General features: G+C 39.0%; 2 protein-coding genes across 2 annotated transcripts; one reads left to right on the top strand and one right to left on the bottom strand.

Moving 5' to 3' along the window:
- The first annotated feature begins 31416 nt into the window (after positions 1–31416).
- On the top strand, positions 31417–56271 carry SLC6A14 (solute carrier family 6 member 14). Its single transcript, XM_045779387.2, has 14 exons — positions 31417–31464; positions 32463–32628; positions 35796–35927; positions 37466–37627; positions 38928–39066; positions 40458–40590; positions 42720–42860; positions 48314–48542; positions 50045–50170; positions 51515–51633; positions 52186–52285; positions 52538–52647; positions 54815–54982; positions 55955–56271. Exons 1-14 carry the CDS (start codon positions 31417–31419, stop codon positions 56099–56101), a joined length of 1920 nt encoding a protein of 639 aa, XP_045635343.1. The 3' UTR covers positions 56102–56271.
- A 2268-nt stretch (positions 56272–58539) lies between these two features.
- CT83 (cancer/testis antigen 83) lies at positions 58540–60128 on the bottom strand. Its single transcript, XM_045779386.2, has 2 exons — positions 59952–60128; positions 58540–58845 (listed from the first exon to the last, which is right to left on the bottom strand). The coding sequence occupies exons 1-2, from the start codon at positions 60024–60026 to the stop codon at positions 58540–58542; spliced, it is 381 nt and encodes a 126-aa protein (XP_045635342.1). The 5' UTR covers positions 60027–60128.
- Between the last annotated feature and the right edge of the window lie 11961 nt (positions 60129–72089).

The raw sequence follows: 72089 nt of genomic DNA, 5'->3' as shown, positions 1-72089 counted from the left end.
GATGTTATCTATTGCGAGCTCCGAAGTGGGCATTCCCGAGGGCTTAGTCTTTGTACCTTTATTCTTCTTTCCATATACTTTCACAATTAACCAACGTCACTGACTTGATTGATTCTAACATCCATGTCTCTATCTTAGATCTCTCTCTTAAACTCTAGCTCCCAGTCTTTCACTATCTAGTAGACATTCCTACCTAGATATACCACAGACACCACAAACACAAACAAGAAAAAACAAGACAAACCAACCTGCTCTCCCTTCCTTCTTTTATCTGAAAGGAGTCTTTCCTTCCGTTGCCTTCCATCTTTTGATCCATTGTCATCCTTAAATTTTTTCTCTCTCTTTCATTGCCTCTCCCAAATAGCCAGAATACCTCTGGCCTTTAAAGCATTAGTGACTTCCATTAGAATGCAAGTCTGGGGAACGGCAGGGCATATCTGTCTTTTTCTCTACTTTATTCCTAGGGACTGACAGACTAATGCTAAATAAACACATGGTGATTGAATAAATGAATGTATTCAACCATCTCACCTATTCATCCATTCTCACTGTATTTATTTGTTTTTAAAGATTTATTTATTTTAGAGAAAGCGAGCGTACACATGATCGGGGGGGAGGGACAGAGGGAGAGGGAGAGAGAGAATCTCAAGCAGGCTCCCCACCGAGTGTAGAGCCTGATGTGGGGCTTAATCCCATGACCCTGAGACCACGACCTGAGTCGAAATCAAGACCCGGACGCATAACCGACTGAGCCACCCAGGCCCCCTCATCCGTCTCTCTTTGGACAGATGAGTAACCACTAACTGAATGGCTGAGGACATGCGTCTGCCCCCTCCTTCATTCCCAGAGCCACCATTGCTTGTTGCCCGGATCACTGGGCCAGTCTTCTATGTTACCTCTCCACCTCCAGGTCTACTCGCCAGAGGACACAGATGTGAGATGAAGGTTCTTCATGCACAGCTCTGATTTTTTCCCCTCCTGTTCAAAAACCTTTATTGTATCTGTATACGCCATGTAAGTGAACTAAAACCCTTCTGCATGCATTCCAAGACATGCACAGTTGGTCTATCTTACATCATCTATGCTCTCAGCTCCTGGTTCTCAAATCTGACTTCATATAAGGACTGTCTGGGGAGCTTATAAGAATACTGACGCTTGGGACTCATCACAAACCGATTAAATCGGAATCTCTGGGTTGGTGCAGGCATATGTATGTGTAAGAGCTCCCCAGGTGATTCTAATGTGCAACTGGGATTGAGAACTTCTCTAAGCCAATTGCACGATTTTTTTTTACTTTCTAAACTTGAGTCACATATCTTGTTTCTCCTACTAACCTTTTTTTTAAGGTATAATTAACACACAATAAACTAAAGAAATGTTAAGTGTTCGGTTTTATGCATTTTGAAAATTCTAGACATCCTCTAACTACTACCCAAAACAAAAACATTTTTTATCATCCTAGAAAGTCCTTTTGTGCCCTTTTCTAATTAGTTTTCCTCCCTCCCGGAAACCACTTTTGGATTTCTAACAATATAGTTTTGCTTGTTCTTGGACTTCATATAATTACAACCATATAGTGTGTACTATGTTTTATCTGGTTTCTTTCTTTTCAAAATTGTCTATTAGATTTGTGCATGTTATTTTATATACAGTAATTTGTTCCTCTTTTATTGCTGAGTAGTATTCCACTGTATGAATATACCACATTTTGTTTATTCATTCCTTGATGAGTGGACATTGGATTGTTTTGATACATTTGACATTTGAAGCCCTACCGATCATTCAAGGCCCAGTTCAAATCCTAACTTTGTCATGAAAACTGTCCTCATTCCCTGGTTACAAGTGATCTCTATTTCCACTGACCACCCATAGCATTTTGTTCTGCCTGCAACAGTGTGGAATATATGAGTCCGAGCTGGGTGTAAAACATGTCTTTATCACAAACTAGTTGATCGTAGGTAACTCGGCATATTTGTCTTCTATTGCTGCAGTAACAAATTGCCACTAATGTGGGGATTTACAACAACACGAATGTATTTATTGTTTTACAGTTCTGGAAGGCAGAAGTATGGCCCGAGTGTCACTGGGCTAAGATCAAGGTGCTGGTGGGGCTTCATCCTTTTCTGTAGCCTCTGGGAAAGAATCTGTTCCCTTGCCTTTCCAACTCCTAGAGGATGCCCATATTCCTTGGCTTGTGGCCCCCTCTTCCTCCGTCTGCAAAACCAGCAATGTCAAGTTGAGTCCTTCTCACATCATATCACTTTGACTTTTATTCTGACTCTGTCTTCTACTTTCAAGGACCCTCTTGATTAAAGTGGGCCCACTGAGCTAATCCAGGATAATCTCCCCATTTTAAGGCAAACTGATTAGCAACCTTAATTCCTTCTATACCCCGTAATAGTTTGCCACGTAACATAACATGTTCATAGGTACCAGAGATGAGGATGTCAGCATCTTTGGGAGGGAGGCATTATTTTGCCTGCTACACTTACTTAACTACTGTGTTTCAGCTTTTTCACCTTAAAAATGAGAAGAGGTGCACCTGGGTGGCTCAGTCAGTGAAATGTCCAACTGTTCATTCTGGTTCAGGTCATGACCTCAGGGTCCTGGGATCGAGCCCTATATCTGGCTCTGGGCTTGGTATGGAGTCTCTTTGTCCCTCTCCCTCTGCTCCTCCCTGCACTTGCTGTCTCTCTCTCTCTCTCTCAAATAAATAAATAACATCCTTTAAAAAAAGCAAATGAGAAGAATTCTACCTACTTCATAAGATTGTAGTGAGGATTAAGCTAAATGAGCTCATATATCTAAATTGCCTAGCACAGTTTCTAGGAAAACTAGGCAGTATCATTCATTCATTCAACGAATACTAATCTCCTACTTGGTGCTGGGCACTATTGTTGATGCTGATGATACAGTAAGAAATGAAACAGACCAAGGCTCTACTTGATTTTGTTAACATTCCAATTGGAGGATAAAGATAATCAAAAATTGAACAAGCAAATGGAGAGAATTTCAAAGGTGATAAGCATTGTGTAGGAAAATGAAGCAGAGTAGAGAGATAGGGAGTGATGGATGTTATTTTCTATCATGTGGTTACAGGTAGCCTCTCTGGAAGGTGCTAGTTGAGCAAAGTCCTGAAGGAGGTTGAGGGAGCCAGCCACAGAGATATCCGAAGGATGAACATGACAGGTAGAAGAAACAGCAAGTACAAAGACCCAGAAGTGGATCAGGCCATCCCAGGGGGCTGGATTGGAGTGAGAAAGGTAGCAAATGCGGTCAAAGAGATAGTACGAACTATTATGATTTTTCAATTTTCTGCTCCTTTTCAACTCTTTTCAAGACAGTCTTATATGTCTCTCAGCTTCGCACAATGGCCAACCCATGGTAGCTGCTCAAGGCAACTTTGTTATGTCCACTGATCTTTGTAATACTTACAAAGGTGATATTTAAACAAATCGCTTGGAGCTCATATCCTTTTGTTAACCTAAATCATCTTGAGTCATCGATCATAGAATGAAAATGTTCATCCACCCTACTCTACCGTCCCGGTCTTCCATTTTGGTGAGTGGCTTTGTATAGGAAAGACTATCTTCTTTATCCTTTTCTAAATGGCTAGAGATCATCTCAGGATGATTGAGTACACTTGAGTTTCTTGCCAAAGAGCAGCTCTGGGCAATGTTATTTGCTTAACCTTTCTGCAGGGGGCCTCGTGAAAAGATAATATTAATCAGTGTTTATCTGTCCTCAGAGTTACACTTGCTGGACCTTGACTTTACCTCACTATTTACCTTGTTCTCTGAGGTGGTCCAGGAAGCCAGGAACATTTCAGAGATCCAGACAGGTTTGGAAGTGCTGGAAATTTTAAATTCACATCAATCCTGCTAGAGGTACCTATAGCTAGAGTTGCTAGATAAAATACAAGATGCCCAGTTAAATTTGAATTTTATAAACAAAAAGAATAATCTTTAGTTTAAGTATATACCAAAGATTGCATCAGAACATATTTATACAAAGAACAGTCTATCTAGAATTTTATCTGAGATTTATCTGAAATGACCTGTTGGTCAGAAATTCTAACTTAACTGGGTGTTCTGCATTTTTATGTGCTGAACCTTGCAATCCTATCTGTAACCTGAAGTCCTGAGAAGCCTCCTTAATCTGTCACTACTTCAGTTCCGATCTTGAAAGAGTTGCAATATTCACTGCTTCCATTTCTTCCAGTCCCAGCCTCTTTTAAACCAGTTCTCATCAGGCTTTTGTTGTCACCACGAACTGAAATTCTTCTTGTCAGTATTTCCAGTAACCTCCGCAGTCTAAATCCAATGATTGTTTCTCAGCCTTCATTGAACTTGACCCTCAGCCGCATTTGCTCAGTTGATTACTTGCTCCTCTTTGGAACACTATATTAACTTGGCTTCTAGGATGCCACTCTTTCTCCTACTTCATTGTCTTTCTTGGTTCTTCCTCATCTACCCTAGCTCTCAACACTGAAGGGACATGATACCTCTCAATGGCTCAGTCCTCCTCTTCTATCTCCTCTGTTCTCCCTCTCCTGATGATCTCATCCCATGTTACAGCTTGAAATCTCATTTATCTGTCGACAGCTCCTGAATTTATCCCTATCCCAGACCTTGCCACATAACTCCAAACTCAAATGTCCAATGGCCAACTCCAGACCTCGAACTTTTTTTTTAAAAAAGATTTTATTTATTTGTCAGAGAGAGAAAGAGAGAGAGAAAGAACATCAGGGGGAGCAGTGGGCAGAGGGAGAAGCAGGCTCCCTGCTGAGCAAGGATCCCTACAGGGGACTCAATCCCAGGACCCTGGGATCAAGACTTGAGCCAAAGGCAAGTGCTTAACCGACTGAGCCACCCGGCCACCCCACCCAGACTCCCAACTTAGACGTACAATAGGCATCGCAAAAGTCAACACATCAAAAACTCCCCTGGCTCAGCTCCTTCCACAGTTTTTCCCATCTCAATGAATGGCAGCTTCGTCTTTCTAGTTATTAAGCTCTGACTCATTTCTTTCACTCCCAGTTCATATCCAATCTATTTAAAGTCATTTCCTTCAAATACATCTAGAATCCGACTACTTCTCGCTGTCTGCACAGCTGCACTCTCCCTCCTCTCTGCTCTACCATCTCTTGGCTGAATTCTTCTAATAGTCTTTTAACTGGTCTATCCCACTACAGTCTGTTCTACATACAGCTTCTGGAGTGGTCTTTCTAAAACATTAAATCAGGCCATGTCACTTCTCGCAACCCTCTAATAGTGGCCCATCTCACTTAAAGTGAAAGTCGAGAGCTTTCTAATGGCCTACAATGCCTTGTGTGCTTTGCCCCACTTCCCACTTCAGGACTCCTTTGCCTGCATCTCCTCTACCCCCCTCCTTGCTCACTTTGCCCTGGCCCTCCTGGTCTCTGCGCTGCTCTCTGAAGACCGCAGGAGTGGTTCTGCTTTAGTGCCTTTGCACTTGCTGTTCTCTCTGCTTGGAACACGACGATATCTGTCCAGCTCCTCCTGTCTCTTAAAATTTCACCCCCCTTGACCTTCCCTTGCCCTCTCTCTTGCTTTATTTATCTCCCCAGCACTGATCACGTTCTAGTGACTGCTACAGTGTACTTGTTTTGTTTTATTTCACTCTCATCCCACCCAGAATATAAACTCCATGGGGGCAAGGATTGTTGTCTGTCTTATTAACCGTGCCCTAGCTTCAGTGCCTAGCATAGTGCCTTACATATCAAACAACAAATAAATACTTGTTGAATGAATGAGGAATGAATTTCCTGGGTTATGAATGCACTCAGAAATGTATCTCTCACATTAATCTAATCTGAAGCCATCAAGGACCCACTATGGGGTGGCTCAATACGACCTTGACATTTGGAGGGAACAGAGATGACTTGGAGCTGGGGTAAGACTTCCTTTCAAAGATGACTCTCCTTCCCTCGCTACCTGTTGATCTAAGAATGGAACTATGTGGCTCCAGAGGGAGGACGTATGCATATTACACACTTCTCATATATCGTGAATCATGTCAGGTGCTTGGGATCCAGTCATAACCTAGTTAGATATAATTCTCAGACCTGAGGAACTTCTAGTTTAGTGGGGGAGACAGAAAAATAAATAGATATTTACATTAGGCTATGATAAGCCCTGAAAAAGAGAAATTAGGATACCATGGAAACATATTAAACTCTAATTTAAACTTGGGGTACTAGGGAAGGCTTCCCAGAGGAGGTGATATCGAAGTTTACACCTGAACATAGCAGTTAAGTCAAAGGGGAAAGGGGAGAAGGGGGAAAGCATAGTATGAACCAAAGCCCAGAAGCATGAGAGCGCTGTGTTTGGCTGGACCCCAAATTTAAAATAGGAAGAGTGTGAGAAGATTTTAGAGAGCTTCGAAGGGGCTAGATATTGAGGGACCTTGTATGCCATGTAAATGAATTTGAACTCAATTTTGAGGGTAATGGAACGTCAGTGAAGTTGATTTGTTTTGTTTTTAAACATAAGAAAGTGACTTTATGAGTTAGGTGTCTGTTACAATGGTTTAGAGAAAAGCTCCACGGGGACAATTTGGAGCAATTACAAGGTATTGACGGTGTCAGGAATAATTTTGGGGTGTGTGTGTATGCATCCACTACGTGGTAGAAGCCATGATATCTAATACTGAAATCAAACTTTCTATAATTGTGTGATAGGAGGTGTTTTTTTTTTTTTTTGAGACACATTGCTAAAAAAAAAAGAAAGAACTTACTTCGAAGTAGAGAAGGAAAGTGTAGAGAATGCTTAATGGAACTCGGTGTGTGTTTGTATGTATGTGTAGCTGTTGCCAGTTCTCAGGGCAACATAGCTACATTAAGTCCCTAGTGCCCAGAAAGGAACAAATTATCCTCTCCTTGGTTTCGATTAACTTTGGGTTCACATTCAGGTCTCTTACTGTCTCTCCATGAGACTAAAGCACCACAGAGATACTCCAGAGTTCCCAGAGAAGCAGGAACCACCTTTACCGATGCTCTGGATATTTCTCATAAAAACTGTTTTGCCAGCTCCTGTCTAAAAATGGTTCTTCAGGGACACCTGGGTGGCTCAGCTGGTTAAGCGTCTGCCTTTGGCTCAGGTCATGATCCCAGGGTCCTGGAATCTAGTCCCACATCGGACTCCCTGCTCAGCGGGGAGCCTGCTTCTCCCTCTGCTTGTCCTCACTCTCTCTCTATGACAAATAAATAAATAAAATCTTTAAAAAAAAATCAAAATGGTTCTTCAAGGAAGTGGTTATACAGATGCATTCTATTTTTTTTGCAAATATTTGATGTTTATTTTCTGCCAAAAGCAATATCCTAAAGGGAAAAGTACACGGGTAGGGATAACCTAGTGATTTCCAAAGAAGGAATCTTGAGAAGCCAACTCTTTGTTGGGGTTACAGTGTGCCCGTTTCTTCCTTCCTATGGTAAGTGGCATAAGACCTCAATGTAATTTGAGATATTCTGTGAGAAAGATGTAGAGATGCTTGTGTATCAGCCAGGATTTGGGCAGGAGATGGGACACATACGGGCAACTTGGATTCTGAGTAAAATGTAGTGAAGTAACTCTTCCTTAGGGATGTGAGCAAGTTTAAGGGAACCACAAAGAAATGGTGAGATACTCAGAGACGAGCAACAGGGGGAGGCCTCATTCTTAGGCCAAAGAGGGCTGGGATCTGTGGAAGGGGATGGAGAATAACATGCAGGGGCTAGGGTTACAAAAGAACATGGCCGCCACTGGTGCAACCCCAATGTGCAGAGAAGGGATTTTAATGGATTTGAGAAGTCGGGACAGAAGGAGAATAACCAATACATCTGTACATTATTTCTTCTTCAGGGAAGTGGTTTTCCATAGCCCAGGCAGCCTTGCAATGAGAAGTATGTATGAGTTAATACTGCAGTCAGGCTCAACTGGTGATATGAAAATTCACAAACTGTCTTGCCTACAGTTTTGAACACAGGAGTCTTTACGTCCAAACTACTTTGCTGCTGAGTATGGTAAATATGGTCTCTTTGGTCAGGTTTCCCAGGAAGCATGTCCCCTGTATACTTGTCACCCAAAGCTGGACTATCCAAGCCAAGTCAGGCACATGCGCGCGTGTGTGTGTTTCCTGAGCTATAACACCCTCAGATTTTTATGGATCTCACAACAGCTCTTCTTTTCCCTTCAACAGAAAGTAGTTAAGCCTCACACCTGTCAGAATGGCTAAAATCAACAACGTAAGAGGCAGGAGGCGGCAGGTGTTGGCGAGGATGTGGAGAAGGGGGAGCCCTCTTGCACTGTGGGTGGGAGTGCAGACCTGCGCAGCCACTCTGGAGAACAGTATGGAGGTTCCTCAGAAAATTAAAAATGGAGCCTCCCTACAGCCCAGCAGTTGCCCTGCTGGGTATTTATCCAAAGAGTACAAAAATACCAATTCGGGGGGATACGCGCACCCCAAAGTTTATGGCAGCTGTGTCCACAGAGGCCGGTGTGGAGGCAGCTCAGGTGTCCGTCGACCGACGAATGCATGGAGAAGATGTGGTGTACATACACTGTGGAATATCGCTCGGCCATGGGAAGGAATGAGATCTTGCCATTTGCTGCGACATGTATGGGGCCGGGGGGTATCATGCTGGGTGAAGTGGGTCAGCCAGAGGGAGACAGGTGCCATGTGATTTCACTCATGTGTGGAATTTAAGAAATAACAGGTGAGCAAGGAGAAAGAAAAGAGAGAGGGAGGCTGGCCACAAAACACACTCTTGACTATAGAGAGCAAACTCACGGTTGCAGGAGGAAGGATGTGTGGGGGGATGGGTGGGATAGGTGATGGGGATTAGAGGGTACTTGTCTGGATGAGCACCTGGTGATGAACGGAAGTGTTGAATCACTCTACCGTACACTTGAAACTCATATGACAGTGTATGCTAACAGACTGGAATTTAAATAAAAACTTTAAAAAAGGGCGCCTGGGTGGCTCAGTTGGTTAAGCGTCTGCCTTCGGCTCAGGTCATGATCCTGGAGTCCCAGCATAGAGTCCCACGTCGGGCTCCCTGCTCAGCGGGGAGTCTGCTTCTCCCTCTGCCCCTCACTCCACTCTCATGCTCTCTCTCTCTCTCAAATAAATAAATAAAATCTAAAAAAAAATAACTTAAAAAAAAGAACGGTGCAAAACATCAGTAAATTTGTTGAATGACCTTAAGACAAATCATTTCCCCCCTCTGTAACTAGGTTTCCTCATCTGCAAAATAAGAGCGTTGAACTAGTGATCTTAAAGTTCTCTTAGAGCGCTAACATTTTTGGCTTTGAGAACAGTCATTTCCAGCATCAACAGTAGTTCTGCAGCTTTCCTGCACCCTGGACGGCTCTTTGCTCTGTAGCAAAGATAAGTAAAAAGGAAGGGGGAAGATATTTATAACTTCTCCTTCCCTTTCCTTCAATCATCAATCCAACATTCTGATAAGTCAGCACTTGTTAAGAAATTTAAAAATTGACCATTCAAATGTTGATGTTATACAAAAAGATTAGTGAAGGGTTGATTTTATCATGTTTATTTATTTATTTTTTTAAAGATTTTATTTATTTATTTGAGAGAGAGAGAGCGAGCACAGAAGGAGCAGCAGACTGCCTGGGGGAGCAGAGAACCCCACATCGGGCTCGATCCCAGGACCTTGAGATCATGACCTGAGATGAAGACAGATGTTTAACCAACTGAGCCACCCAGGCGCCCCCCACCTTTTTAATGTTTTTTTTTTTTTAAACTGGCTGCTTATTTTACGGGAGTATTGATTTGGATTATTTGATAAAGGTGGGAATGGCTTCATCCTAGAGGACCAGATATCATGAATTATTACTTGAAAGTAAGTTCTACCTGTGCTTGGAGATGATTGTTCTTCTGTAAATTGGATTTACATAATGATTTTGATCGAAAAGTATACTGAAAAATGAGTACGGACTTTAAATAGTTGAAGAAGACTGTCACGTAAATAAGATTTACACTAACTTTTGTAGCGCCAGAGGAGAAAACCAGGACCAGGAACGGAAACACAAAGAGATGAGCACACTAGACATCGTCCGACAGACTTATGGTTGCCATTAAGGGTAAGCTGTCTCTGGCATAAGCCCCAGTAAGTTTAAATAACTAACCAATGCATCATACCCCAAGTGCTTTCTGCTAATTTTATGCCACCACCCTCAGATCAAAAGGTGTAGACTGAGAGTGTGACTCAATTGTTTCATAACTAAGAAGTACCTACTCTGATCCCAATTAGTCATCTCTAAACTAGGACTTTACCCTGGCTTTTTAACTTTGCATGACAAGATACAAAGTCATATGGAGAAGATATTTACATGGACATTTTGGTGACCATGCAAATAAATGATGTCATTAATAATATAGATCCTTTATACTCCAGGTAGTTTTCAAGGATAGTTTCTGTTTGTTTACATATATTAAAGTTAAAGGAAGATCTTGATGTAGAAAAAGACATTCTTTTTTTCTGAGCCTCCTCAAAGAAAAACTAGAAAATCCTTTCTTGATTCTTTCTTTTTTCTTTTCCTTTCTTTCTTCTTCTTCTTCTTCTTCTTTTTTTTTTTTTAACAGCCTGTTAACTACAGAGAAACTAAAGGAACTGTCATTCACTGAATGTCAGCTCTATAAAAATGCGGTAGTACGAGCTGCTCATTTTCTCCTCTTTAACAATCCTCTAATGTTAATATATTCCTATTTTATTGGTGAAGAAACTCAGGGTTACAGCAAGGACTAATTTGCCTAAGATGACATAGCTGGTAACTGGTATATGAATTCAGTGTTTCTGACTCCATTTGCCTTGCTCTTGTGATGATCAATTTCGGTTTTCCTGAAACCACATTCAATGGTTTCATAAAGTATTTTCCCAGGTTATCTTTGAGCACTGTAGTGTTGAGGTTTTTCACTTCCTAGGCCCTATGTCCTTTGAGTAGGTATGTCTTCAGCCAGGGCCAGTAGGAGCAAACTCAAGACAATGTTGGGGAGCTTCTGCTACCGGGAAATCTGGATCTAATTCTTGGTAGTTGATACTTAACAAAGCTACTGCTGAGTTCAAGTGAAACCAAAAAGACAATGTTACTTAGTACTTTGGGAAACAGATACAAGTTAAATATGTATGCACAAGGGTGTTCAGTGCAATGCTGTTTATGAGGGCAAAATTTTGAAAACAACTTCCATGATAGTGCATCAATAATCATTAAAAATGATAAAATAGATCCATATTTATTGACATGGTTAGATATCTGCAACATGTTAAAATTTTGTTTAATGGAAAATCCTAACACACCATCAGATAAAATGCAGTGCTATATTAAAAAAAGATAATATAGCCCCGATAGGTTAGGGGTTTGTTTCAGAAATGCAAATCAGTGAATGTAATTCACGTTAACAGAATCAAAGAGAAATTCATATTTTATCTCACTAGATGCAGAAAAACACATCTTAGAAAAATCCATTCAAAATAAAAATAAGAATAAAAATTGGGGCGCCTGGGTGGCCCAGTCGGTTAAGCGGCTACTTTCAGCTCAGGTCATGATTCCAGGGTCCTGGGTTCAAGTCCCGCGTTGTCCTTCTCCCTGTCCTCTGCCCCTCCCCCTGCTTGTGCTGGCTCTTTCTCTCAAATAAATAAATAAAATCTTAAAAAATACTTGTAGCAAACTAGAAAGAGTGGAGAAATTTGTTTCGTCTGATAAGAAGTATATATCAAAAGTCATGGGGGACATGTGTAAGAATAAAATGTGAAAGGCTCTCTCCCTCTATACACACCAAGACTGGGGATGAGACAAAAATACCCATTTATTATTGTTCCAGAGGTGCTAGCCAATGCAAGAAGACAAGGAAAAAATGGTGTAAGGATTAGAAAGGAAGAAATAAAACTCATTATTCACAGATGAAAAACTGTGTGTGTAGACAACGTAAGAGAATCTATAAGCAAGCTATTGCAATTAATAAGTAAATTATTGAGTTTATTGGCCACAAGATCAAATGTAAAATTGCATTTGTATGTCTGAAATAATCATAGAAGATGAAATTTTAAAAATTAAAAAAAATACCTGGGAAATATCAAATGAAATGTATACCAGGTCAATACATAGTAAACTATAAAAAATTACCGAGAGATAGTAAAAAGATCTAAATACATGGAGGTATATACCATGCATATATAGTACCACACACTATTATAAAAATATCAATTTTTATAATTGATCTCTAAGTTCCGCAGCAGTCTCAAGTATAATTGCAGCAGGAGTTTTGTGGAAATTGACATGCTTATTTTATTTTATTTATTTTTAAAGATTTTATTTATTTATTTGAGAGAGAGAATGAGCAGGGGAAAGGACAGAGGGAGAAGCAGACTCCCCGCTGAGCAGGGAGCCCGATGTGGGACTCAATCCCAGGACCCTGAGATCATGACCTGAGCGGAAGGCAGATGCTTAACTGACTGAGCCACCCAGGCACCCCGACATGCTTATTATAAAGTTTTTTATGGAAATGGCAAGGGCCAAGAATAATCAAGACAAGAGTAAAGATAGAATATACCCATGTCTGATAATGAGACTTAACAATAAAGTTACAAGAATTCATATAGCATGATATTGGCACAAAATGAGAGAAATAGAACAATGGGGCAGAGTTCAGAAACCAGCCTACACGTATATGATTATTTGGTTTCCCTGCAGCACGGCAGGGAAAGATGACTTGTTCAATAAATGGTGCTGGATTCATGGTCTACTGGGTAGCCAATAGGGAAAAAGGAAATCTGCCCTCCATATTACACCATACACACATCAATTCCATGGACTATTGATAAAAATGTGAAAGATAAAATGATCAAGCTTCCAGAAAAAACACACAGGAGAATATCTTACTGACCTTGGGCAAAGATTTCTTAAATAGAACACAAAAACACAATTATTAAAAGACAGCGCTATAAAATTGGATATTAAATTAAGAACGTGTGTTACTCAAAAGCATCATTAAGAGAGGGAAAAAACAGGCTGTAGATTGGGAGAAGATGTTCACAATATATATAACCAACCAAGTTGGTGTACCCAGAATGTCTTAGGAATTTCTACATATCAATAAAGACAGGCAACCCAATAGGCAAAAGGGTTAAACAGATTGTGACATAAATGCACATCCATGCAAGTGGCTAAAATGAAAGCGATAGGTAATAACAAGTTTTGGCGAGGACATAAAGCAACTGGGATGCCCATGAACTGCTGGTGGGATTGCAAACTGACACAACCACTTTGGAACAGTTTGACATTCTATATTAAAGCTAACCATAGCCTATAATCCAGCAATTCCCCTTTTAATTAGATACAAGAGAAATGTGAACATAAATGTACCAAAGATGTGTACGAGAAGATTCTTAGCAGTAGTGTTCATAAGAGCCAAGAATTGGAAACATCCCGACGTTCATCAAGTATAGAATGAATAAATACTTTGTTGTATGTTCACACAATGGACTTCTGTGTAATAATAAGGGAGAGTGATTACTGCCATATGCAACCACTTGGATGAATCTTTTAAATATAACGAGACACGAAGGAAGCCAGATAAAAAACAAGTGCATAGCTACCATTCCATTGATACAAAGATGAGAAACATAAAAGCAGTTGGAAGGTGGAAGAAGTCAGGATAGTGTTTTGTTTTTGGCATGGCTAGTGTGGCTGGAAGGAAGCACAAAGCACAGGGAAGCCAGTAATATTTTATTTCTTGACCTGAATGATGGTTACATGGCGCATGTTTGCTTTGTGAAAAATTGTCCAACTATATACTTACGATTAGTTCATTTCTTTATAAGTATGTTGTACACATATATAGTACTTCTATTATATGTACATATATATGTATATACCTATCCACATGTAAGATAATGGGTAAGGAAAAACACTTGTTAAAAAATATATCAAGTGATCCTTTGTTTAAAATACACATCCCTGGTTTCAGGCAAGATGGCGGAAGAGTAGGGGACCTCGTTTCATCTGGTCTCTTGAATTTAGCTAGATAACTATCAAATCATTCTAAAAGACACATCTCCATAGGAAAATGTTTGAAATTATTTATGTACCAAAACAGTACATTTTTGGCAGGTGGGATCATTGATGATTTTGATTTAATGCTTTGGACTTGTATTTCTTGGAGGTGGGAGTAATGTAGAAAGAAACATATGGGCATCATGAGGGCTTAGTCCAAATCTGGAGTAAACCAAAGAGATCTATACTATGCCTTGAAGTTGAACAGATTTAAGCCAGACTGGCAAGAGAGGCAAATGCTAGAGAAATCTCAGATTCTCCTTAGTCGTAATCATTACATCGATCAGCAAGATCTGCTGGGTTTCAAGGTCTGGGCAGGAGCCTGCGGTCGAAGGCTCAGTGTAGATGGACTGCCAGCCCGACACTACTCTTTCTTGAAGCACTCGAGGTACTTGGCTGAATTAATATCGACGCTGAAACATAAGGGCGATTTAGGGAGGCTGGAACAAAACCGGGACATTTTCCCCATTTTCTCATGGCCCTCAAGGGGTCTTAGACTTGGTGCCTTGAAGAAAGAGAACTTTTGATGGCTCAATCTCCATGCACGTGGAAATCAATGTCCTTCTTTATCTACTTCTCAAGTGCATAACTGCCTACTCTGTAGTTGAAACTCCGATACTAAATTTGTTGTGATTTCAGGGGGAGGTACATGAGGGTACACCTCCATGTTTTCAGTTCAGTTGGTGGATTTTTCTTAGTGATACAGAAAAGGTCAAAGTTTTGGCTTCCTAATTCTATGTTTTGTTACAGGCCAATTCAATCACACATGAACCAAACAGGTCTAACATGATTTTATTGGCCCAAATCCAGCCAGCCTGTCTCTTACTTTACAAGTTTTGAATAATCTTTGTAGTGGTTCCAGAGTGGCTGGAACTCTCTAGTTCCGGGTGCATGGGTGCATACGAATTTCAGGTCCTGTGTGTAGCTACAGTGGTTCCCACCATTGTCCTAGCCTAGTTTTTGATAACCATGCATGGATTTACAATTCAGGGAATCGCTCTCCTGTTATGAATCAGAAAGCTAAATTCCATTTAGATGGGAAGATTATTAGAGGAAGATTGTTCAGGAAAGTTTTTATGGTTTAGCTCATACAAATAGATGCAGTACCACATTAGTTTTTGTATTTCCAAAATCAACATCAAGGTGGGGAAAAAAAAAACTAGCCAAACAACTTTCCTAGAGATTTTCTTTGTTGTTTACATAAAGGGAGTTACCTTTTTGAGGTGCTTTTCTTTTTTTGCCTGATGAGCACTTTATTTACATTCTATTATTGAATCATCACAACCCAGTGAAACGAATGCTCTAGTATTGTCCCCATTTTACAAACGAGGAAACTGAGAGATGGAATGTTTAGAAACTTGTCCAAAGTCACTCAGCCGGGAAGTGGCAGAGCTGGAATTCATAGAAAGATCCATTTTATTCTACCCACTAAATTCTTAACCATTCCAATCTATTTCCCATCAACATGTGCTATCTCATCACGCAAATAATACCTTTCTTGATTCTTCTGTAAAACGATCCAGTAGGGGAGAGGTTAATATTGTACCTATTTATATATCCCCTACCCTCTTAACTGCCTCTGCCAAACTCAAAGATCTTCCTCTCAAATGCCACTTCTCTCTTCTTTACACTAACCCCAAGCTTCTAGTGGAAACTAGAAGTGCAGCGCCAACCTCACTGCAAAGAAGTTATGAACGCTTTACTGAGACCAGTAGTTCTCAGCTGCGGGAGATTTTGTCCACGGCCTTTCTCCCCCTGGCACATTTGACAGTGTCTAAAGACATTTTTGGTGGTCACGACATGGGTGGGGGCTTGCTTCTGGCATCTACCAGGTTGAGGTCAGGGATGCTGCCAAACATGCTCCGATGAGCAGGAATGCCTCCCCACAAATGAGAATCATCTGGCCCCAAATGTCAACAGTGTTGAGGTTGAGAAACTCCGAGTTGGAGAGTGATAATCACAAATCGCCTTACAAGGCTTGTTGCATGAGCTTATCTGGGACAATACCGGTTCTGTGACTAGGCTGCTATCTTGTAAATTCCAACAGCTTGAATGTACTCAACATGGCTCCAGTGGACAAAAAGAAGTGTCTCGAAGACTGTTTCCCAAATGTTTATAGGATTCTCATGCAAGTGGTTAATCGTTTACTCGAAGACACAAGAAACAGACCTTTGCAAAGCAAGCCACTCCTTTTAAGGGAAGAGGAGGGAGGGAGATGCTCTGAAAGAAGTTGATTCATACATTAGATTAGTTCTGACCTCGTATTTAGTAACTCAATGCTTGACACACAGAGAGTCAAATTCTATGCCCAGATACTTGTGCGGATCTCTTAGCTGTCAGCGAGAGTTACAGTAAGGGTGTCTGAGGATACATATCCTCTCCCAGTAGTGTAAAATAAGAAAGTGAACATCTACAGATAGACTAACAGATAACATTCAAATGGAGCCACTGGGTTTAAGTCATTCCATCGTACAGTGGCTTTAATGTCACGTACTTGCCACAGCTGTGTTGTGCTGGCGGGTGGCTGTGTTTAGACTGCTAATGTGCTCTGCAGCCGCTTATCGATTCATCTTCAGAATATTCCTGTGGTCGTAATACTTCACGGTAGAAGGTTCTGGCTGGAAATGGAACCAAACATAGTATGAGATATTAGGGGGAGGATGAAGATTATTGAGCATAAGAGGTGATACCTCTGCTTCAACTTAACCTCTCAGAACTTCATGTGGTGAAGTGGAGAGAGCTCCAGCCATGGGACAGACCTGGGTCTCATCTGTCACTCTGCCATTTCCTAGTGGTTGGAGGAGAGTTAATGAGCTTCTCGAAGCCTCAGTTTTCTCATCAGTAAAACAGCCTGCCGCGAACGTCACCTAAGAGCCTTGTGATGATTAAATGAGATGGTGCCTGGGAGATGAGAAGAGCACACTCCCTGGCAGATGTTACCACTCAAAGAAATGTTATTCTTCTCCCACATAACTTTTACCGGAACTGACCAAAGTGAATGGACCTTAATACACCAAATACTAGGGCATTGCATTTTAAATTTTTTTGGTGAACTGTCTGGCCATCTGAGATCACACTGGCGGCTGGGAAAGATTCTCACATGGACACTGTTCCTGTAGTTTTTACTACATTCTGGTGAGAGTTCAGAGGTAAGTGGAATTTGCAGAAAAATGTAACTAACAGATATCAGATAACAAAACCACTAATTGGACTTCACGGCCATATCAAAAAGTCATTATCTATAAAGATCTATGGAGATCCGTAGAGAATCTTTCTGTTTCTAGGTAGTCAATTGCAGTAAATGTAGGATGCAAATAAATAAGTAAAACCCTTGCATATCTGGGACTGGGTCAGCGTTCCCAAACGATACGGAAAATACTGGCCCGAGGTTTTCGTGTACCAAGAAGTACCAAAGTTCTCTGCTATACTCCTGGGATAATGTGAATTGGCACAATTTTGGATGATAATTTGGAAATACGTCTTACAGCTTAAAACAATCATTCCTTCTGATTTCTAACCACACTTCTAGGAATCTAGAAGTCTAAAAAAAACCTATCTTGAGGAAATAATCCTTAACAATCTAGAGACATGGACGTTTATCTAAACATCATTTATAGCAATGAAACTTGAAAAATTATAAATCACCAAGCACAGGTCAAATAAATTGCCATACCCAGGTGATAGGATGCTATGGAGCCATTTTAAGAGATGTTCGCAGAAAACATGCTCAAAATATAATACTAGGTGCAAAAAATGGGATCTAAAACTTTTTAAAATAATATCAAACTGATTTGATTTTGTACATACATACACACATATATATGCGTTTACATATATACAAAGCATAGGATGGAGTAATAGTGGTTATACCTGGGTGGAGGTAGTATGGATAATTTTTGCTTTATTTTATACTTTTTTATTTCATGATTTTTTTAACAAAAATATTACTTTTACAATCTGCAAGTACAATAAATACTATATGCTATCCGTTTTGGAATACTTAAGGATGGTGCAGTTTTATCTCAGCCCTGAGGGGTCGGCCTGCTGGTCCGTCCAGGAAGAAGAGGGCCAAGTATGTGAGCTGTCAAGCCTTGGAGAAAAATCTAGAGCAACAGCCTCTTTAAGGGCCTAATTAACAAGTAAGCCGTGTCTTGCTAATTTAAATAATAAGCCTGTGTACCTGCAATTTACCTAATCTATGTATAGTTTATACCTTGAAATTGCCACGCTCTGTAAGTAGTTTTGCGTTTCAACTGGCTGACTGAGCATGTGTGAGCAGTAGACATGGCGCAGAGGATGAAGCCAAGGGAGAAGGAAGAGAGGAAAGACTGGGGGCCATAGGGCATGAGTTCAGAGAAGATCCACCCTCCCTGCTGCTACCCAGGCATTACCTCGGATGATGTCAGCAGAAAGTTAGTCAGCAGGGAACTGCCTATTTGGGGTTAGTAGCCATATTTCCTAATACTCATAATTACTGCAAAGTTGGGAGGAAGAATAGTAAACATTGTCAGAACTTCTATTTCCTTCCTTTTTAAAAACTTTTAGACCAACTTTAAGGACAGGAAGCAGAAGGATGGAGGTTTAGGCTAGAATTCAAAGAGATTCCCAGGCTCAGAGCAACACATACCACTCTCTCTCTTCCCTGGGACACCAGAAAGCAGAGAACCATCTGAATTGAACTGTGTTTTTTGTTTTTGTTTTTGTTTTTCTCCTTCTTCTTCTCCTCCTCTTCTTCTTCTCCTTCTTCTTCTTCTTCTTCTTCTTCTTCTTCTTCTTCTTCTTCTTCTTCTTCTTCTTCTTCTTCTTCTTCTTCTTTTAAATCCTGTTGTTATTTGCATGGATGGCCATCCTGGGGCAAGAACATGAGGGGAAGGGAGGAATCTTCAGGATTCCTCTGGGAATGGGCCTAGGGTACCCAGGCATAGTCCCTAAATACCTACGGATATATTCCTAAATTTCATTGAATTTATTACTTCCATTTCTCTGTCCCTTTTCTTTCTTTTTATTTTTTCCACCTCCGCAGTAGGTATGAGAAGATAAAATGCAAACATAGGTGATGAAATACACTCAGAGAGTGTAGTTTTTCTCTGATTATAAAAAATACACATGGTAATTTGGGATATAAATTATTAATACTCTCACTGCCTTGAGAAATCTCTCTCTAATATTTTAGCATAATTTTTTCCAGACTTTTTCCAATCTCTCTAGCTATATGTTCACGTTTTTATATGTCTTTATTCTACAACAGAAATTTTCTTGCTTGAAAAACATAAAATTTACTTAAACATTCACGAATGCTTAGTTACTCAGCGTGTTACTAGTTGTTCTCGATGATGCTAAATTTTTGTTTACATCTTCGTTTCCTTAGTCTCCATTGCTAGATTTAAGAAATACCAACCAGGTCAAAGGATATGAACATTCTTCAGATTTTTGACACATGCTGCCACATTGCTTTTCAGAAGTTGATACAAATGTACAGTCTTGTCAACTATGCAGATGAATGTGAGTCTGGATTTTTCAAACCACAAGAAATAACGTAAATACTATCATAAATTCTACGCTGATGACAGCCAAAGAAATAAGAATGAACACTATTCGGTCATTCTTTGGCCTATTTCGTGGGCTGAGACTGCTGGTTTACTCTTATTTACTTTGAAATATCCTTGGGTAGAATAAGGGTGTGAGATGATGAAGACTGGATACAAAATAAACCTTGAAATAATTCCAAAGGCACTTTGGAAAATGTTCAAGTGGCTCTGTCCTTGATGCTAACTCTGAAGGCTCCCTCTTCCCTACAGCATAGAATCCGGATTCAAGTCTCTCTACGCTCAGGCTCAGTAATCCGTAACTACTGATTGAGCCCATTGTGCTCCAGGCCTCCTTCAAAGCGCTGGGGATACCCTGGTGAACAAGACAAGGTCGCTCTGTGAATTTTGCAGTCTGGTAATTCTACCGAATGGAGCCGACCGTTTCTTCTATTCTCCCTCCCCAACGCAAAATCTTTTGCTTGAGTCAGACTTGCATTTGAGCTCCTTTATGCTCATTCTTGCCCCATTACAGTTATCTTGTCCCATAAGCACTAATCCTTACAGTCAAGGCTTATCCTGAGTCCCCCGTGAAACTCCCTCCAGTGACTCTTCTCATCTGAACACTTCAAACCGTATTCACAATTGATTCTTCATTGTCTTCTTTGACTCCCCAGTACCCTCCGGAGAAGGACTGCAAGCTCATTACAGGTAGCTTCCTCACAGCACCTAGGGCAGTGTAGGCACCAAGTAACCCTTTCTTTACCAGAACTTGGCTTTCAGCAGTGGGTTGAGATTCTGAATAAAGCTGCTCTGTCTTGGACCAGCCCTGCCCGAGGAGATTTCCTGACAGAGGTCCTCAGGGTCTCCATGTCAGTCTGGCTGCAAATATAAGGCCGAGCCCTTGAGGTCAGTGTTAGAGTGGGGCTCTGGCCTGTGGCCTGGGCCTGGGACTCAGGGAACACGAGTTTGTTCCTGGAACTGCCACTCACGCATGGGACCTTTGAAAACACATCTTGAGGGAATCATATGCTTCTTGTGCTTTAGATTCTTCCGTAAAATGGAGACGATGATATATTTGCTGCCTATTTTAGAGTATTGTTTAGGAGAATCTTATGAGGAGTTAGATGTAAAAAGCTATTATGTGTGAAGTGTTATAGTTTCCCCCTTTTTCTTTAGATTTCTTTTTCACTGGGTCGCCTGGATGGCTCAGTCGGTTAAGCGTCTGCCTTAGGCTCAGGTCATGATCCCAGGGTCCTGGGATCGAGCCCCCGTCAGGGTCCTTGCTCAGAGGAGAGTCTGCTTCTCCCTCTGTCCCTTACCCCCCATTCTCTCTCTCTTTCTCTGTCAAATAAATAAAATCTTTAAAAAATAGCTTTCTTTTTCATCAAGATATAATCAACATATATACACCATGTTTGTTTCACGTGTGCAATAAGAATGATTGAATATTTGTAGATATTGTGAAATGATTACCACCATAGGACCTCTTTCTTCTTAAAGAGGAAGAGGAGGCGTGTTCCAATGACAAGTTAGGGTGGAGATGACTCCAAGATAGCTACTGGCCAGAAATTGCAGGTTTGGCAAAAAGAGGACACCAGCCTGTCGTTTTTTCTTTTAACCTCTGCTTATTCAGTAGAGCGTCTGATCTGTCCCACAATGCTTTGAGCAGCAGGAGAAAATAATCGAAGAGAGATGGCTTATTCAGTAGAGCGTCTGATCTGTCCCACGATGCTTTGAGCAGCAGGAGAAAATAATCGAAGAGAGATGGCAGGGCAAAGAGAGGGAGCTGTCAGCGGAACAGCCTGAACTCCCAGTTTGGCATAGAAAGTATGTATGTGTTTCCCATTGGCCAAGCCGATGCCACCAAAAGCAGCCAGGTGGAGTCATCTGGCCAGGAGGGCCACCAGTGGAAGAAGGTTTTCCCGGTAGTCAGAGGCTCTGAAGTGTACTGCAGAGGTCGGCTTGGAAGGGGTTGCAACTGGAGGTCAGAGGAAAATGCAAGGAGGAGCTACACGTCCATACGGTTCCAGAAGACATCATAAGCATCTGGGATTTGGATACCTGCCTGGCAGAGGGCATGGATGGCCAGGCATTCATCGTCAAGGAAGCAGTGAGAGCTGAATGCAGATTATACCAGGAGCTCTTCCCCTCTCCAGTGCTGCAGAGGAGAAAGGGACTCCATAAAGAGCGGCCAGGAAGAAGAGCCAGTTGTATTTCCTTACCGCTCCAAGTCCCTGAAGCTGAAGTCTGGCTGTTACTAAGGGGAAGAAGAAGGTGCAGAGGAAATGAGCAGTGAATTGGAGTTTTAAAATGGGTTGGACTAGGTTGGACTTTTTCATACCTAAAGGTGATCAGAAAGCAATGTTTTATGCCTGAGGTGTTGGAGGTCTTTTCCTCATGTGTCCTTCATTTGTTTTTTTTTAGGTATAATTAGCATATAACATGTTAGTTTCAGGCGTACAATATAACGACTTGATATTTGTATATATTCCCAAGTGATGACTGCAATAAGGCTAGTTAATATCTGTCAACATACATAGTTTAGAAAGTTTTTTTTCTTGTGACAAGAACTTTTAGGATTTATTCCCTTAGCAACTTTCAAATATGCAATGCAGTATGATTAACTGTAGTCACCATGCTATATATTACATCCCCATGAATTATTAATTTTATAACTGGACATTTGTACCTTTTGATCCCCTTCACCCTTTCTGCCTATCCTCTCCATGCCCCACTTCTAGCAGCCACCAATCTGTTCTCTGTATCTATGAGCTTTTCAGATTTCACATATAGGTCACTTCATGATGTCAGATACGGGATTTGTTTCATTCTTTTGCATATGGTTGTCCAGTTTTCTCAGTACCATTTACTGAAGGGACTGTTCTTTCCCCATTGTATATTCTTGTCTCCTTTGTCATAAATCAGTTGACCATTTATGCATAGGTTTATTTCTGGACTCTCTAGTCCGTTCCATTGATCTATGCATCTATTTTTATAACAATACCACACTATTTTGATTACTTTAGCTTTGTAATATGGTTTGAGATCAGGGATCGTGGCGCCTCCAGATTTGTTTTTCATTCTCAATTACTTTGGCAATTCAAGGTCTTTTGTGGTTCCCTGCGAATTTTAGGTTTGTTCTATTTCTGTGAAAATATGCCATGGGAATTTTGATAGGACTTGCATTGAATCTGTAGGTTGCTTGGGTAGCATGGACATTTTAACAATCTTCATTCTTCCAATCCATAAACACGAAAGATCTTTCCATTTGTTTGTGTCTTCTTCGATTTCTTTTATCAACATCTTACAGCCTTCGGTGTACAGAATTTTTATATCCCTGATTAAATTTATCCTTAAGTATTTTATTCTTTTGATGCAGTTATAGCTGGGAATTTTTTCTTAATTTCTCTTTCTGATAGTTTGTCGTGCGTATATAGAAACATAACAGATTTTTGTATATTGATTTTTTTTATCCTGCAACTTTACTGAATTATTTTTTTAGTTCCAACAATTCTGGGGGCGGGGGAGTCCTTAGGGTTTTTTTTTTTAAACATAATATCACGTCTTCTGTAAATAGTGACAGTTTTACTCCTGAGGTGTTTTTAAGGTTCAGGAAATGGAGAGTGAACACGCCGTGGTTAAAGGCAGTAATCAGAAAAAATGTTACATGTGTACACAACACTGTTAATAAACGGGGTAGCAATATGATTATTTTTTTCTATTTCCTAAAGGACATGCTAGTCAGAATAGGTAATAGGTTTTCTTACCTGCATCAGGAAATGTTGCCATTTTTCTAGCCCCGCAGATTTTTTTTTTTGCATCATGAAGTTATGCAACAGCAATTGAGTGTTTTTCTGTTAACTGTATAGAAAAATAAGCCTAATACACATTGCACCTATTTCGCTTGGTATGCCTCATTGGAATGAGCAACTCAAATTGGTAGAATGACTTAACAGAAAGGTATTATGTAAGAGATAGTGTTTTCATTTTTCCTGCACTTTTCAATAATATTTCCCAGTAAGTCTTAATCATATAGCTCCCTTCATTTCTAGACACAAAAGCTCTAAACAAATGAGTCAGTCTGTAACCCACTGAAGCATTAGTTGTCATTGTGTAATTACGAAACAGGTGTATCACCACTCCTATGCCTGAAAACAACAGTAGCCCAATAACACAGGGTCTTGGGCAGCCTGAAATCCTGACCACCAGTGACTGCTTGCTGCACCCCACTGCTGTGAATAACTATAAGAAAACTGATTATAGTGCTGGACTGCATTTTATTTATAAGCCCTTCCTCCCATGGGTATTGGCAGAGGTCTTGGTTCTGGTCTCATACACTGATCTCTGATTGTAGGAAGCCCCTGGAACTGATCCAATTGGCTTATGCACTGAGTCACCCCTCCTCTCTTCAGCGGTCTCCCGAAAGAGATCCCCAGCTTGGAGACGGGAGATATCTGGCAGGTGTTAAGGTGTTGTCTGTTCAGGCTGGTGATGAATACTGATTAACCTGTGTTTGTGTTTTAGAGAGAGACTGATTGAGAGGGGAGGAACCAAAAGAGGGAGACAGCCAAGAATGGGAATATCATTTGTATGAAGGATGTGGCATGATAAGGGATAAAGGAAGGAGTAATAGAAGTAAACAGCAGAAGGGTGGAATGTTGGGAAGAGGGAAAGAAATTATGGAATAATCCAGAAAGGCTGAAGTGGGATGGCGAAACCCCACAGTACAATCACTGGGAAAAGCTCAGGTTTTGTTAACAGAACTGAGTTTGAATGTCTGCCCCTGAATTTTCCAGCCTTATGACCCCTCTGCGCCTGTTTATTAATCTATAAAAATGGGGATAATAATAGTATCTATTTGGTAGAGTTGCAAAGATTGAAAAAAACGTACATTAAAGCACATGGCATATGGCAGCTACTGAAAGAAAGGGTAGCTGATATTATTACCATTGTGGTGGTGGTGGTTATTATTATTATTTTTTTAAAGATTTTATTTATTTATTTGACAGAGAGAGAGACAGCCAGTGAAAGAGGGAACACAAGCAGGGGGAGTGGGAGAGGAAGAAGCAGACTCCTAGAGGAGCAGGGAGCCTGATGTGGGGCTCGATCCCAGGACGCTGGGATCATGACCTGAGCCGAAGGCAGACGCTTAACGACTGAGCCACCCAGGCACCCCTGTTGTTATTATTCTTAAAGGTGGTAACATTATTGTTGATAGCGATTGTATTGTTTGATGGTAATACGGCACAAAGCAACTGCCATGACGTTCACCAATAAAAGAAAGTACATAGATGAAGGTCTCAGCTAGCCCTCCAGCTGTCAGTTTTTAGCGAAAACAGCTAGAACACCGCTGTGTTGGTGAAGGAGGAAAAGAATTGCATTATATGGCTCACATATTGGACATTCTACCACACATCACTTTTACATGAAGGGACCTCAGCCAAGCAAGAAAAGAATGAATGCTGTATTTTATACACATGATCCGTGTTGCTCATCGTACTTCCTTTTCCAGTTCTTTAGAAGATGTAGCAACTACTAATTTGATTTTTATTAATTAGAATAAGATATTGAAAATTCTGCACATGCACATAGATAGTATTAAGATAACTATTTTTTAATTGATTTTATCTTCCAAAAGGATTTCAATACGTAGATTTCAGTTAGGTCCCATAATGAAATGATTTTTTTTAATGCTTGCTTTTATTTAAGAAGTTAACAAAAGCAATGATTCTGTGGCTCATATGAAGTGAATATAGTTCCGATACAGTTTATTATTATAAAGGCAAACTGAGACTACGCAGGCCTTACAGCGATGCTTTTCAAAGGAGAAATACCAGTGTATCAAGAGTGAAGCCTAAATATTTCTCTCCTTTAATACATCATTACAGTAGTATCAGATAAGGAGGTCAAATTAAAATGTTTATTCATTGTTGCTAACAATTTAAAGAGTACCTCTAGCGGCTACACAGCCAATATTTCAGAGCGATGGAAAGAAAGAATATTGATGTACTGAAGAAAGGCCTTGTATGCCCTAGGAGAGAAAATTCTTGATTTGTTTATTCACGTGCACAAAATAAATAAAGATGTAAAAAATTCACATTAGCTCTATGGCCTGGTTTGATTCAGATATTTCTTATATTAAGGATTGGTTTGGTTAGGGGCACCTGGGTGGCTCAGTCAGTTAAGTGTCTGCCTTCAGCCCTGGTCCTGATCCCAGGGTCCTGGTCCCAGGGTCCTGGGATCCAGTCCCACATCAGGCTCTCTGCTTAGCGGGTGGTCTGCTTCGCCCTCTCCCTCTGCCCCTCCCTCTGCTCATACTCTCTCTCTCTTTCTGTCACGTGCTCGCTCGCTCACTCTCTCTCTCTTAAATAAATACATATCTTTTTTAAAAAAAGGATTGGTTTGGTTAAAGATATCCCCCCCCAAAAAAAGCTGCATTGGGTAAGATTTAGTCCCACGGGCTCTAAGTCCTATGTGTTTGTTACAGAAAGAGCATTGCGTGTCTTTCTCTGCTTCTAAGCTCTAGCTACTGCGATCCAGCCCTCGTCCTGAACACTGAACACTATGATTAGCCTTACTATGAATCAGCTGAATCCGAGTCTCTCGATGGTGACCCTCGCAAACTGGCAGTGTGAGACTCAGCTGGGAAGGCATCATAAATGTCTAAGTCGTGACTTCTCCTTCAAGGAGGCAATACAGAAAAGCTTATTCAATCTTCCTGAATATGAGATCAAAAAGTTTCGCTTCTGTGGACTGTTCTACTGGATACGGAGGGTCAAATGATGCCTAATTGTCCCAAGTCATCGTTCCCGCTGCTGGAGTGCCAAGTCCTCTGAGGCAGCAATTCCACAGATAATGCATTTTCTAAGGTCTTGTGTTCACGGAAGGTGGTTTGGGAGCAGTGGCTGAGGAGTCAGATAGTCTGGGCTCAAATATCAGACCTGTCACTTACTAGTTAGTGTAACTTTGAGCAAGTCATTTAGCTTTTCGGGGCCTCTCTTTCTTCGTTTGTAAAATGGGTATTCCTACCTCAAAGTGGTTCTATGAGAATCAAATGAGATCAGGAGTGTGGCTTACTTAACACAACACCTGGCCCAGTAAGTATTTCTCCTCTTTCCCCATCATGCCTGCTTCCTTCCGTCTTCCTTTTCTTCCTTCCACAAACCCATTCTATTCCATGTGGCCTTTAAAGTCGATATGGTAATGCTAGAGGGAGTACAAATTGGAAAATCACTTTGGAATAGTGTTTGGCAACATCTCTAAAGCTACATAGGGTCTACCCTGTGATTCAGAACAGCCACACTAGGTCTATGCCTAACAGAAATACACACAGAAGACCCCGTTACAGGAAAGTTCAGAGCGATGCTCTTCAAGATAGCCCCAATCTGGCAACAGCCCAAATGTCCATCAGTAAAACAGATCAATAAATCGTGGTATAGTCATACATTGGAATACCATGTAGAATGACAATGGATGACCCGTAGGTCTATGTTACAGTATGGTTGGATCTCCAGAACATAACGTTGAGCCCAAAGAAGTCGGACATAAAAGTGTATGCAATAATATCAATTTATATGAAGTTCCAAAACTGCCCCAACTAATGCATGGTGTTAAAAATCCAAGATCATGGTTAACCTTGAGGAGGGCAAGGAGGGGTCTTCTGAGGTTCTGGCCCTATTGTTTCTTGAACTTGAAACGAGACGTGTGGAAGTGTTATATTCGTGAAAATTCATCAGGCTGTACACCTATGATTTGTACACTTAATACTTAAGAAAAGCTGTATGGTATGCTACAGTGAGGGCATGGTGGGGAGGGGTGGGGGGAGCAAGCATCTTCAGCAGACCCCGCACAGAGCCCAATGCGGGGCTCGATGTCACGACCCTGAGATCACCACCTGAGCTGAAACCAAGAGTCGTATGCTTAACCGACTGTGCCAGCTGGGTGCCCCTGAAACTATAGACCCGAAAGGGATAATTCACATACACACATTTACTGTGATAGGATTTTAAAAATGCATATTTATTTATTTTTCCTATTGATAGACTAGTAGAGTTCCTTTTCTTCAGGTTTTCAGCTGGTGAAGTTTAAGAGTGTTCTTCCGGAAGAGGGCTACAGAACGGTGTGGTTGCTCAATGAGACATGGGGTTTGTGAGATTGTTCAAAGGCCTTCTGATTAGTGCAAATGTTTCACATCCAAATAACTGGAAGAAAGCTTTCGGTAATGAGTCTCCTTTATTTTTAGGGACTAAAAATATTGAAGGGACTTCCATGAATAATGACATAAATGGATTCTTAGTACTAAGGGCAAAGAACGTGGGATATAACTGTTGGATCGATTCTTCACTTCTTTCCTGGCCAAATCAGTTATAAGATGATCTTTAGTTGTTGGAGACTTACTAAATAAATCTTTAAATTGCTGTCAATGCTTTTTTTTTTTTTTTACAGCTAAGCAAATTCATGGCTGTAGTGTGGGTGTCCTGGAAGAGCTGACCCATAGTTAAAAGTCCAGCATTGCACAACTCAGTGCATGGAGATAGTTAATTATAATTTTGAGGTGTTTTTGCACAACTGAAGTAGAGTGTACTATGTGTCATTCCCAAGTTAACAATCACTTTACTATTGCCTACTAGACCATGGCTTAGGCCTAGACTTCGAGGCACATACATGGCCACACATTCTCTCTCCACCTTATTTCTTATTATCCTATCAATTAGCAGACTCTTCTCGTATTCTCCCACATCAAGCTCATTCATACCCCTGTCACTGGGTTTATGTAGTTCCCTCTCTCCTATGCCCACTCAACTTCTTCTTGTTTTTTTTTTTAAGATTTTATTTATTTGTCTGACTGAGAGTGAGCGAGCATAAGCAGGGGGAGCGGGAGAGGAAAAGCAGGCTCTCCACCAAGCAGGGAGCCTGACACGGGGCTCAATCCCAGGACCCTGAGATCATGACCTGAGTGGAAGGCAGACACTAATTCACTGAGCCATCCAGGCACCCCTACCCACTCAACTTCTTTTTTTAAAAAAAATATTTTATTTATTTATTTGAGAGAGACAGAGTGAGAGAGAGAGAGCACGAGCAGGGGGAAAGGTAGAGGGAGAAGCAGACTCGCCATTGAACAAGGAGCCTTTATTTTAGAGAGAGAGCAAGAGTATGGTGGGGAGGGGTGGAGGGAACGAGCGTCTTCAGCAGACCCCGCACAGAGCCCAATGCAGGGCTTGATGTCACTACCCTGAGATCACCACCTGAGCCGAAACCAAGAGTCGTATGCTTAACCGACTGTGCCACCCAAGTGCCCCTGAAACTATAGACCTGAAAGGGATAATTCATATACACACATTTACTATGATAGGATTTTTTAAAAAATATATCGTAATTTAAATTGATTTTAAATATATTTTGAATTTAAAAAATATATATTTCCCAGGACCCTGGAATCATGACCTGAGCTGAAGGCAGACACTTAACCGACTGAGCCACCCAGACGCCCCTACCCACTCAACTTCTATACTTCTTTCAAGTCTCAAATAAGAAAAAATCCACAAACACAATTTGTTAGTTAATAAGTCAGAACCCAAAGAGAAGGAATTTCAGTCCTGGTATTTTATGATCTCTTGGGGATGGATCGCAGACCAGTTGTCCTTTCCCTTTCTGGACCACGGAGTTATTAGATGGCCTCTCTGAGTCAAATTTCCTAATAAGCATTTACTGAGTGCCTGTCCGTGTCAGGTTTTGTGCGAGGTGTCGGGAATACTGGAATGATTAGGACCATTTCCCTGCCCTCCCTTGGAGAACCGGCAGTCTGGAGGACCGTAAGCAAATAATTTCACACGACCTAATGACCTAACGTGAGTATGGGGCAGCATGGGACTACAGAGGAGAGGCGTCCAAACCCAGTGCGCAGTCATCAGGGTGCAACCATTGTGGAAAGACCCGGAGGAAGTGACACCTAAGTGGAGTCTTGGAGCATGAGTAGTAGTTAGCCAAATGAGGAGGGTGGGAATTTCCAGAAGAAGGGCACAGGGCTGAGAAACGGCATGTAGGTGCCTGCAGAGGAAACGACACACAAGCTTAGGAGTTTGAGGCAGAGAATTGCTAGAGATGCATGACGAGGAGAAAATACCCCACAAAGAAACAAACAAACAATATGTTCTCTTAAATACCTCCTATTTTAACTGTGATGGCCCTGATACTCTAAGCTCTCCAAGTTGTCAGACGCCTCTCTACTGCGTAACAGGGGGGGAGAACTGCTAGTTGTTTCCTCTGCAACCCCCCCCCCCCGCCCCGCTATCCCCATAATCTATCTATCCCAAGACTCCTTCCTATTCTCTTTCTATTCCCACAGTCACCATCTGCTTCCAGTGCTCCTTTTGGGCCCCTTTAATTCTATGAGATGTTGATAGTTGGGCAAATGCGATTAGATTCGCTTTCAGCTCATCCTTTCACAGAGAGGGTTATACATCCCTTTGCCTCTCCTCCCTTCTGTGTCTGAGACAGGCTAATAATTCCTTCATTTTAGCCTTTAGGTCACACCTAGCGGTGTGTACATAATACGAGTAGGCGCGTGCACAAGCACGCACGCATGCACGCATGCACACACGCCAGCCTGTGCTATGCTCAACGCAAAGCCAGATGAAATTCGTTATTGCTTTCTCATGACTACCTTCCGACTTCCCTCCTGAGCTTTCCTCTGCTTTACCTGCCCAGACTCCCCGGGGAGTAGTTCTGTTGCAAATGAGAAATAAATTCATGTTGGTGGATGGAGAACAAAGGAGCTGCACACAGGCTGCAGAATTCGACTGTCTGCTGGTTCCTCTGTGCGCCCCCAGTCCTACTGTGTTTCCGAGAACCGCCAGCATCTTTGACCTGAGTCAGATGAAATCCTTTGAGCTTTCTGAGGAAAAGGTGCTACATCGGTAAACAGCATTATAGTAATTCTTTCCTCCCTGGCCAAGCTGAGATGCTTCCTCATAGTTTACTTTCTAGGCCTTACTCTTGCAAAGTGGAGTCCTTTGTTAGGGTTAGAATTTCCCATAAACCCGCTGGATCATTTGTTTTTGTTTGCCCTCTTTGAAATACTACACAAAGCAATCCCTGTAAAGGACAGCGCTGCCCCGAAGGCGGAGAAAGGTCCCTGAGACAGCGACTCCAAGTTGCTCTTTTCAGGCAGAGCCAGCTGAGTCATCTTATCTCAGGTGGCTGCTTTTCAAGGTGCCCAATTCGGGAGCTTTCCCTCTGGGAGCAGCGTGCGCCCCAGGGCGTCACGTGCTTTCGAGTGAGGGGCAAAACTTTGAGAAATCCCAGGGCCCGGGACGATGTAGTCTGTTCAGAAGAATCTTGGGGAACAGACTGGGCCCCCACAGACCGTGCCCATCACGCCCCCCCCCCACCCCAGCGCCCGTGGAGATCAGCACTTGGCGTCAGGACAGAGACCAGATTAAGAGAGGAGGTTAGGAGGAAGCAGGGAACCCGGGAGAGGAGGCGAGATTGCAACGGCACCTGCGCGGGCTCTGAGTCAAAGGCTGTCAGTCACTTCGGCTCAGGCTGCTCCGCTTGCGAACAGCCCAGCCCTTTCCCGGGGCTGGGGCAGGGGATTGCTACACGCCGGCTTACCTGGGGAAAAACCAGAGCCACACTTTGGTCCCTTCCGGTAATTGACACGACAGGGCGCCCTGAAGGGGGAGGGGAGAGCTCCCTTCATAAATGGTCCCACCCCTGGGCAAGGTGGCTCACTCAGGAGTGTGCACCTGCCACCAGTTGAGCTCAGCCAGACTGCGAGACGAGGCGGAGCGAGCGGAGGGAGTGAGTCAACCATGGACAAGTTGAAGTGCCCGAGCTTCTTCAAGTGCAGAGGGAAGGAGGTAGGGGTCTGGAAACGGTGGGAGGTGTGGGGGTCTGGGAAGGGAACACTTCAGGGGAGGCCGTCTCAGGTTTTGCCTTCTGCCGCTGTGCCTTGGTTTCCACATTTCTCTTCAATTGCCTTCAAGTGTGCCTGAGATGTCCCCACAGGGTAGAGGAAAAAGAGAACAACTCTTACTGGGGTAGCCAGAAGGCTGAGGATCGATCACCTCAATCTCTGCCGTGGGTATGCCCACAAAATCCTGGGTTTTGTCCCTCTCCAGACTGTGTCCGTATGCCGGAGGGAAATGGGAAAATGCATTGTCCTTATCTGACCTGAGGAACCCTCCATACCCCAGAGCAGCTAACAGGTTGGGAGAGAGCCCCTTCCCTCTGAGGTGGAGAGAGAGCTACTCCACCTGGTGGGACAGGAGAATTTGTCTCTGAGTATCACCCTGTGGCTTCCAGCCAGGGATAGGGAGAAAAGTTAAACTTGCCTTAACTCCAAACATCCCAAACTATATCAGCCTATAGGAAAAAGAGTCTATAAATTCTTTCTGTTTTAGTAGAAGCTATATTGGATCCTTCTTCTCAAAGAGCTCCTACAATCTCAAGAGTGTTGATTTTACCTAATTCATCTGTGAGACTTTTGTATTTGAAGCCTTCATTTGTCCTTTATGCTGGGTACCACATGTAACCTTTCTAGCAAAATTTGGATGATCTCACCCAAAGAAGTAGTAAACATAGCCACCTCAGGCGGTTTTTGGTTTTGTTTTGTTTTGAAGCAGCCATTAGCAGAAATCTCCTCAGCCTTTGGAAAGTGTTTCCCTTGGCTAAGTAAGGCTTTTGGGGTTTATTCTCCCCCCAACCTTTCTTTTTTTCTTTCTCTCTCTCTCTGGTGTGTGTGTGTGTGTGTGTGTGTGTGTGTCTGTGTGTGTGTGTGCGTGTGTGTGTGTGAAATTATGCTTCTGTGGATTTTTAATAGTAGAAAGACAAACTCTTAATATTTTCTCTTCTCCAGAAAGTGACGGCTTCATCTGAGAATTTCCATGTTGGTGAAAATGACGAGAATCAGGACCGTGGGAACTGGTCCAAAAAATCGGATTATCTTCTATCTATGGTTGGATATGCAGTGGGATTAGGGAATGTGTGGAGATTCCCCTATTTGACCTACAACAATGGTGGAGGTATTCCCCCCCCCCCAACTTCTTTCCCTTCCAGTTTAAATGGTGTGCTGTATGGCCTCTGAGGCTATTTTAAGAACTGAGGAAAGGTATAGGACAGTTTGGGTTAGTGGGGGGATGGGAAACAAGCATACTGTGTCCATCATTAGACTATGAGTTGCTAGCTCCAGTTAGGAAGCTGGCCTCACAAAATCCCCAGGTATAAACTTGATAAAAGTTGTGCGTTTAGCACTTCTGAGTCTCTGGTTTAGGATCCAATGTAATCTTCCACTATGACTTGCTTTTCTTCATTTATACAAGTTCCCGTGATAATCTGTTCAGACTCAAGTTGTGTTTGGCTTAATTTAAGGCTGAATCCGAGCAAGAGGCTGGGGATTCTCATTCTAATATGAAGTTCAAATACACTGGTTGCTGAAGTAGCATAAGGCATTACATTTTGGAAACACAGGTGTGGAAGGAGTTGATTAAAAAGTAAAGGTTTAGTATTTTAAGTTGCAATATTCAGTTACATGTATTCCGAATTGGATTGACCATGTAGAGGATCCTTCTAGGAGGCAACAGACTGCAGTTCAAGACTCTGTGTTTCATTTCTGCAAAATGATACTGTTTATACCTCAGAGATCATTAAGGAAGACTCAATTAGAACAAGGAGAAAAAAATAACTCTGATGTGACACACAAAGGGAAACAAAATGAATTGCACAATTCTCTAGTAGTGTTGAAATAACTTTTCACTTACACCATATTTTATTTACTTGTAATTATAGGTTCTATTCGAAGTGTAGAGGTGACATGCCCTTAGATTTCATAATTGGGAGCCAGTGAAACTGTGCCACTATAATTATTTTTCTTGATATAATAGGATTTTGTGTGGTGATGTTTTAATCTTATAGTGCTTGTTAATTGGTTGCATTAGAACATTCATATTGGCCTTTGGAGACTTAAGAGAGAAGATCTGTTTATCAAACACTTTCAGTGTTGGTGGCAATAAATTCCCTTCTCTGGAGCCTACGTCATTATTCATGGGTTGGGTCTAAGTTTGAACTGGAAAATGAGTTAGGAATCCAATCGTTTGGGTGTCTAAGTCCTAAGGTCTAGTGTAGCGAAGAGCAGTCAGACTCCTTTCCAGCCTCTAGTGTTCAGGTTTAGAAAAACCACCGGTTCAGAAATTCCCTGTGACTTGCCATCTTGCATCGGCCCACTGGTGGTCATAAGTTTCCAGGGACTGTATGAAACTAGGTTTAATAGAGAATTTGAAACGTAGTCCCCAAATGCTATTATTTGTTGTACGCTATTACCTCTCTCACCTTTTCCTCTAAAAATTAATATATCGCATCAGTTCTCAGTTATTGAAGATTGTATCATCTGGGTAATGCATGATCTAGGCTCTTTTGATTTTCTTTCTCTTCTGTCCAAGTGTAAGAGAGGAACATGAAATTCAGATTTGCCAAGTGTTAATAGATCAGATTTTTAAATATGGTTAGGTTTGGAAAACTATTGCTAGAATCTGGAATCATGTTTATCTAGAGATTCTTTTTATCAGTTTATGAAAGAGAAGTATCATACAACTGTAGGGTCTAAGACAGCAGTATTAGCAATTCGTGACTGGTGTATTATACTAGCAATTTACCAATTATGGTTGTTAATAAAAACAATAATATAATGGGTAAAAAGCTATATATGCCACTCAGGAAAACAATCCTTTTTTTGAAAAAAAAAAAAAAGAAAAAGCCAACAAACCTATTTATAATGGGCTAGTAAAATTTACCTTACTGTTGTATTTAGACAGGTATAGTCTGTATTACTTTTCCTCATATTTATCGTTGGTAAGCCTAAAACTTCTATTAGTCATTGTAGTGATGGTATGTACATTGCAACATCTACAAAAACATATTTGTCTCTATGTTCTAGTGACTAGTGACTTGTACATAACAAGTTTTTTATTGTCTCATTATTTTTAATGGAATATATTTTGAGGGTTGGGAAAAATGTAATTCCCAGGTATGATGTTACAATATCATATATGAAAAATACATGAGGAAAACGGTGCCACATGGGTCAGTGAAATGTACGTAATCCAAAAGCCCATTTTTTATCTACTGATCCCCACGCTTTCTTACGAAACTTTGTTAAGACTTCTAGAGTACTTGATCAAGAAGTTTAATATTCTGTCCCTGCTTCTACCTACAGTCTGGCCAAAGTACGAAAGAGCGATTTATTATGTCCCAAAAGTGGGTGGAAAAAACGTAAAATAATAAAATTTTAAAGAAATCAAAAAGGCATCTGGATAATCTAAATGTAGGAGCATTAGTCCTTCCTTTTAAAGCCGAAAGTTAACTTTTCTTGAGAGAGAGCGAGCACGCGCACATGTGTGAGTGCTGGCGCGAGGGAGGGGCAGAGGGAGGGGGAGGGGCAGAGGGAGAATCTCAAGCCGACTCTGTGCGGAGGATGGAGCCCGATGCTGAGCCCATGGCCCTGAGATAATGACCTGAGCCAAAATCAAGAGTCGGACACCTAACAGACTGAGCTACCCAGGTGCCCCAGAAAGTTAACTTTGAATGTACCTCAAAGCTCCAAAATCTTTTAACCAAACCAAGAAATTTCTTCTTCACATTGAGGAAAGACCCTTATGACTATTTGAAGAATAATCCACATAGCTGCAGTAACTTCCACTCTGAACCACGTTTAGCATTTGCACCCGAAGTCTTGAAAAACAAATAGACTATGTATTTGGAAAGGAGGGAGGAGGGAAACTAACTTTGGAGAGATACTGTGGGCCTGCCATTTTGTCAAGTCTTTTCACAGAGGCTCAATAATTCAACCTTTACCATAGACGGATGAGCTGGTATCGCTCTCCCCATTTATGAAGAACCAGAGGTCCAGAGAGGTTAGGTAAATTGCCCCAGGTCACATAACTAGTAAATGGTGGAGTCAGGATATAAATAAACCACAGCAACCTCTTTAGGTAATACTAGAATCCCATTTCACAGATGAGGAAACCAAGGTTTAGAAAATCGACTAGTTTCTCACAGAGAGTAGTAAATCTGGGGCCTAATCCTAGTCCTCTGACTCCACTATATCAGAATGCTTTCAAAATGTTATGCTGGTTATCAAAGTGCCATCGGCATTTTGGGACCTAATAGCACTTTGGTTCTATTTTGCATTTTCTAGGTGCCTTCCTGATACCTTATGCAATCATGCTGGCCCTGGCTGGCTTACCTCTGTTCTTCCTGGAGTGTTCGCTGGGACAATTTGCTAGCTTAGGTCCAGTTTCAGTTTGGAGGATTCTCCCGTTGTTTCAAGGTTGGTATTCAAGTGTTTTTCTCATTGTGCCTATTGGTCCCGTGGTGTCTATAGGTGTCCTCGCTAGGGGGCGCGAAAATGTTTCGTATTTGGACATGGTAAAGGCAAAGAAGCAGACGGTGTTTCTCTGAATATTTGCCAGAGAATTGAAAGACCGCATGGTAATTTGTATTTGTTTCTCTCGGGCTGAAGATACAGAAGGGGTTAGGGAGGATACTAGAGGGGGTTGTAAGGGTGTCGTTATTTTCCTATAGTCACCTTTTAAAATCCCTTGGCACATAGTTACAGTCCTGTTGTGCGTTCATTTCGGGCTCTGGCTTTTTTTCTCCTTCATATGCAGTCTTTTGTCTTGTTGCTTTCGCATATCTTTTACAATGCCTCATTCAGAAAAGTTGAAAGGCAGGTCACTATGTTTTCTGGGTTACTCCCTAATAGAATAGGACACTGGCGAAGTTTTTCAAAGTGCCTTGATTGCTATTAAACATCAAACAGCCCTCCTGTTTGAAGATGAGATATCATTCTGCAGCATCAAAAATAAATTTAGAGTGAGGTGAATAGAACATTGTGCGGGGAATATTAAGGAAGCCACCTCAAAAGCAATCTCGAGTGTCCAGGTTATATTCAGTATGCTAAACTGCCTCTTGAAACTAGGGAGTTCAAGAAAGTGGGGAAGTTTAAATCCAGATTGTTGCTGATTATTGACTTTCTTTGCATACGCTGGTAGAAATGCTGCGCGTTAACTCTGCACCTTTGTCAATAGGATACGAGCTTTGAATAGTGTTTGTCCGTTTTTAAGAACATGGACGGCACTGGAGGAGATTAAGCTCAGTGAAATAAGTCAGGCAGAGAAAGACAATAATCGTATGGTTTCACTTATTTGTGGTACATGAGGGAGATCATTTAGAGAAGGAAGGGAAGAATAAAGGTGGGGGGACAGAGAGTGAGACAAATCATGGGAGACTATGGACACCGAGACACAAACTGAGGGTTTTAGAGGGGACGGGGAGGGAGGATGGGCATTAAGGAGGGCACGTATTGCATGGAGCACTGCGTGTTATATGCAAATAATGAATCACTGAACACTATATCAAAAACTAATGATGTACTGTATCGTGACTTACATATAATAATAAAAAATTAATAAAAAAAAAGAACAGGACCCACGCTGATAAGAACTTTCTGACATAATAAGGGAGTAATGGCCATGGGCGATTCTTTATGTGAACTTGACGGATCCATACAGGTCTTCTGCCCTTGATCTCAGTACCATTTTCTAATTAACTAAAAAAATGGTTTCAGAAAGCCAATTATCAAAATAATTTTAGATTTGGGAAGAAAGCTATTTAGACAGTAGTCTTTCCTCCCCACTCCCCTGCCCCCTGCAAAAAAAAAAAAAAGAAAAGGAAAGGAAAGACAGTGTTTGAACCCGCTTTCTCATTTTCAAACAGATTTTGTGGAAATTGAGATGCAGCTGTGTTATGAATTAGCAAAAGATACTGTACTTGTTTGTTTTTGATTTCAATTGTTTTCTTTTCCAGGTGTGGGAATTACGATGGTCCTGATATCCATTTTTGTGACAATCTATTACAATGTCATAATCGCCTATAGTCTTTACTACATGTTTGCTTCTTTTCAAAGCGAACTACCATGGAAAAACTGCTCATATTGGGCAGATGAGAACTGTAGCAGGTCACCTATAGGTAAAGTTCATTTATTTATTTAAAAATATTGTGAACGGAGCATCATTCTTTGATCTTTTCTAATAAGCTTAAAGGGTTACATGTTTTTCTAGCCAATTTAGGGGCAATTTAAAGTGAGCCACAGGTGGGGCGCCTGGCTGGCTCAGTCGGTAGAGCATGAGACTTTTTGATCTCGGGGTTGTGAGTTCGAGCCCCATGTTGGGTGTAGAGATGACTTAAAAATCAAATCTTGAAGTGAGCCCAGGTTATTGATGAAAGCAGGATAAAGCATGGATAATTTTGAAAATTGATTAATGCAATGTGTTAAGTTCTGAGGGCTGCCAGTAAAGCCAAGCCATCCTTAGGAGTAGGCAGGAGAGAAGGAAGAAAGTGGGAAGCGGTAGAGACAAGCACTATCCCTGATAGTACTGTGGTGTTTCAGGGGCCAGCACGTGTCATCCACATCATAAGTTGCTGATCTTTGGGATCACGTAGTATTGATATTGTAGACTATTACCGCTGGGATTGCCTATGTATAGCAGAGAATAGAGTAATAAAGCTTTAATGCTTCCTAGGAATGTAAAGGTATCATTTATCTCTAAAGGTTAAGTAAGTCCACATCCTAAGAATTCCTTAGATCACTAAGTCCTGTCTGAAATGATTGTTTTTTTTTAAAGATTTTATTTAATTATTTGACAGAGAGAGAGACAGCCAGCGAGAGAGGGAACACAAGCAGGGGGAGTGGGAGAGGAAGAAGGAGGCTCCTAGCGGAGGAACCTGATGTGGGGCTCGATCCCAGAACGCTGGGATCATGCCCTGAGCCCAAGGCAGACGCTTAACGACTGCGCCACCCAGGCGCCCCAATGATTGTTACTTTATAGCGGTTATTACTATACATATAATCACAGTCTGAAAGGGCAGATATTTACTCACTTCCAGCTTAGTAGCATTACTCCATTTGCAAGATTTCTTCTCTGCCCTGGCCAAGTAACAATCAAAATGATTTAATTATTTTACCACGAGAACTTTTTTTCCAGGAGGGGCACCTGGGTGGCTCAGTCTGTTGAGCAGCTGGCTCTTGGTTTCCGCTCAGGTCATGATCTCATGGGTCCTGGGGTTGAGCCCCTTGTCGGATGCCACACTCAGTGGGGGGTCTGCTGCAGGATTCTCTCACCCTCTCCTCTGCCCCTCTGCTCGCATGCTCTCTCTCTCTCTCTAAAATAAATACATAAATCTTTAAAAAAAAACACTTTTTTCCCCCCAGGAAAGTACTTGTCTAAGTACGTGTCTGTGTGTGTATTCTTTTTTTTATAATTTTTAGTTACATATTGTAATGTCACTACGAATACGGGGGAGAGCATCCGAGTGAATAAAAGCTGGGTAGACGTCAACAGTTTAAACTGCATCAATGGAAGTGAAATTTATCAGCCAGGGCAGCTTCCCAGTGAACAATACTGGAAGTAAGTACGCTGGATGATCTACTTCTTAAACAGATGTTATTTAAAATGTAAATAACAATAAAATACAGATCAGCTCCCTCCTTACCTCATCTAAATAGAAAAAAAGAGGAATCAGAGCAAATTACTACTTGATAGGACTCAAATGCTTACCTAGCCTGTGTGGGGAGTAGCAACCTGCAAGATCAGCTTCTAGTCAACAAATTGTCGTTTATAAATTGTCTATCAAATGAGCACAATACTGTCAGTAATGATTTGTTCTGTGCTTATCATGTGTAAGTTAGGGCATTGCTCTGAAGAAAAAAATACTCAAATTTTAGACTCTAATGAGCAAATTCAAATAATAAACTGTTGGGTGATGAGTAATATTGGGGGCAAAATTGCTATTTTAAAGCTGCAATTTTTCATTATCCATTTTGCTTATAATTGTCATTATATGATATAAATAGATATTTGGAATTATATTTATTTGTATTAAGTTCAGTTGATCACTCTTTACTCTCCTCACTTATCCCTTTTACCCTTCCCAAACTGCCTTGATTATTGCTGTAACGAGCTCTCCCTCATCTACGTGTGTTCATGCTCTGTGCGATCCTTTTAAAATTTGGATCTTAAAATGTTCCCAAACACCAAGCTAAGTATTAAAATCCTACATCCATGCATGTCCCTATTAGAAATCATTGATTTTTACAGAAAGCCGTTGAAAAAGGCACAAAAATTGGGACCATTTAGGTTTGGTGCTACCTATGAGTTTGATGAATAATTTAATTTTAGGTGTTTTCTTCATCTTTTTACCTTGAGAAAAATACTGTAACAAATAAAAGAAATCATCTGATGTAAGGGTTGTTTTTTTGTTTTTTTGTGGGTTTTTTTTGTTTTTTTTTTTACATAAAAGAACTTTGAAATACTAGGGGGCGAATCATAGCTAAAGGAATTAGTAGATCTTTTATTCTAGGGATTGGAACTTTGGACTGGCTACAGTTAACCCTAAAGTTCAGAGCCTAGCTTTTCACTGAACTATTTTTGCCCCTCTGTACAATAGTGTCAATCAATAAAAGGCTCACATGGGGACGCCTGGGTGGCTCAGTCGGTGACGCGTCTGCCTTAGGCTCAGATCATGATCTCGGGGTCCTGGGATTGAGTCCCGCATCCAGCTCCCTGCTCAGTGGGGAGGCTGCTTGTCTCTCTCTGTCTGCCCCTCCCCCTGCTTGTGCTCTCTCTCTCTCTCAAATAAATAAAATCTTTTTTTTAAAGAAAGAAAAGTCTCACATGACACTGATGTATTAATAAGATAGACTACTCATGAAACATCTCCCTGGATCATAGGTATTACAAAATTCAATGTATGAGGACAAGTGATTCTGTGTTCATAAAAAAGCCTTGTGTGTTTTCAGCAAAGTGGCGCTCCAGCGGTCAAGTGGAATGGATGAGACTGGAGTAATTGTGTGGTATTTAGCACTTTGTCTCCTTCTGGCTTGGCTCATAGTTGGAGCAGCGCTATTTAAAGGAATCAAATCTTCTGGCAAGGTAATTTGGAAAACACATTAGATAGTAATGTAGCTCTTCTCCAATTTCATTGCAGTTCAATGTCGAGCATAATCAAATGCATGTTTTTTTTCTATAATGGGAACATTCGAATGTGTGAAAAGCTTTCTAAGTAGGTAGCCTAGCCATAAAAAATACATGAGATCCCTGCCATTGGTACAAATACAACAAAACAAGCAAAAACTAGTACTAGGCTTGTGCGATTACAGTTGACCCTTGAACAACGTGGGGGTGAGGGGTGCCAACCCCCCTTGCAGTTGAAAAGCCAGCTATAACTTTTGACTCCCCCACAACTTAACTACTAACCTCTTGCTGTTGACCAGAAGCCTTACTGATAACCTAAAGTCAATTAACACCTATTTTAGTATGTTATATATATTATATATCTTATTCTTACAATAAAGTAAGCTAGAAGGGTGCCTGGGTGACTCAGTGGGTTGGGCGTCTGCCTTTGGCTTGGGTTGTGGTCCTGGGGTCCTGGGATCGAGTCCTGCATCAGGCTCTCGGCTCCTCCCTCTCCCTCTGCCCCTACCCTCCCACAACTCATGCTCTTTCTTTCTCCCTCAAATAAATAAACAAATAAATACAATCTTTAAAGTAAGCTAGAGAAAAGAGAATGTTATGAAGAAAATTGTAGGAGAACATACATTTACAGTATTGTATTTATTGAAAACAAAATCCTCATCTAAGTGGACCCATGCAGTTCAAACCTGTGTTGTGCAAGGGTCAGCTGTATTCAGAAGTTGGACCCTGATAGCTAATATGGCATTTGGAGGCTTGAGTGTATATTTTAAAATCATGTGTCCTATTATATAAATAAGTATCTTGAATGGAATTATATATTGCGATGTTTGGTTTGGCAAGTCTAGATCCTCATTATATAGGGTTAGTATCAGGATTCCTTTAATGCGAGAGAGGAAAAAAAATCAAATATGCAGTCGTTGTCTTAAAGCTGGCCAAAATTGACTTAGAACCCTCTTTTTCAGTGAAGAGTCCTCTTCTGAAAAACATATTTTCCCCCTTTATTGTTTTATTTTTTCAACTTTCCCGAGAGCATCATGGCAATTTCAGGGAACAACATGAAATTTTCTCCGTGAACAGTTGTACGGTACCCAGAAAAGTGAATATTTATGTGTAATTACTAGACTGAAATCTCCTTAAGGATGGAGGACAGGGATAACTGTGGATACTATCTTTGTATTCCTGGTATAATATCTAGCGCATTCAGTTCATGCTAAATTATAATGAGACACTCTGTTTAGACCACAAAAATACTGTGAACCTCACAAAGTCAGTGGAAACATTCCAAAATAATGTTTCAGTTGCACGTTTTTGAAACCTGTGGTTCCTTTTTGACGTTCATATTGAAATAATGCATTAAAGGCCATTTGCCCAGGCGATTAATTTTTATTGGTCTCTGGATGACTTTAAATAGTCTCCTTGGGCATATTATCAAACATAGGACATCTATGGATCAAAGAAATCATCCACATTAATGAAAAGCCAGCCTCAAAGGCAATCTGCTCATCTGGAACCATGTGTTATCCAGGCTATAAGTTCACTGCTATGTGTGCTATCAAACTCTCTTAATGGTAGCTCTAAGGATAATAATATCAAGTGTTCAGTATTCACTTTAATCAGCTTTCATGGGATTTGGACATCTACTAGGAGATTATTTTCCTTCTCCTTGGGGACTGAATATACACTAACTATTGCCAGCGTAAAATCATTTCCCTTCCCACCTCCATGCAGTAATTTACCAAGAAGTGATATTCAGTCCCTTCAGACACTTATAAAGACATATTTAGGAAAGCACTCTACCTAGATTCCAAGTTACCACTGCTGATGTACTGTGTATTTACAACATGAACCCAGGAAATACTGCTTCATATATCAGAGTGTTTTGAAAATGGATCATCTGAGAGTGGGGAGAAGAGAAAGAGAAAATTATGCCACTTTTGGCATTGGTATCACCAGGTTTATTAATAACTTATGAAATCTATAATACTTAATTTTACTAACGTCAACTGGCTAATAACTTTGTTCATATATGATTACATAACAGGACTTAAAAATTTAACTTATCCACCTCTGGTTGTTTTTCTTGGTAGGTGGTGTATTTTACAGCTATTTTCCCCTACGTTGTCCTGCTCATCCTGTTAATCCGAGGGGCGACCCTGGAGGGTGCATCGAAAGGCATTTCATACTATATTGGAGCACAGTCAAATTTTACAAAACTTAGGGAAGCCGAGGTAAGATTTCATTTGGATTTCAGATTATCTGAGGAGGTAAACCTTAAAAGCAAACACTGAAAATCTTTGTTTGCACGTGAGTGTCATAATGTAGTGGCTTACAAAAGCAGATGCAGTTAACTTTTAGTGTTTCTGCCTACTAGGAAGTCCAGTGTAGCCATTTAACATGATACTAGTGCTTTCCTTTTGGAAATGAGATAATCATTTTTAGCAGTAAGGCTTTAAAAGTCATATTATTTATATAACTGATTCTATTTGACCAAAAGTATTTGGGGCCTATTAATCTGAGAGAGAACCTTTCATGTTTGGATACCTACTTACAAGTTGATGAGTAGGATGGTGAGACTTCTTGGATAAACTCATAAGATTTCAAGATTACAGGTGAAAGTCTAATGGTCTAATTACACATTTTAATTGTCTTCAAAAGTTAACATCCTCAAGTTAAGATCAAAGTGTACCTAATGGATTAGGAAGTTAAACCACAAATTTGAAATGAATGAAGCATTCCATAAACAAAACTGGTATTTGTAAACATAAATGTGTGCCATGAATATGAATCAGGTAACCCTCTTTTACCTTTAGTCTATCTCCCGATAATGGCTGTGTGTATCATGGATACATAAAATCTTTTACACTTTTGACTGCAGAGAGCATATCGATTAACTGTACTCTATATAGGATGCTTCTATTCACACAGCCTAAGAATGGTTTCACTTTTTCAGTAATCGCATTCACATTCATGGCACACATTAAGCTTCTGGCCAACTAAAACACCAAGTCTTATGTTGAAGTCCAGAAACACTATGTTACCATTATCTTCCATACTAGCAGTGCTATCCAAAATGGATATTACGTTTTTTGCTATGGTATTCTTTGAGGAACTGATGTTTATTTCCAGCAATTTGCTATTTTTTAAATACTTACAATCTGGATATTTATTTTTTTGAAGATTTTATTTATTTATTTAGAAGGCACATGCAGGGGGAGGGGCAGAGGAGAGGGAGAGAGAGAATCTCAAGCAGACTCAGCACTGAGCGTGGAGCCCGACACAGGCTCCATGTCACACCCTGAGATCACGACCTGAGCTGAAATCAAGAGTCGGACACTTAACCCACTGAGCCACCCAGGCACCCCACAATCTGGATATTTAATTATTGGTTGTAGAATCTTTCTGGTAAGCAAGTCAAATTTATCAGTTTTTAGTCATGGCAAACCATCCTTTACTTTTTTTGAAAATTGAGATGTGTGTGGTCTTTGGTTTCCCATATGCAAATAATTTTCACTCAGTAGTTAACCACAACAGCCTTAAATTATTTTAGAAGTATGAACTTTTATTATTGTACTCTTGGAGATTAATAGAGTTTGATGTGTCCACAGGCCATTTGTTTATTTCTTCATTTATCTTGGGCCCCACATCTTTTAACCTTGTTTGTTAATATCTTCCCAACTGGAAGACCATTTTCGATGATGAATAAGAAACAAATAAAATGGAAGTTGGGATTCATCATCTTCTCTCTGTTAGATAAAATAATAATTTTAATTACTATTAAAGATAAAATATTAATGCACCCTCAAAATGGTAAACTGTTATATAAATATGAGCACACAATGATTTCAATTATTGCTGTTATACTCTACTGTTCTAGATGCAACATTTTCCCAAAGAAGTGGACCCTCCATTTTCTTTAAACTTCATAACTTTGAGCACAGGTGAAAAGCCCCTTTGATATTCTTTTAGTGACTTTTACAAGCCTCAGATCACCTGAGCTCTACAGTTCCTGAAAAATTTATATGATTATTTTATATTGGTCCACTTCAATGTCTCTATTACCTTTAAAATATCAGACCTAAACCTAAAGCTCCCTGTAAAACATACAATTTAATCCTCCCTCCTCTTCACCCCGATACTAACAGTACCCCCCACTCCTTCTTTGGGTTTGCTGGTAATGATAATTTTTTCTTAGATCTTTTTTTATTTCTTATATTTCTTTTATTTTTATTTTTTTAAAATATTTTAGATTTTTTTTAAAATTTAAAATTAAAAAATTTTTAAATATATTTGTTTTATTTTATTTTTATTCTTATATTTCTTTTATTTTTATTTCTTATATTTCTTTTATTTCTCCATATTCTGAGCATGGGATTATAATTATATATTTTTTCCTTTTCTTTGAATATCTGAAATTTGTTGCAATCTCTAGGAGAGCAGAGAACCATACAAATTTATAGCTAGAAGGGTCTTCTGGTCTTCAGCGATTATTTTACTAAGTCCTTCATTTTACAGCAATGAACTAAAACCCAGAAAGATTCACATTTAATTAAGTTTACACAGCCAGTTTGTGCATCTTGAATGAAGATTTTCTAATCCCTAAATTAGTAATTTTGTGGAGCTATGAGACTGATGGCCATGGAGATTAGAACTGTGTTTGGGATTCCGCTTCACTTGATTTGCAACCTAGGTACACATCATGGTCTGCAGTAGCATTTTGATAGAACCTAGACCTGCCACCCCAGTTTCCAGCTCCCCATAACTCACATACGAATACAAAATGTATCAAGTAAAAGCAGCTGAGAGATCAACATAAGTGTGTTGTTCATCTCTTAATATGTACTGGTGCCTAAGAAATAAGAGCATTCTATTTGTAACGATTTTGTCACAAGTGAAATAACATCTATCTGTCATCTATCATCTATCTATCTATCTATCTATCTATCTATCTATCTATCTATCTATCTACCTATCTACCTATCTATCTAATCTATCCATCCATCCATCCACCCATCCATCCACTTTGATCTATCATCTATCTATCTATCTATCTATCTATCTATCTATCTATCTATCATCTACCTATCTATCTGTCTATCTAATCTATCCATCCATCCATCCACTTTGATTTCTACTGGCTGCCTGCCATTATAAAGCCATTATAATGTAATAATAATCTAACATCAAGCTGTATTCTGAAGACCTAGTGAATTTTGCTCCCTAACAACTCTTATTTCTATTGAAAGTCGAAATAGATTACATACCTTTCAAGGGGGAATTATAGTTTTTAACTTCCATAAAAGAAACTGAGTATCAATTTATGATTGTTTTCCATAATAACAGTAATAGTTACCATTGAGCATCCTAATTGTTTACATGTGCTAGCTTATTCAATTCGCACATCATTCCTAGTACACTTATATCGTCATCATCTTCAGCATCTCCATTTTACAGATGAACAAACATGCTTAAAAATGTTAAATAAATTGAAGTCAAGGAGAGTAAGAGGAACTGAATGTAAACTTCGTTCTTTTTGACTCCAGAGTCAGAGCTCTTTGTCGCCATGTTACATTGCCTGTTTTTCACTGAGCAGTCCCGTTTTAAAATGGACTAAAAAAAACCCACTTTTGCCCAAATATTTGCCAATCTATTTGAAATCTACACAATTAGGTTTTTTCTTTGGGTAATGTTGTATCTACAGAAATTCACTGTTAACACGGATTTGCCTAGATTAGTTTCTAAGATTATTAATGAGTAATTTTTAAATTTAAATTATTTTGTAAGTTTAATTTAAATTAATAGGTAAACTGTAAAAGGTAGACTAGTAAAGGGGTAGGATTAGATGAAGTGAGTGGGAGGCTGCTTAAAGAGTCGAGGTCGGCTACGTGAGGCTCTAATCGAACAAACACGGGATGAGGGAACTGGTGATCTAAGGGATTCTAAATATATCACCATTCTTCAAAAATTGCCTTGTACTATCCTTGTTAAGAATGGATATGTATCTATCATCCCCAAATTCATATGTAGAGTCAATAGAATTTTAATCAGATTGACAGCACAGTTTTCCTCAGATCTTGAGAATGGATTGTAAAATGTATGTACAAGAGAAAAAGGCAAAAAAAAAAAAGGTGTTTTTGAAGAAGGAAGACTTGTTCTAGCAGATATGAAACAATATTACAATGCTATAGGAATTAAAATACTACAGTGTTAGCACAGACATAGACTTACAGACCAGCGGAAGAGAAGAGTAGTCTCAGAAATAGATTCATGAACATTTGGAACTTGATAGGTAGCAGAGGTAGCAATGCAGATCAATGGGGAAAGGATGGACTATCTAACTGATATAACTGACATCCAAGTGATATAATTGATAGTATCAATTGTCTTTACAATTGATACTTCATTTAGAAAAGAAAATGAATTGGGCTCTCCAATTTAATATGTACTGTATCCATTTTTCTGGTTAATTGAAAACAATATGAACAAAGCTTTAAATCTTGTAGAAGAAAATGTAGGACAGTATCTCTGATCATCGGCTGAAGATTTCTTTTCAAGTCGGAGCAATCAAGGACAATACATAAAAGCAAAGATGGGCACCTTTAGTTACATTAAAGCAACAATAAAATCTTGGGCTCATCAAAGGTCACAATGTTAAGAGGTGAAAAGAGTAAGCCACAAATTGGGAGGAAAAAATGACATATATAATAGACAAAGGATTAGAATCCAGCATACATAAAGAATTTCTAGAGGTCAGAGAAGACAAATAGCCCAAACGAAAAACTGGCAAAAGACATGAATAGGAATTTCACAGGGTAAAAAATCCTGTGGAATATAAAGACATAAAACCATACCAAACCTTATAAGTAATTAGGGTAATGAAAACTCTCATTTGAGAATATTAAAAATGCTGATCAATATTGGCAAGAATGTGAAGCAATGGAGCTCGGAGCTCTCACACCTAGCTGGTGAGAATCCGAAGTGTAAAATAATACGGCAATATTTCATAAAAGAGAAGATGCATATACTCTTTGACATCACAGTTCCTCAACTAGGTATGAGGGGACACGCACGGGGATACTTACTGCTACATCATTTTTAATAGCAAAATATTGAACCACCTCAATGTCCCTCAACACGATAGAGGATGACCTGTGGTATACACAGTGGGGCAATACGGCAGTGAAGAAAATGTTCAAAACTACCTATGTTTAACTAAACCATACGAATTTGTCTATATTTTTTCAGTTTTGACACAAAATTGAAATTTCATATGGTTCAAATTGATAATGGAGAACTCTCATACAATACAGAATGAAAAAAGGCAAGTTGTCCAGGTTCACATGCATTAAGAAAACTTTTCTATCAACTCAATAATGTGAAAAGCTAAATACCATATTATTTGGGTTTACATGTGCCTAGGGTAAAAATCTAAAGAAAAACAAGGAAATGAGAAACCCAAAAGTCAGGATAGCAGTTACCACTGGAGAGGGACGGGTGACCTGATCAGAAAGGGGCACTGGGAGGCTTCCAAAGACTGGTAACATTTTATTTTTTAAGCTGAGCAGTGGGTTTGGTGTTGTGGTGTTTACTTCATTATTATTCATATTTATTCATTTGTATATATGAAATCTTTCGAAGAAGTAAAAAATTTGAAGGGTATGTTTTTAATTATCTTCTCTTATAGGTTTGGAAGGATGCTGCCACTCAAATATTTTACTCCCTTTCAGTGGCGTGGGGGGGCCTCGTTGCTCTGTCATCTTACAACAAGTTCAATAACAACTGCTTCTCAGATGCTATTGTAGTTTGTTTGACAAACTGCCTCACTAGTGTGTTTGCTGGATTTGCTATTTTTTCTATATTGGGACACATGGCTCATATATCTGGAAAAGAAGTCTCTCAAGTCGTAAAATCAGGTATGTGATGCTATACGTTAATAACTTTGATTAAGTCGGTATCGCTCATTTAAGAAACACTAATATATTTTACAGCAATTTACTTAAAGCGCTCAAACAAGGTTTAGGGTGTTACATTTTCTTTCTCATTTCATCTTATATAATTCGATCAATGATGTAGTAATTCTTAAATGGTCTGAGAAAACAGGACTGTATTAGGGAACAATTGTTTAAAAAGCTTATTCTCTGAATTTTGTGGAGTCCTTAATATGAACTGCTTGCTGTACAAGTATTGGCATCATGGATGCCTTTACATGCGTTAGCTTCATTTAATTAATGTATATATATATATATGTATATATATATATATATATATATATATATATGCATGTGTGTATTCATATGTATATGACTGTATGAGAGTATGTCTGTGTGTGTGTGTGTGTATTCCTCCACATACACATGCAGCCTTGGGTCTGAATTTTTAAAACACAGTAATATCATATAGATAGAAACCCAGGTAAATTTGAGTGTCCAGCTGTGTCCAGCTTTAAAGGAATCTGAGTAGTGAACTTCCTAACTTTAAAGACGTTAGCTAGGGATGCTTAATTATCTGGCTAAGATTCTTAGGAAAAGAATTCCAGAGTTCTTGGTAGTAGGAATCCCTCATTAAATTTTTATGTATGGCCAGTATCATTTGATGGCGAGACCAATGCAGGAAAATAGAATGTTAGGACTAGAAGGGACCTGACAGATAATCTAGTGTCCAACTCCTCGTGTACAGAGAAGTGGACTGATGCACGGAAATGTTATGCCTTGCAGAAGATTAAATCATTAGGAAGTGACAGAGCCTAGGCTAGAAGCTAATTCTCCTGAACCCTAGGTCCTCTGGGAGTCTGGAGAAACTTAAAATATTTAAAACAACAAAGTGTCACATAATACAATCGGAAAAAAAAGTTAAAAGCACCTCTAACAATAATATACATGAAATAGAAAACAGGATTCAATTTCTAGTTTTGTTACATACAATTTTGCGCGTGCCCATTTACTAATTAAAATGGCACTACGGACAGTGATTCTGGGCGGACATTTGGAGAGACGGCTGAAGACTACACCGGGAGTTCCGTAAGCATAGCTTTCTTGATAGTGTAATTCTTTCAGAATTTCTAGGCTTAATTTAGGCTTCTGGGGTTTAAGACAGTTGTTATTCTTCATGAATCTTTAAAAAATGAAATAGCTTAAGCAAAATTGTTGAAATAGTTCAGATTTCTTATGCGAGAAATGTACCATTTACAAAATGCATCTCACTGGCTCAATTCACGTCACTCGCTCCCATTATCACTTCGTTGAACAACCAAGTCAAATGTTTTCAAAAGCACAAGTGAAATAGCTGCCCGAGGATGTACATCACGGATTGTGTCGCCAGATTAGAATGAAAATGTTCTAGTATCTTATTTTGAAAATGTCCAAATGTGTGAACTTTTTGGCAACTAATTTAAATAAATGTCATACATTTGTCTTAGGCTTTGATTTGGCATTCATTGCTTATCCAGAAGCACTAGCCCAACTCCCAGGTGGGCCATTTTGGTCCATATTATTTTTCTTCATGCTTTTGACTTTGGGTCTCGACTCTCAGTTTGCGTCCATTGGTAAGTAATACTCCCAGATATTACCATATCCCTCATGTTTTACTCACATTTCTTCTACTTAAAAACATTCTTTTCTTACCCTTGTTGCCCCCATTAGCTTTTACTCTTAGAATCTGAAAATTCTTTTTAACTCAATTTTAAAGACAGAAAAATACCAAGTACTCACGTAGTAGATACCCAAAAGGAACAGACGGTACTATTTTACATTTGCTTCAGAAATGAAATTGAAGTCCCCTCTGTTTCTCTCCCTAATACAATTCACATTTCTTCCTTCCTAGAAACAACTGTCACCATGGATTATGTGTGTTATTCAGTCCATGTCTGTATATGTTATGTATCCATAAATAACATACAAATGTTGTCACATAAATGCGAAGTTTCATAACATACATATCGTTCTGACAGTTGCTTTTTACAGGTATTGTGGATCTGTGTTGATACATACGCATACAGACCGAGTTAATTCACAATCTGTTGCCGTAATGTTGGGTATTTGGATCATTCCCAATTCTGACAAATGACACACGCTACGGCAATGATTGCTCTCGCACGTGGCTCTACGTACACACAGGGATTTTCCCTAGGGCACACACCTACATGTTCCGAAACATTATTCATCAGACCACTCCTATATGACACACTTTAATAGTTGACTATGTACAGTATAAAGTCTGGCCTCCTCTAGTTGACTTTCAAAGCCCTCGAAAATTTCAAACCTGTATCTTAATCCTTTCACCCCTACATCCTTGTGCTTTCAGCCAGACTCTGTTTCATGAACACATTTATTTCTTAAACCTAGAAGGCCTGTCTCCATGCCATTTATTCAAATATTCACCTTATTTAAAAGTTCTAGAATTCTTCCTTCTCTGTAACCCTCTTTCAAACTACATCAGCCCTCAGGGATGCATTATCTTGTAGTTACAACCGATGAAAAACCTTGTAAAACAGAATAAAAACCACAAAGAAAGAGAGCTGCATTTGGTTTTTATCCGAACCAACAAGTGGTGACTGCCAAGAGAAAGGATCCCCTGGATTTTTAAAAGCAAGCGGTAGGCACTGGGTGTGATACGCAACTGAAGAATCCCTGAACTCTACCTCTGAACCTAATAATACATTATATGTTACAGAAATGAATTTAAATAAAAGAAAATGTAAAAATAAATACATAAAAAATAATACACTTCATTGAGGGGAAAATAAATAAATCAATAAAAGCAAGGGTAGGACCCAGAGTATATTTTCTGCATTTACTTGTAAATTTGATTAATAGAAGTTGAATTCTTTGATTAAAATTATTGGCAAATGAGTTGACCTATGACATGCCCTTTTTTCCCCCTTCTGAAGAAACGATTACAACAACAATTCAAGATTTATTTCCCAAAGTGATGAAGAAAATGAGGGTTCCTGTAACTTTGGGTTGCTGCTTGGTTTTGTTTCTCCTTGGTCTCGTCTGTGTGACTCAGGTATTACTATTTTTCATAGACAAATCATTAGCTGGAGTGTACTTTATCATCTAAAGGAGGAAATCAAAGGTTTAAGAGGATGTTTAGGGACAAGTCCAAGTCTGACCCAGCTCAAGGGTTTCGGAGTTCTAGCCCAGAGTTTTTCCCATTATAGCACAGTTTTGATAGTTAAGTATATTGTGAAGAGGGAGGAGGCCCAATAATGGACAATTTCCCCAATTACAGTAAAGTTATAGACTTCAAACGCAGGCTCTATTTTTGGCAGCTACTACACAGCACACAGACCCTGCATATCATTTCGATAAGCACCTATTCTAAATGCTTATTTTTTTCCAGTGACTCAGTGTAGGATGAAAGGTGCATCCTTTTTGAGATATTTAAAGCCACATTTGTGTTTACATTTGAAAGTATTCCTCTTCAACATCTTAGCACAGGTGAAACCAAGGAGCACATGTTAAAACCAAATGAATAGATTCGATTTCAAGACTTCATCAATCATCAAAATAATTAAAAATATACTTAGATGTCATTGGTATGTTTTTCTTTGGGTAGGCTGGGATTTACTGGGTTCATCTGATTGACCACTTCTGTGCTGGATGGGGCATTTTGATTGCGGCTATACTGGAGATAATAGGAATCATCTGGATTTACGGTAAATAGCAACTATAGAGTTCTCCGTGCCTTTTATTGAGATAACCTAGTGTGATTCTGTTTCATTATGTTTACTGAAACCGCAGAGTATAATATTACTGGAAAAACTGCTTAGGAATGAAATGTAGTTAAAGGTGTATACTTCATTGCTATAGTATAAGAAAATGTTTAGACAGAAAGATAATCTGGGGCCACAGTGATTAATGGAGGAAAATGTGAGCAAGGACTGAATGCACTCTTCCTTTTTTCTAAGGCGGGAACAGGTTCATTGAAGATATAGAAATGATGATTGGAGCAAAAAGGTGGATATTCTGGCTATGGTGGAGAGCCTGCTGGTTTGTCATTACACCTCTTCTTCTGATTGTAAGTATTAATATGCCATGAATTTGAACATTTGAACATTTCTAAGATAAACTTGAAGAATAATTCATATTGGAGACAATAAGGCAAACTAAGGTCATAAATTAATGACTTTCAACTTTTGCTTTATGACTACAAGTTGCCTCAAATAAAATGCCTTTGCAGTATTGTTTTTGAGGCTATAGGTTTAAACGTTGACCATTTGAGAAAATGAACAGGCTCCCAAACGTAAGACTTAAAGGCCCTACGTACTTAAAAATTATCAATAGAATAGATAAAAATAAATCATTCATCTGCCGTTACCCTAAGAAATACGCTGAGTCATCTATAATGCTCTTAACCTCTCTGCTAAGACCCAGACTCGGCCTGCAAAGGACTGTGATCTAAATACACTAATTGCTAAGAAACAACACTCAGGTTTTAATACATATTTCTTTTCTTCATGGGAGGGATTTACTATCTGAAATTACTAAAAGAAATTCACCACTGCCAATGGAGGCAATAGCTTATGTTGATTTCAACACCTGGTGCTATTTAGGAACTGAGGGAAAGCAAAAGATAGCTTACTAGAGAGACCTGGCATATAGACACGATATCATTAAACAACAGTTCAGGGCAGTCGATGACAAAATAAACACTTAATAGGATGGAGAATTACTGCAGTGGTGGAGGTGGGGCCGTGGCAAAGCTTCAGAGAGGACGGGTTTTGGTTCTCATTGCCTCCATGCTTCAAAGCTTTTCCTAGGAAAGGACATTAAATAATGTGATCCAGAATTTGCTTCACATCTGAAGTATGATGTTTGTTTCAGAGGGTGTTAAGTTTTATTTTTTTTTCACATTTTATAAGGTCAGTTTCAAGTAGGGAGCAGTTTGGGACTGGACGTACTGAATTAAAATATTTTGGATGCTCCATGTTCTAGCTAAATGATTTGGACAGTGGTACTAAATATTGTTTTCCTCTTCTGACAATTCTCCATAATAAAATAGGCTCTTTATCAATTTAGAAGTGCTCGCTAGACTTTCTAGCCAGCTAGTTTTTATTGATTACATAGCTTTGACAACTGGGTTTAATTTAAAATGCAAAAGTATTAAATATTAAATGATATACATTATCATCTATTTTGTATAAAGTGATGTCAAGTCATGGATACTTCAGCATCCTTCATCCATTCTCTTGTCGTTAACGTAAAAAAAATTATGATAATTGGGAAATACATTTAAATTACTGTAATTAAGTAGAATTAATCTATTAAATCGATTATTAATCTATTAGATAAAATTAATCTATTAAACTTGAACACCTACTTGATAAAGATTCCTACATTCCATTTCCCCACTGATTTTAGTAAAACCTAGACAGCTCAATAATTTAGAGAAACTACTAGGTGACTCTGCTTTTTGTTTACTTGGTTTTGTTTGCTTTATGGATTTCTAAATAATTAGTTTTAATGCTGCAACCTGTCTGGGAGGTTTTTTAAAAGTTTTTTTTTTTTTAACTTGGCTTTTAAGTGTTTTCCTTGTTAAGATTCAGATTTCACTGTTTTACCCAAACATACATTGAGCTTGTTTTTCTCTGAGAGAGAGGCTGAAAGTGAAGTGTGCTTTAGCAAATGCATACCAGGAGCGCGTGACTGTGTCGTGTTTGGGTGTGGAGTAAGGGGTGCTCTGTGCGATGGGAAATCATAGAAAGAACTGCTAAGCAAGGAGGAAAGCATGTACACTAAAGTATACTTCACATTCTCCTTGAATTAACTGGTATGCTGGCTAGCTTATAGCATAGAATAAAACCATACTATTGTAAGTGAAAGTTAAAAGTTCAATAATGGAAATGTTCAGATACTGTTTTATTTTCGATCTGAAATCATGGTAAAGTAGTTTATTGAAAAACATGTTAGTCCAGTATTTGTACCTTTTATAAATATATGGAGGTGCTCATTTTGGATGAATTTATTCAAAGCCAAATACATTTTATTTAGATTAGTTCATTTAGCATTATCTTCTGGCTAGTTATTGGGTTATCTGAGTTGCTTGGATGTATCTTCATTTTAATTGCTTTTGATAGATTATTTCTAAGGAATGAGATAAAATTCTTAACGATTAGTGCAATTGACATCGTTAGCGCAATAATGTCTAATCTTTAGTATTGTCTCTTCATACTTTACTTTTACAGGCAATTTTGATCTGGTCATTGGTGAAATTTCATAGGCCTAATTATGCCAAAATTCCATACCCTGACTGGGGAGTTGCTCTAGGCTGGTGTATGATTATTTTCTGCATTATTTGGATTCCAATTATGGCCATCGTAAAAATAATTCAAGCTGAAGGAAATATCTTTCGAGTAAGCACATTTATGTTCTTTATACCCCACGGAAAGCACTTACAGAACGAAGATTACTTCTATGGTGGTAATATGGAATTATGAACCTTTAGGCTGCTTCTATACCTGATAAAATCATCTGATTACTACGCGCATCGCATAGCTTTACGCCATATATGTATCTGTGTGTCTCGTACTAGACTTCAAGCTCCTTTAGGAAGAGTCTTTCGTTGCTTGCTTCTATATCCTCAGGCCCTATGAGAGTGCTCAGCACATAGAAGTTATGATATTTGTACTTGTACTGAGTTGTCCCTGAAGATGACACAAAGCAAATGACCTTTTTGCTTTATATATCTATAATCTTTAAATACATTGTCTAGTTATAATATGTGTCCTCATAGTGTGTTTAGACTGGGGAAAGCCTGGTAAATTATTTCAAACCCAGTCTAGGCCCTGAGTGATCCCTCTTGCATGGAAGTGTTGTAGGCTGATGGAGTTCATTATGACATTTCACTAGGACAATGACTAGGACAAATCTCAAGAGTCAGATTTTAAATAATTTCCCAAGCCCACCCCAATCAATGGTTTGACCCTGGAGCTCCCTTTGTCTGGTTCTTGAGACCTCCCAAGTATACACTCATTTAAATCCTCACCTAACTCTCCCTCTAAGGGAAGGACAGAAATGTCGGACAATTCAGTAAAAATACGTGGTTGATTCCATTGTTCAAACGGGCTCATACACTTTCTTTTAAAATTATTTACATACTCAGTTATTCTGGTTTCGTTAGTGTAATTCTAGTAACAGTTAAATTTGAGTATCATTTTTTTAGCACACTGTATTAAGAATTTTGATGATCACTTTTTTACCTTTTTATGGTTCCTATTTCATTTTGGTTAGCAAAGAAACTTAATAATATGGTTTGATATTTGCTTGTTTACAGATTGTAGCACTTATGGTCTAAAACAAGCTTTTTTTCTTTTTTTTCTTTTCAGCGCATTGTAAGCTGCTGCAGACCAGCTTCTAACTGGGGTCCATACCTGGAACGGCATCGTGGGGAGAGATATAAAGATATGGTAGATCCTAAAAAAGAGACTGACCATGAAATACCTACTGTTAGTGGCAGCGGAAAACCAGAATGAGATGTGATTTTTTAAAATATGTGGTCATACAATGTGATTCTTTTAGAACAGAGGAAAATTTTATTTATTTGTATGTTAACTGAGTAGGAAAATGTATATACTATGTTCATGATAGTATAATCTTTTTTCCCATTTAAGCAGGAATGTAATATAATGTGAATCTACTAATACTTAACAATGTGATTATTATATTTCTTTTTAGATTATCTATCTGTATAACACATACATAGCTGTCTCTATGTCACAGTAACACTTTTGTAAATATTACCATATTTTTCTAAGATACTGAAGACTTTATTTTGAGCCAGTTGTTTAGAAAATTGTTATATTTTCTATTATACAAGTTTTAAAATATTATTTGCTTATATTTTCTTAGTATACAACCTTTCTTTTCCATAAAGCTGGGGAAAATAAATCAGTATATTTAAAAGAAATTGTTAAAATTGAAGGCCTCATTTAACTAGAAATGCTATACATATGTGAAAAAATGGACTGTGTATATGAGCACTATAGTTTAATACTTTTAATCCAAATATATCTGAAATTTTCATGTATTTATGGGTCTCTTTTTTCTATGTGAACATAGCAGTTATGTTCTTTACTTACAAATAATGAAATAAGACAGAAAAATAAGGATTCCATGGCCAGTAAATGATAAATCTAGAAAACGGAATCCAGAATTTTTGAGTACTTCTTTCCCCATATAATGTCTTCCTTAGGTTATACTTGCAAGAATATATCTCCCACCTAATTTCTACTGTGTTTCACAAAATTAAGAATTGTTCTTTATACTCTCTGAAATCTAGGTTTATTTTCAAATAGAACATGGGACAAAATACTAATGAGGAAATGGCTTCAATCAAATCTAAAATCTTTTGATTGTAATATATTGTTAATAGATCAAGGAAAATGATTTTTGTCTTATTTGAGTAAGTTACTACTGAACAGGTGATAACTTATTTACACACTTAAAGGAGATAAACATGTCAAACTTGTCAAGAATGAGGGAAGGCAAATTAGAAAGTCCTATGTCCCAGTTTCCTTTAAAAAAAGATGATGAAAACGTGTCACTAATAGGCTTATACATTGATATTATTGACCACTGGTTTAAACATCACGGCCTAGGATAGTGAACACTGCCTAAATATGTAAGAAACTTCTCGGCTGTTCTTAAGGTTCATAACCTGGGCTTCAGAGAACATATGAAACTGACATTATACATAATATCTTTCTATGTGAATGTGTACAGGCATTTTTCTAGGGGGAGAGTCTAGAGTTTTCATAAGAATACCAAAGGGATCTGTGACTCAAAAAAGTTTAAGAACCACATATACTACTACTTCTGGCTTTTTGTTCTCAGCAAGTGAGAAATAAAAGGAATCAAGAATTAAGCCTTAATTTCTGATACATTTTAAATTCCTTTTCCTCTTCCTTTTGATTGACGATTAAAGGAGAAAGGGATTAAGGTATTTAATTTATACTGCTAATTTATTTTGGGGAGAAGGGGCATGAAGGTAGGTGAACAGGATCTCAGTGAACTATGTACATATATATAAAATGAACTTGTGTTAGATATTCTGAGGATTTTGAGGGTAAGTCAAATGCCATTAGTGAATTTCAATAGATTGTTAATTCCTCAGTTACACTGGATTTTATAAAATATTTGAAAGAGATGGCTGACTAGAGTTAAGAAATACTTTTTCTTCGTTTTAATCCATATTACATGCATTCTATCATTATGTTTTGGTGCTGAGGTGTCAATTTTCCACCAAATAGAAAAACGCGTGCCATTTTCTAGAGGTGATTCTTGTAATTCAGGGAAGATGTAGGCACATTTCTAATGAAATAATATCAAATTGGTGGAGGAGAGGGTGCTGGGGAAGAAATCCCCTTCAAGAGCTGACTACAAAGAGTAAAGAGTTTGTGTGACGATCTTCACATGTGTCTAAAGCAAGATCTTAACAGTGCCTGGCATATTTGAGGGTGCTCAATGATAGCTCTTATTACAGATTTGACAGTGGTAAGAGAGTATTCTGTATAATAGAAGGAGTTCCATCAATTCCCATTGACTTTAATACAAAAAGACATTTGCAATACTGTACACCAAAACTGTTTTTCACATGTGAGTGAAATTGAAATCACTATATCTCAACTATATTTTTTTACTGTAGCTTGTTTTTAAAACTTAAGAACTGTTTCTTTGTCTACTGTACTTTTCCTTCCCCAGTAAAACATATATATATAAACTTGTCAAACTTGTATATATAAAATATATAAATGTATAAATATATAAAACATGTAATCAATTCTTTAAATGTCAGTAAAAGCAAATTGATAAATGTCTGGATTTTGTACCTGACTTGGCATCCCCTCCCCTTTTAAACAACAATTCATTTGGTATAAACACATATAATCAAATGAATTCACTCAAAGTGCCTTTAATGATTGCCTCCACTGTCATTACATTCTCTAAGCCTGTCAGATTTCCAGTTAACTAATGCACCATTTAAACCCTTGATAACTAGGAAATGTTCCAATTCAGCCAGCTTGTATTCCACGATCCTGAGGTTTACCAACATTCGCTTCTGCATGGTTATCGTGTGTGGGGAATTAATTAAGATATCCCGAGAGAGGCTGATGACTGAAAGACTCTTATCAGTATTGCTCTTAGTTGACCCAGTAGAAGAGGTTGGTCTTACTAGTGCAAGAGAAGTCGAATTTGATGACATTTCAGCAACGCTGCTCTGTAAGGGAAGGAAATTATACATATGTAGTTTATTCAGTTTAGCAATTTCCAAATACAGTTGACCTTTGAACAAGGTGTGTGTGTGGGGGAGGGGGTTAAAGGAATTGATTCTCTGTGCAGTCAAAAACCCATGTATGACTTTCAACTCTCCCAAAACTTAACTACTAATAGCCTACTGTTGACCAGAAGCCTTACCGGTAAGTCGATTAACACATATCTTGTATATGTATTATATACTGCCTTTTTACAATAAAGTAAGCTAGAGAAAGAAAATGTTATTAAGAAAATCATAAGGAAGAGAAAATACATTTGCAGTACTGTATCAAAAAAAAGAGAGAGAGAAAGTAAAGATCCACAGAGTTCAAACCTCTGTTGTTCAAGGGTCGACTGCACTACCAAATAACATGTTTAGTCTTGGTTACCAAAATAAACTGACTGTCCTCCCCTAAGAATTAGAGATTGAAAATCTGTTAAACAACAACGTTGATTTTGGAAATATGTTCTTCCCAAACACTGAAAAAAATATATACATGAAAGTAGTCTTTAAATATCAAAATGTCATATCTTTGGCTTTCATTTCTTAGAAAAGTCGGTCTATACTTGGACCCTGATCCTTATCTAAAAGGATCGCTAAAGATCTAAAGTCACTTGCAGCTTTCAATATCACCAGGAAACCCACATTTCGACCTGAATTATTTGTGAAAGCCCAAATACCTGTCATAAAGACGGTTGAAACCAGGGGAGAAAGAGGCCAACAAACATAAGGGGTAGTAGAAGCTAGAGAAGAGAGAGAAGATATAGATTCTTAAAATAGGAGGTGGTGGTGGAATGGGCACTTTCAGCTCTACTTTTCAAGTGGGTGAAAAGCTGACCACATTACTCAGTGACTTGGGGCTTTTGACAGCAAATCACAGCTGCCCAGTCATCGGTCAATAAGAAGGAAGCGTGGGGGTAAACATCTGGGGCTCTTGCAAAAGAGGAATGAAATGACCGTCCCTTACTCTTATTTTACTATTTTAGTATCTTTCTACTCTCTCGGTCACACACCTCCCATCCATGAACCATCTAACTTCGTCTAATTCCGATTTCTCTTACACACTTTACCTGAAAGCGGCTTTTCCAGAAGACAAACAGAAAAGCAAACAGAATGCCTCCCAGTAGAACCAACAGCATGCTCATGTTTCCTCTTCCGCCTCTTTCTCTTCTCGGGCACGGAGGCTGGCAGTTGGGAAGCAGGGGGACACTAGTCGCCCGGACTAGGGAAGCCGCGGGCCACGATGCCAAGCGTCCCACACTGCCTGGTGCAGCTGGAAGACGCGTCCGCTTTCGGCTTTATATACTGCAAAGGGCGTGTGACGTCACAATCGAGCACCTACGTGAGGGTGCGCCGTCACAATCTGATGACGTAAAACCCAGCGGCGGGCACTGTCACACGGGCCTACTTGGTTGCGGTGTCAGGTCGTTAGAGAGCGCGGTGAGAGACACCCGGGGCAGTCAGGATGTCCAGGAAGCTGATACACGATAGAAATACAGACTCCAAATCCATTGGTTAAATATAAGATTTTAAAAGCGCTCGTCCCTCCTTTTTTTCTCTTTTAAGTTATCTTTGTCTTTGCTGCAACCACTCCATTACTCATTTCAAAAACAAGTTCAGAAACAAGATGGAAATGTACTGTGAAAAGTAGTTACCCACAAACTGTGTAAGTCTTTGCCAGAAACCTCCTCCACAGCCCCATTGCTATTTTAACCCTGCTCACATTGGGCCAATTATGTACATTTGTGTCACTGTACAGTTTAAAAAGTAATTCCAGAGGCATTCTCCCATATAATTCTCACAATAATTTTGGGCTATAGGTATTTTTAATTCTGTGTCTACTTTCAGAAATGCAGAAACAGAGTCAGGTATTAAGCAAACTCATTTGAAACTGGTAGCAAAAGCAGGACTCGAATCCACAGTCTAGTCCTGAGATAAACTCCCTCGTTCCCTTGCCCTTATCCCCATCCTCAGGACCTCTGCCTGTAAGGACTTGTGAGCATCGAGTATTTAATATTTTCCATTCAAGGAATTGAACAATATATTTGGATTAATGTTAATGAGAGGTAACATACAGGAATCATTGTACTCAACAGGAAATGTTCAAGAAATTTGGATAGATGTCGAAGATGACGCTGAACTAAAAACTCAGAACTAAAAGCAATAGCCAGGGTAATCTCAAGATGAGTGTCAAACTACAACCCCTAACTGCTTGGCGTAACGACTCACATCTTCATGTAGATAGGAAAGAAAGGAATTATTTATAAATTTTTCACAATAAACTCATTTCCCAATTATGAGTTCAAAGCTTCAAGATTTACTTATTCAACAAGTATTTCTTAAACACTCATGTAAAGGGTGGGCACTGTGATATATTCTGGGGATATGATTATGAGCAAAAATAAGGTCTCTGTTCACCTGGAATGTGCACTGTAGTGTGGGAGATGGACATTAATCAAACACCCACGGAAATGAATGCAAAAGTGCTACTGAGATAAGTGGTAGCAAGAAGTACATGGTGACGCAGGAGCTTCTAGTAGGATATGGGATGTGAAGGAGAATGACGCTCCTGGCTTTATGGCTTATTCAAGTAGATGGACGGGGAATAACCGCACATGGGATTACTAATCATGAATTTGGTGTTGGACATGTTGAGTTTGAGGTGACATTGAGACATGAAATAGTTGAGCTCGAGGAGATAACTGGAGACATAAATTTGTGAGGCATCTGCATATAAATGGTCATCGAGGCTCTAGACATGGAAGAAATTCCCTCATGTCAGTTTAAGACAGACAAACAGGAAGAATAGAGCATGGAAGGATTTCAGTATTTAATGGCTGGGTAACACTTCCTTTGGTATGTTATGGTGGTCATGTTGACATCTAACTTTCTTGTTTCATCAAATAAAATTGAGTGCAGCCCAGTAACACTGTCTCTAACAAAAACATTTTGGATTTTGATCTTACTGGTATCCAAGGGAACACTTCAAAGACCTTTGAAAATATTCTCATCAAGCACATTAGAGTACTCTTGCTAACCATTGATTTTTCATTTATTTTTTTATTGCAGTATAATATACAAAGCATAGAATTTAACATTTTAAACAATTTTCGGGGCACATGTCTGTGGCCGTAACTACACTCACATGCTTGCGCAACACATCGCCACCATCCACGTCCAAAACTTTCTCATCTTCCTCAACTGAAAATCTATACTCATTAAACACTGAATTCCTTTTCTCTCCTCCATTCAGCCCCTAGAAACTACCATTTACTTTCTGTTTCTATAGATTTCGGTAGAATAGTTACCTCATAGGAGTGGAATGACACAATATTTGTCAGGTTGTGATTAACTTGTTTCACTTAACATAATGTCTTCAAGTTTCATTCATATTGTAGCATGTGTCAGAATTTCATTCCTTTTAAAGGCTGGATAATATTATCACAGGATAATATATACACTACATTTTGCTTACCCATTTATCCATTTTTCTACCTTTTGGTTATTGTAAATAGTGCTGCTATGAACATGGGTTATTTGTGTATTTTAGATAACAGTCCTTTATATGTCTTTCGCAAATGCTTGCCCCCAGCCTGTGGCTTGTGTTTTTACTTTCTTGACAAGGTCTTTCACAGAGCAGAAATGTTTAATTTTAAGGAAATCCAACTTATCAATCCTTTCTTTCATGAATAGGTCCTTTGGTGTTATGTCTAAAAAGTTATCACCAAACCCAGGTCATCTAGATCTCTTCAAATTAACAACTCTTGGTTTGGGTCCCCCCCTCTATTGTTTTGATATTCTCTATTTCCTTTATTTCTGCTCTAATATCTATTATTTTCATCTTTCTGCTAACATTGAATTTAGTTTGTTCTTTTTCTAGTTGTTATTTTTCCTAAAAATAGATGAGTGCATGTTTCCCTCAAGTTCACGTGAAAACATTCTTCAGGATAGACCATATGTTAGGCCACAAAACAAGTCTTTTTTTAAAAAGATTTTATTTATTTATTCATGAGAGACAGACAGGCAGAGGGAGAGGGAGAAGAAGGCTCCCCGCAGAGTAGGGAGCCTAATGTGGGGCTCGACCTGAGCCGAAGGCAGATGTTTAACTGACTGAACCACCCAGACGCTCAAAACAAGTCTTAATAAATGTAAAAATATTGAATCATACAAAGTGTCCTTTCCAATCACAATGGATGAAACAGGAAATCAACAGAAGGAAAACTGGTGAATTCACAAATATGCGGCAATTAAACAACGCACTATTAAACAACCAATGGGTCAAAGAAGAAATTAGAAAATATCTTGATGCAAATGCAAATGCAAATACAGTATAAAAACTTATGGGATGCAGCAAAATCAGTGCTGAGCAGGAAATTGATAGGTTTAAATGCTTTCTTTAAAAAAAAGGAACTTAAATCAAGAACTTAACTTTTGATTACTATGTGCATGAAATATCTTTTTCCATCTCTTTACTGTCAATCTCTGTATGTTATACCTAAAATTACTCTCTTTTAGACAACATACACTTTGATTCTGCTTTTAACCCATTCCACCAATATATGTCTTTTGATTGGGGTGTTTAATCTGTTTGCATGTGAAGTAATTACTGGTGGGGCAGCATTTACTTTTACCACCTTATTTATTTATTTGTTTTCTGTACCTTTTTTAGCGTTTTGTTCCCCCATTTTCTCCATGACTGCTTGCCTCCTTTACCTTTAGTTCAGCGTTTTGTAGTGACACATTTGGATTGTTTTCTTATTTTCTTTTGTGTGTATTCAATAGATATTTTATTGTGGTTACCATGGGGGTTCCATATAACGTCCTAAAGTTATGATTATCTGTCATAAATTGATACCAAATGAACTTCAATTGCATACATAAACTTCACTCTTTAAACCTCTGCTTCCTACTTCCACTTTATGTTATTGATGTCGCAAATTACATCTTTTATATATTGAACACCCACTTATGTAAATTTGTAATTATTTTTTTATGGTTTTGTCTTTCTAAATCCTGTAGATAATAGCAAGCGGAGATGCAAACCCAAATCGCTAAAGTACTGTTGTGTTTTTTTTGCATTTGCCCATGCATTTGCTTTTACTAGAAGTCTTTATATTTTCATATGGCTTGGAGTTACTATCTAGCAGTGTCCTTTTTTTTAAAAAAAAGATTTTATTTATTTATTTGAAAGAGAGAATGTGAGCACAAGCAGGGGGAGAGACAGAGGGAGAGAGAAAGGGAGAAGCAGACTCTCCGCTGAGCAGGGAGCCCGATCCCTGGACTCCGGGATCGTGACCTGAGCTGAAGGCAGATGCTTAACCATCTGAGACACCCAGGCACCCCTATCTAGTGTCCTTTTATTTCCACTTTAAGGATTCCTTTTAGTATTTCTTTTATTACTTATTTATTATTTTTTAGAGCGGGGGGAAGGGCAGAGAGAGAGGGAAAGAGAGACTCTCAAGCACGCTCCACACCCAGTGCAGAGCCTGACACGGGGCTTGATCCCATGACCCTGAGAGCATGACCTGAGCGGAAATCAAGAGTCGAGAGTTGGACACTTAACCGACTGAGCCACTCAGATGCCCCTCTTTAGCATTTCTATTTGTAATGAACTCTTTCAGATTTTGTTTGTCTGGAAATGTTTTAATTTCTCCCTTATTATTGACAGATGTATTTGCTGAATGTAGAATTCTCGGTTGACTCTGGGAGCCTGGGTGGCTCAGATGGTTAAGAATTCTCGGTTGACAGTTTATTTCTTTCCGCACTTTAAATATATCATCTCACTGCCTTCTGGCCTGTAAGGTCTCTGCTGGGAAATCCACCCATAATCTTATTGGGGATTCCTTATACACGATGAGTCACTTTTCTCTTGCTATTTTCACTATTCCTTCTTTGGCTTTCAATAGTTTAATTATAATAGCGTCAGTGTAGGACTCTTTGGATTAATCTTAAGTGGAATTGTTAAGATTCTTGTGTTTGTATATTCACATATTACCTTAAACTTGAGAAATTATCTCATTATTTCTTCAAATAATGTGTCTTCACCTTTCTCTCTCTCTTCTGGGATTTCCTTAATGTGGGTATTGGTTCACTCCACTGTGTCTCAGGAGTCCTTTAGGCTCTGTTCACTTTTCATAAGTCTTTGTTTCTTTTTACTCCTCAGACTCAATAATTTCCAATGTCTTTAACTTTGATCCTTTTTTCTCCCTGTTTGAGTCTTCTTTTGAATCCCCCTCTAGTAAACTTTTCAATTCGGTTACTGTATTTTACAGCTCCAGAATCTGATACTTTATTATTTCTATCTTTGTTGATATTCTCATTTTGTTTGTATATCTTTTTCCTGAATTCCTGAAGGTTTTGTCCATGCTTCCCTTTAGCAATTTGAGCATATTTAAGATAGTTCTTTTAAAATGTTTGTGTAGTAAGTCTGATGCATATGTTCTTTAGGAATGATTACTGGAGATTTATTTTGTTCCTTTGAATGGGCCACGTTTTCTTGTTTCTTTGTATGCTTTTCGATATCTTGCTGAAAATTGGGCCTTTGGAAAAAATGCCCACCTCTTCTAGTCTTTAAAGACTGACACAGAAGACCTTCACTATTTAGAGGGACCCTGAACCTTGGGATCAGCCCAGGGTCTTCTCTGGGCACGTGTTTTTTGTGAGTCTGTGTGTGTGCTTTTTTAACTTTTTAATTTTTATTTCCCAGCTGCTTTTGAATGTCTCAATTTCCCCCAAAAGTCTCACTCGAGCTTCTTGGGGCCTTAGATGTTCTATTGTATTCCTCTACTTAGACTCTCTGGCTTGCAGGCATCCGCAGGTCTGCACACCCCTGTAGTGTTTGCATGCCAAGATACTCTCCGTTGTCTTGCATGACTTCCAGACCGAGATCCAAAAGTTTCTGCTGTTCCTCAACTGAGCTTCAAGTCAGGCAAGACATAAACCAGTCACTCCAATAGCCCAAGGACAGACCAAAGCCTTGTAAACAAGTTTCACTCTGCTTCTACCTGATGGATGGAACCAAGAATTGTGCTGCTATTTTTCAAGCATGCCCCCCATCAGGGAGAGAGGAGGCAAGAGTGAGCAAAAGGCTGCAAAATTTCCCACTAGTTTTCATGTGTTTTTTTTTCTTGATTGGGCAATCACTTGGTTGCTATAGATCTTTCATTGGTTTACAGATTTCCTATAAAGTTATTTTAGTCAATCTGTAGTTGTTTGATATCTCCAGGGGGAAAAGAGGGTCTGGGACCTGGGGTTTTCTTATTCCACCATCTTGTTGATATCGCCCACTAACAATTGATTTTTAAAATACTACAACTGGAAGGGCGCCTGGGTGGCCCAGTGGGTTAAGCATCTGCCTTTGGCTCAGGTTATGATCTCGGGGTCCTGGGATGGAGCCCCACGTTGGGCTCCCTGCTCGGCAGGAGGTCTCCTTCTCCCTCTCCCTCTGTGTTCCTTCCCTCTCTCACTTTCTCTCAAATAAGTAAATAAAACTAAAAAAAAATAATAATAAAATATGGGAACTGGAAAAATAAATAAATAAAATATGACAACTGGTAGAAATAATTGAAAGTACAGAGTCCTGGGACACCTGGGTGGCTCAGCTGGTTAGGTGTCCAACTCTTGGTTTTGGTTCAGATCATGATCTCATGGATCATGAGATTGAGCCCCACATGGGGCTCTGTGCTTAGCCAGGTGTCTGCTTGAAAGATTCTCTCCCTCTACCCCTTCCCACCCTCTCTCTCTCTCTCAATAAGTAAATAAATAAATAAGTCTTAAAAAAAGTATGGAGTCTCTCCGCCTGTGAGAAACTAAGAGAAAAACAAAAACAAATTATGGAATGAATGTCACACATATTATTAACTTTTAATTTTGTTACCTCCTGTTCATTAGATGCCAAATTGTCTATTGGCATAGGTTGCTAGGTAACAAAATAGACAGAAAAATGGGACATTCAGTTGTTTTGGGAATGATTTCAAGAGTAAAGAGTGTTATGAATTATATCGGGAAATAGTTCATGTAATATTCCAAATAAGAAGATGACACTTTGGACAAATCACAGTGACTTAATTTTAGTTTAATAGCAATTTTTTGTCTTCTCCCTGATTTCACCACTATGTAAAAATAATAAAGATATACTATTCTAGATAGTTTAAGACTTTAATTTATGAAGGTTTAGAATATTTAAATTTCCTCTTTTGTTTTATAGGTCAAATAAATTGTCAGCATTGTTTCCACAAGCAGTTTTAAATTACTAAAATGCAAAATTTTGTGAACTAAATGAATTTGCAATAATGGGTATATTAAAGAGCTTAGTCTTGTGAATTTTTATAATGCTAAAATCATAAAGTCTTAATGTGTTGGCTTAAATTCTAAGTTCCACGTCTTTAGTTAACTTTATGTCCTTAAATTCATATTGAATTGAGTTAATTAGTAAATATTCTGTGGCTATCTGGACAATTTCTAAGCAAGAAAAGTATATAATGCATTGGTCACTACACAGAATTTTTCATTTACTCTTGTCCCTTATTTCTGTAATAGCTCTAAGTTGATAGGATAAATAGTCTTTGGATAGTTTTAACATATATGCTTATTATAACTTGAAAATTTTCTAAGTAATATGAAATGTATGATGGTGAAAAAAAGGGCCAGGCAGTTCTTGACTTCCTGGCTTCTAATTTTCTCTGTAAGGAAAGAAATTTTAATGGTTGGTTCTGGTAGAGATAAATGGTTGAGTTTAGACTAGGTCCAATAGTCAGAAATGAATACATATGAGATAATGTATATAATTCATCAGAAAAATTATTACCGTTTTATTAAGATAATAAATTCAACATACCCTATACATTGTCTTATTTAATATACTTATAAAGTTAATTATATTTTAAAAATAAGATGGAAAGATTCACATTATCATATAACTATACATTTATATATGTATAAACACATTCATATAAAGTTGTGTTAGGATTAGAAATAAAGGTGGTTTATGACTCCTTTACTAGAAATTATTACATTAAAATATACAGAAAATAAAATCAAATTTTGAGTTTTTAATCTATTCAAAGACCATCTTACTGGGTACACAGAGAACAGGTTACTTTTTATTATTGAAATATTTTGTAAACTCCCTGTGTTTCTGGCCTAAAATTAAATCATCTTTTTAAAAAGTTAAGTTCCTAATAATTATTATTGCTTATTGCTATGCTTTCAAAATATTAGCTACAAATGTTTCAAAATTTGTACATCTTGGTCATTGGCAGGAATGCACTTTTTCAATTATAAAATGCTGTTTCAATGGTCTCTGCTGCAAATTAATTTAATTTAATCATCATATATCTGTATTTCTTTACTACTTCTCTCCCCTTGTGAGAATTTTACTTTTTACATTAGCACAAATAAAAATTCACTCTATTCCCCTCCCTCAAAAAATCTTGCTTTGTGCTATGAAACGTTTCTGACAAATCTGTTATTTTTGTGAACAATTGTGGATAAAAGGAAAAATTTGCATTTTCCTGTCAGTGCCTTTTCCTATTTATATATGCAGAAGAGAAAGGTGCCTTCCAGGTCTTTCTGCTAATGACTATTCCTTCTTTGGGCCCCTAACAACATGAGTTCAACGTGAAGACATTGTGTAGAACACATGTTTTCCCAAGTACCCATTCTTTTATAAATCAGTGTAGTCAATGAAGACCTCATCCTTTTGGTTATTGTTTAGGTACTGTGACTATCAGAAACTTTGCAAAACGTGAAATATTATTGATTTGCTGAATCTTATGAAATGTGAAAGATTATTCAGATTTTAGTAATACTATTAATTCTTAATTTTTTAAAAGATTTTATTTATTTATTTGAGAGAGAGAGTGAGAGAGAGCTAGAGCACAAGTGGCGGGCGGGGTGGAGGAGCCAACGGAGAAGCAGACTCTCTGCTGAGCCCGTGGCTCTCTATCTGGGACTCTGGGATCGTGACCTAAGCTGAAGGCAGACGCCCACCCAGGTGCCCCATAAGAGTATTAATTTTTCAGTATCTCAGAAAGGATGTGTTTGATATTATGAAGTGTGTTGGTGGGCATTAGACACAGGTAGGTCATTGGCATTGATGGAGATCCAGTACACAGATACAGTTTCAGGAATTGGATACCTGCCTCTTGGTGCAACAGGAAAAATTAAGCCCTTTAGGAGGGTACAAGTCAAGCAAGTGTGGTTTAGAAGGATGGTTGAGTGGTGAGAGGTTACAGGTGTGTGTGGGGGGGGTAGCTCAAATTATCGAGAATCAAGGAAAGGCAGTACTCTTCTTATTTAATTGCCATTAACAAACTAAACTTGTGCGGTCCTATAAGTGCTGTTTGGTAAAGCTACATGGGTCAGACAGGAGTTACAGAGGCCTGTCTTATTGCTGCAAAATGACGGAAAAATATGTTTTGCCCTTGATTTCCCATCAGAACTAGGCTTATCTTCTATGCTTACAGAATGTGGTTTTAAAGTCCGTGGGCTGGTCCTTTGTCACTCATTTTTTACACAGGACAAGATGAATCTCCCTACTAATGAGCTGAAATTCTTAGGGGCGGAACTTGTGAGAGCTTTTATTTACTCCACATTTTAAAGATAAAACTTAAAATACTTCTCCCTCCTGAGACTTTATTTTTTATTTTTTCAAAAAGATTTTTTTTTATTTATTTGAGAGAGAGACAGAGAGATGGCTAGAGAGAGTATGAGCAGGGGGAGAGGGAGAAGTAGGCTCCCTGCTGAGCAAGGAGCCGCATGACATGGGGCTCGATCCCAGGACCCTGAGATCATGACCTGAGCCGAAGGCAGAAGCTTAATTGACTGAGCCACCCAAATGCCCCGTGAGATTTTAATTTATGCCAAGATGTACATGACATCAATTTTTTAAATACCTGGATTACCTTAGTTATTTGATGGGGTTCTGCTGGTGGAACGGGGTAAAATGAGAAAATAGGTTTACTAGAGTTGTATGAGGGTAGGGAGTAGGATAGAATCAGGGAAAAAAAAGGATCATCATGCATAAATTTTACTACAATTTTCCTCAAGTCCTGACATATACATCATATAATATTAAACTTGAAAATACCAGATTCTTCAGCCATTTGGATATTATTATGAAATATTTGTGGGCAACTTGGTGAGTGTTTCCAAGGCTGGTGTTTGAATAGATGTGATTTTTACATTATAGTGGGAGCACTGACAGTGCTTTCTATGGTGATGGAAGTTAGATAAGTGTATTTTGTTACATAGTCAATTTAATCATGGAAACACTTTGCTATCTCTAGTAATCTGGATAGAAAGGTAATGCTCTTACATTTGTTTGCCATTTCTATGATTTCCAAAGCATCTTCATTTACATGATTTCATTTAATCCCTCCCAACAATCCTGTGTGGTAGGTGTGACAAGTGTAATTCCCATTTTAAGGCAGAGGAAGTTGGTATGAATTAATTGCTTTGCTTAAGGTGTCAGAATTAGGGGCATCTGGGTGGCTCAGTTGGTTAAGTGGCTGACTTCTGCTCAGGTCGTGCTCCTGGGGTTCTGGGATCGAGCCCCAGCATGGAGCCCCACATCTGGCCCTCTGCTCAGCACAGGAGTCTGCTTCTCTCTCTCCTTCTGCCCCTCCCCCAACTTGTGCTCTCTCTCACTCACTCTCTCTCTGAAAGAAAAATAAGTAAAATTAAAAAAAAAAAGTTCTCAAAATAAGTAAACTGAAAACCAGGCCTCTTAATCTGGGGTCCTCTCATCATACTGCCTCAATATGTTTATCCCCAAATAGAGAAGAATCACAAGTTAGATAGTCTATGGTATTAATTTTCTGTGCCTGTGTTGAAAAGATGAATAAATGGAGATGTCTTGGCAGCAGTTTACATATATACATATTAAATCTGTCTGTGTTCACCATCAGGTCCATTGACAAGCAACCCATCATTTCTCTAGCTGTGAAATTGACAGAGGGGATATCAAATGATATTAAGATATTGTTGTTGTAATTGAAGTGTTTGCCCCTTTTAGTTGTGCTATGGAGGTTCTGCCATTGCTCAGGAGCTTCTCTTGGGTTATGCTACCATATTTAACCACGTCCATAACAATGTCATGCATCTTCAGCTCAAAGTATGGTAGCTTCTGGTGTCTGGAAGATGTGAGCCCATTTCTATTTGATTTTGAAGGAAGAGTAGTAGGCGTGTAGAATTAAACCTGCGTTTTCTCAGAGTAATCCTTTGCACATAAAAGGACGCCCTATTTTCAACCCGTATTTTCAAGGAAACCGTCCTGAACAAATGAGTCAACATAACCACAAAAGTAAGGTAATTGGCATCCAGAAAATACTACAATATTTTTCATTCTGTAACAATAAAATTTACCCTAGGTTTATACAATGTATCTTTAACACATTCAATGGAAATTTAATGCAAATGTTTTTGAATAATGTGGTAAAAGTTGTGCAAACAATCGTTATAAAGCAACTTGTCATAATGCTTGATGGTGTCATAGTCTGACATTTTTTACCCAATACTCTTTTTTCTTTCATTTAGGTTTAGATTCAGGTGTAGCTAAGATGCAAAATAATAACTTAACAAAAAAAAAAGTTGATTAAGAGACAGGCAGTCCAGCATGAGTAGGGGAGATTCATAAATGTATTGAGAACACTAAATTTGTTATATTTATTGATTCGTCATCTTCAACATATATGTTCTAAGTTCCAAGATGGTTGCCGAACGGTCCTTGCTTACCAGGCTGGTGGAAAAGGTGAAGAAGGACGTGCGTCCTCTCTTTTAAAGACATTTCCTGGAAGTTACATATGTTCCTACCACTTTCATTTTACTGGCCAGAATGTAGATACATGGCCAAATCTAGCCACAGAGGAGGCTAAGAAATATAGTGTTTATGCTGGGTACCAATATGCCCAACCAAAATTTATGATCGTGTTACTAAGAAGGAGAGGGAGAAGAGTTATCAAAGGATGTCTATCAGTCTCTGTAACACCTGCTAGAAGAGGGGATTGAGATTTTGTTTCAGGGTACCAACCCATCCTTGCACCCATAAGCCATAGGTGAACTCCATCATTTGCAAGGACTTGGCCGATATTTGAAGATGAGGGAAAATGAGGGGGAGAATAGCAATCTGACTTGTTCAGAAAACCACCCATCTACCTCTTCCACTCTGCCTTAGTTGAAATTCTCTAAAAATGGTTCTTCCCTCTCTA

The sequence above is a fragment of the Ursus americanus genome, chromosome X (genome assembly GCF_024610735.1).
Source record: "Ursus americanus isolate L20-20 chromosome X, mUrsAme1.1.p, whole genome shotgun sequence".
In the NCBI taxonomy this organism is placed as follows: Eukaryota; Metazoa; Chordata; class Mammalia; order Carnivora; family Ursidae; genus Ursus; species Ursus americanus.
This window is presented reverse-complemented; position numbering and strand designations above follow the sequence as displayed.

Bases quoted from the DNA above. Each gene is read 5' to 3' on its own strand.
- SLC6A14 (XM_045779387.2), top strand. From the start codon at position 31,417: ATGGACAAGTTGAAGTGCCCGAGCTTCTTCAAGTGCAGAGGGAAGGAG. The intron at 52,648-54,814 runs GTAAGTATTAAT...TTACTTTTACAG, and splicing joins TTACACCTCTTCTTCTGATT to GCAATTTTGATCTGGTCATT. The intron at 54,983-55,954 runs GTAAGCACATTT...TTTTCTTTTCAG, and splicing joins CTGAAGGAAATATCTTTCGA to CGCATTGTAAGCTGCTGCAG.
- CT83 (XM_045779386.2), bottom strand. From the start codon at position 60,026: ATGAGCATGCTGTTGGTTCTACTGGGAGGCATTCTGTTTGCTTTTCTG. The intron at 58,846-59,951 runs GTAAAGTGTGTA...CTTCCCTTACAG, and splicing joins TCTGGAAAAGCCGCTTTCAG to AGCAGCGTTGCTGAAATGTC.